Source organism: Uranotaenia lowii, chromosome 2 (genome assembly GCF_029784155.1).
Source record: "Uranotaenia lowii strain MFRU-FL chromosome 2, ASM2978415v1, whole genome shotgun sequence".
NCBI classification, from domain to species: domain Eukaryota; kingdom Metazoa; phylum Arthropoda; class Insecta; order Diptera; family Culicidae; genus Uranotaenia; species Uranotaenia lowii.
Genome location: NC_073692.1, coordinates 379734861 through 379806949, shown reverse-complemented (window position 1 = coordinate 379806949; position 72089 = coordinate 379734861). Strand labels below are relative to the sequence as shown.

The window sequence follows — 72089 nt, the reverse complement described above, 5'->3', positions numbered from 1 at the left end:
TTTTAGTTTTAAATGGTTTACCAATATTTAAAAAAAAGGGAATGTAAAGGATTCAAAACAATTGATAAAATTAGTTAAATAACTCACAGCATTCTGATTTTCCTGTCAGCTTAAAGTTTATTTTATTTGAAACTAAAGTGACCGGAACGTATAAAAATCCACACATCGTTTTAATTGAAAAATGCCGATGTTTTCAGATTCTCAAAATATGTCAAGATCATTAAAAAATGAAATTTCATTTTATTTTTTTTTCAGATTCAGTTGCAATTGCTTTACTGAATTTCATACTTTAAGTGTATGACTTAAAAAATCGCTTTATGGTTTATTTCTAAAAAATAACAAAAACAAATAACCGTTTGCCTTCATTGGCCTTGATGTTCAACTGACCACGTTTTGCATACCATTTTGAAAGGTTTTCTTGATATTTCAGTGTAGGGGTGTCAAGCTTGACTCCAAAACAAGGAAAGAGCACTTTTCATTTAAAACATCATTAGGGTTTACCTTTTAGTTCGAAAACGACCACAAACTCTCAATAGAATTCTTTTTAGAGCTATGGAGTCACACGATCGATTTGTTTTAATAATTTTTTAATAAAATAAACAATAAAGTGGATTTGGTTATGTCAAACCCGTAAAGTATACAATTCAGAAAACAATTGCAATTGAGATAAGAAAAAAAAAGATTTTGTTTTAAAAATAATCTTAGAATTACCAGCTTTTCACCAAACTCATTGAAGCTTTAAAAGATCTTGAGAAATTGGAAATATTGATATTTTGTAATAAAAACAATGAGTGGAGTTTTATTTATGTCGGTAACTTAATTTGAAAAATTAAATGCTAAACTAAACTCCTATTACTTTTTTCACTTGCGTCAAAATTCATCAAAAATGTTGGTAAAAAGTTGTTCATCAACCTAAAATTTTGACGCCCTTATGTTTGTGTGGCTTTAAAATGTTGCCAGTATTAATTACGATTGCTTTCATTTAATTTTTTTTTCTTTTTCCATACAAATTTTATCCAATTTGAGCTTAAATTTTGCGAGAATTCTCAAATCATTGATTGAATCAAAATTGGAAAGTGGAGAAATGCACGAAGTTGGGAAATAAAACCCACCATATTGTTTATACATGTCTTACACATTGAATGAATTGTTTAAAATTCTCTAAATTATCCTTAAAAACACCTTTATTGGATAAAAGTTTTAATTTTTTTTTTGTTAAATGTACATCAATATGATTTCCTATTTTTTCAAAGTTATTAGAAATACTAGCAGATTGCTATCAAAATCCTCTGCTATCTCCAGTTACACTTCGCATTTTGTGATCCACCATCAAAAATAATTATTTTTCATTTAAAAATCAAATGATGCAGCGAATTCATTAAGTTACGTGCTTTATCAAATAATTTATGTTCTTTAATGGCGACCACCATTAATTAGTTTAACAAATTTTACTCTGAATAAAGTAATGAAATATTGAAACATTAAAAATGCTTAAGGTTTTAAGCCACCTATTTTTAATTGTTCCATTTTTTTTTCGTGTAATAACCAATCTACGATAAAGAAGATATTACGATTAAAGAACCCAAATACCTTGATATGGCGAAAATTTGTCTCAAAAGAAGACGTGACCGATTCAGGGTCATTCAACATATTCATAGCACCATTATTTCAGGATTCACTTGTTTTTTTTTTCGAATTTTTATTTTCTGAGAAAGGTAGCAAGAAAATCACAAAAAGGAATAGAATTTCTTATAAACAAACAAAATCAAGTGTTTTCTTTGTACAAAACTTTTGGAGAGTTAGTCTTGTTGACTGCTTATGAGAAGATTATTTTTTGTAAATTAATTGAAAAGTTGATTTTTTTTCCAATTTGAAAGGAAAATGAATCAGTTTAAATCTTATGCAGAAATAAATAAACAACGTAGAATGAATAAAGCTTTCCAAATATAAGAGTTTTTTTTTCTATTTTCGAGGAATATATGGTTTAAAACAAGGGGGACAGAAATGAAAAATATATTGTTTCTGTATTCCTGAGCATTTCAATTCAATGAAGTTCCATGAATCATGATATAAAGTCTTTGAAAAAACTTGACTGAAAAATTGGAAAAAAATTGACGTATTAACTTTTAAAAATCAAAAGCTTTCTCCCAAACAATCGTCTATTATCAACTGTCTTCTAAATATCAGTTACAGCAAATTGTTGTTTAAAAATGCAATGCATCAAATACGTTTGTTCTTGAACAGTGGTTTTCAAACTTGTTTCTCTCACATCCCCTTATTGCAAAATTTTCGAGCTCACCACCCTTTGTACAAAAACTTGAACTACTCATCGGAATAGTCGAAAAACTTTCAAAAACTCCTGTGTGTGTGAAACAAGGCTGATAATTGTCTTGATTTCATTTCTTCATAATTATGTTTTGTTTTATTGTCGTTTTAACATCTTAGTGTCACACGCTTCCGTTTTTCTGAGAAAATTTCCACTCATATAATTTTTTTTATTCTGTAAATTTTAAAATTTAAAACTATTAATTCGTCTTTAAAAGTTTTCATTTTGGTAAAAACAATAATGAAATTAAAATTTTGCCTTTTCTTCAAATACTTAACTCAAAAAAGACTGCAAACCCAATAAACTATTCAACATTTGAAAAAAAAACTTTATGAAAAAATCGTGCTATCGTTTTGAATAGATTTTGAAATTTTTAGTATAAAAAGAAATTGAAGTTGTTCTTCAATTTTTGTACAACTAAGCCATTCAAATGTTGTTCAAGTATGTTTTTCAGGAGGATCAAACTTGCAGGTCTGAAATTAACTCACGATTTTTTCTTTGCAATTCCTAGTATGAAAATGGTTTAAAATTTCACAAAAAAAAACACAGTAAGTTGCTATCGAAATACCGTTATCGGAACTTACCGTGGTTAAATTGAAGGGAATCTTCTGATTGTTTTGCATCAAAGTCAGAGAAGAAGAATTAATCAGTAGAACTATTCGATAAAGTAGGCTCACAACACATAATAGAGAAGAAAAAGTTCCTTGAAAATTATTTCACACTTCAAAAGATAGCAGTTTTGTGTGTTTTACATTACAAATTTTATAGATCTTTTGAATGAGAGCGATTCTAATTTAAGTGGTGAATATCTGCAACTCTAACGATTTCAGTCACTAGCAAAAATCTCTTAAAATCAGAAAGAAAAGAACCATGATGTAAAAAAAACAAACCTTCGAAACTTTATATCGCTTAAAGAAAACAAATATTAAAAATTTTCTGTAATCTCTCAATTTTTTTTAAATGCAATAAAAATTTTGTCGTATTTTTTCAACTCTAAAAATTGAGCGTGTAGTCAAAAGTCGACTTCAAAATTTCAAAAATCACGTAAGGGAAAAGCATGAAACGTCCAGATCTGGTGTTATCTCTAAAAAAAATTGCCAAAATTCGACTTATGGGACATCTATTCGAAAAACAGACAGAAGTCCCAGATGGTCGTTTTTTTGTCAAAAAAAAAAGTTTTTATTTAGATAGCACCAGATGTTTACATTCCACGATTTTTTTTGTTATTTGGAATCAAAATCAAAATTTTAATTTTCCGAATTTCCTTTCCCCTCTTACTTGCTCTTTTTGAAGTTTTGAAGTCAATTTTTGACAATTTTTTTTTTTCGAGATAACACCAGATTTTGACGTTTTATGCATTTTTAAGTCGTTTGGTTCATTAAAATTTTGGTTTTTCCGATTTCCTTTAGTTGCCCCTTTGGGGATTTTTGAGGGTCAAAAACAGATACTTTGAGCGCTATGAGGCACCCCTAAATCAAATAAGATTGAGCTGAAATTTTTCACAGGTCAGTTTATTGGGCCAACCTACAAAATGTAACTGGTCGATTTTTTAAATTCGATCATGAATGGCAATGGTAATGGATGTATTGGAAAAATCATCCGTTGACATTGCCATAAATCTTTAATTTTGACCGATCGCTGTTTTTTATCAAAATTTTCAGGGAGAGAATATTAGCTTAATAAATCTAAATTTCTCTTAAGGAAAACGTTGCATCCTTACAATTTTTTAAAAGATTTCTAAAATCGCTGGTTTAAAATTTTGTTTCAAATAACCTTTTTGTCAATAAACTACTGTCAAATAAACTCAAGCAAATGAGATTTATGCAACTCAGCGGTGAAAAGTCCAAGTATCGACACCGAAAACAGCTTCGAAAGTGCTGTTTTCAAACTCTGTTTTTGGCTTGCAAATATAATTATAGTCCACAATGATCGCCTACATGTGGTTATGCGTATTAAGATGTGCTTTTCCTAGGTTGGTTTTTGGATTTTGAAGTTTCCGTTGTCCTAGGCAAGTCATATTGGATGAATTTACGACTCGTTTTGAAAAATCCACATTTTTTTCAACTTGATGTATAAATTTTTTTGCATAGGTCATTTTGCAACATAGCATGCTTATTTTTGCTTAGTATCACAGCACTAATGTTATAACTGTAATACTCAAAGTCCAGTGCAAAGATCAATATAAGTGTCGAAAATCTGAGAAATTGCAAAATGATCTGTCTTTGAAAATTAGTTAAAAATTCAGTGATTCGTATTTTGAAAATCTCAAAATGTCGAAAAGTGTCAAATTACATCCACTTTCCAATTCACTTTTCAAAATTGATCTTCTGTGACTGAAACTATTTTGACAATTCATAGATTGGAAAGTAGGGGTTTTACTCCAATTTTCCACGTGTTGTGTGGACATAATCTAAAAACTTTTCAATCAAATTTGCGCAATGTATAGCTTCTAGCTTCAGCTTTTTTGAATACCCAGTGATTTTTTTAAGTATTTCGAAGCTGATCTGTAGTTTTTTTCCGAAGCATGTTTTTTAGAATTTTTTTCCTTAAGTTTTGAATACATAAATTGAAGTGTTGTAGCTGAATATTGTCTGGAAACACAATTTTCGCTACATCACGAAGTTTCTAAAACCATCAATGTTGTACAAATCGATTAAAAACAGAAGAAACACAGCGGTTTTAGTCGGAAGTTTAAAATTGACACTTTTTTGTTGTCTTTCTTGATCAAATGATTTGTGGAGATGGTTTTCGATCACCGCTTATTGTTATTGTCGATTTTGGTAAACTAATTTTTGGTGAAAATCAAGTCAAATCCAAACAACTTCTTTACGTTTCAGCTTACTATTTTGTTCCGGCCATCTTCAGAAAAACTGTATTTCAAATTTTTTTTTTAATAAAATAGATTACAAAAGATTAGAATGCAAGTTTTACACAATATTCTGACACCTTTTTTTGACACTTTGTGAAGGTTATAATTTCTGAGACAAGTGAGAGTTAAAAAATAAATACATTTATATGAAATAAAAACTTGTTTTAACAATTTAAAAACTATAAAAAAAATATCAGTCTTGACTGACATTCAGTCCAAACATCTCAGTTAAAATACTATATCAGTTCTTGAAAAAATCCGTTAATATTTCCAATTTTGTATCACCAAAATTTGTATCACCAAATTTGTATCACCAAAAGAAGATCTTGTTGGCACGTGGAAATTAAACTTTTCATTTTCAAATGATTTAAAAATTAAAAGCAATTAAACAGTGGATAAAATGTACAAATGTACAAAAATATAAGTTAAATTTGAAAAACCCATCAAATCATTCATTCCAAGGAGATTCCTCGGTCTCAAGTAATAAAACATTGATAAATCTGTGAAAAAACATATCTGCTACCATACTATTCTCGAAACTACACGAGAGTGTTTGTGATGTTTTGTATTTTTGAAAAAATGTACACATTTGGTTTGGTTAATTTAAAATATAATAGATTTTACTTGAAGGGTTGAAATTGAATTCCGACATTACTCACTTTATACAAATTTTGATTAATTTTCGAAATGTTCAAAAGTTCAAAGTTTTTTTTTATATTATGATGTTTATTTCACACAAATGTCAAATACCTCCAAAATTGGTTGAACCCAGTGCTTTTGATAACTTTTAAACTTTATTGTTTACGATGTTAAATCTACAGTTGATTTTTCCTCTCCCATAATCAATCAATACTGTAACCCATGTTTTGCTCATCGAAGCTACAGATTATGTTTTCGAAGAGGGTGGGGCAAACATAACACTTTTTTCTTTTTCTTCTGGGCTACATTGACAAGCTAAATATATTCACTTTTTCACTGGAGCAGAATTTCCATTCCGCAACAACTCTTTCACGGAGAGGGTCGTCCCATTCGACCTTCCGGAGGGCTCCGAAACTTTTCGCATCATTGCCGCACTTGTTCCGCCAAATCAATTTTTACCGGCAGAATCATTCGCGTCACAGTCGATATGTACGGATTTTGTGTGTATATTTATGAATACGAATCGAGCCGCCCTCTCAAGTCAGTAAGAAGAAGAAAAAAATAAATCGACGAACACAACCTTCCATTCTCAGCTTTACATCCTTTTTCCACCCGAAACCTTCACAGGGTCCGACCTCGGATATGGTTGTGAATAATTAATATCCGACGATACGGCTTACTCGTTTTTCTTAGAGCCAGCTGCTGCTAGCTGAAGGAATATCCTACCTCACAAATACACCAGAAGGAACGGAATTATGTTCCTCGGGACTTCTTTTTCGTCAAACTTCTACCGCAATAATCATAGCGGATATAATCACATTTTTTCTCATAGACACTTTCGGTCTTGACTTGACCGAACCAAGACTTGACCATCCCAGATTATCACATCACCCAAACCAGAGCAGCTTCTCGAACTTCATCGTTCCAGAAAGGGGTTCGATAGTCCCCGGAATCTGTTTGCGAATCCTTTCCCAGCAAAGAAGCCAGGAAGGCTTACGACGAGGTCGCGCACCAAAATCAATCAGGGAATATCGCGCGCGCGGAAATCGACAGGGACACGTGTCGACACCATTCACAATCCGTCCAAACCGTCCCGAACCCGTCACGATACTGAACTCTCTGCCGAATCGAATCAACCGAAAAATCCCAACCGGACCGGGGTCCAACTGTCAAAATACCAAAACACATGCCGCCTCAGCAGGATTCCACCCACCGGAGGCAAAACTGCTCGATTCGAGCAGTTCCCTGTTGTACTAAAGCTGGAATAAAACATGCGCATTTCCATCAATGGACCCGAACCTTTCCCGAAAGTTGCTGAATGAAAACAACTGAAAACCTACCTTAACAAGTTGTGTCGTTTCGAATTACTCTTCTTCTAGTCTGGCTAGTTGGAAGACTTTAGACTGACCTAAGATTTACCAGAAACCATGCGTCCGCTTTTTGTTTACCTCTAAGCAATTTTCCACCCCACTTTTCACCCACCAAGTAAGAAGTTCATTCGTGGCGCCGAATTTTTCAAGGGCTGCCGATGAACTTCAGTCGAGTCCCTTTCTCAGCTTCTCAGATTACTGGAAAAAGCTAAGCATTGTTCTGCAATAGCTGTTATAATGTATTTAAAATTTTCACCCAATCCACCCCACACTTCCGAAGACATACTCAGCCGAGCTTTTGTGATGATTTCGAACCAAAACGGAAATGATTCTACAATTGCAGGAGGTATTATTATTTTTTCGTGGAAACTTTTATCGACACTGTTATTGTTATTTCTCCGAAAAGCGAAATTCACGTCCTGACTACCTTCATACTTTGGTTTTTACCTTTCTGTTCCATTTTTCAACTTTAACTTTCAACACCGGAAGTAGGAAGGATGGAAGCAGAAGCAGCGGAACCAGTCCAGTCGAGTCGAGTCGAGGCGAGCCGCCCTGGTACCTACAAAAGGTTAATGAAGATTTACGATGGTTTGTGATTTTTCAAATTTTCGGTGTTTTACTGTCCGGCAGCTTCAACCAGTAAGGAACCTACGTGATTGTGAGGCGTGTTTTTGCGTTCCTCTTCCCTGGAGTCAGGTTCAAGGTTTTTTTGTTTTCTTTGTTCCACGCCATAGGTTGTTCCTTTCCATGGGAGAGAAAACTAATTTCAGATCCTTTTGGCGAACGTTTAAAATGGGTCGGTCGATTGCGCTTGGTCGACACAGTTTTTAATCTGGCGCGGAAGATGTTATTTTTTTCTACTCCCGGATCGATAACAACTTTTCGTCGCAGCTCTCGGATCATAGATTTCCATCTTATTCTAAAAGCGAGGATTAAAAATGACAGAGCTTCTTTATATTATATTAAAATCTCATAAAATTTATGCATTTTTTTTATAACCAAAGTTTTTCATCTCACAGGATGACCTGAAATTGAAAAAATTGACAAAATGTAAATTTTGTGAATTTTGTTAAATATATCATTGTTTTAATTTTTTTTTAAACGTGAATTATATTCATTTTGTAAATTTTGTGAATTTTTGGATTAAAGGTAATTTTTTCAATCAAACGGTTTTTGAGTACGAGAAATATTTCCATTAAATTTTAGAACACCACTCGATCAAATATGCAGATAGGCAGGGGAGAATGGACTCCCTTACAAGTTTTTTATAATTCGAGAACTAACCATAGAAATGGAACCAAATTTGGCATGAACGGTATAAAAATAGGGGAAAGTGTTCCTAAATGCGCCTTTCACCATTTGACGAAATGGCTGACATGACAACATATCTAATCAATGCATTTCGAAGGAGATACGCTTTGAACATAAGGCAAGAAAAAATTTAAAATTTACCAACTCGAAAAAAAAATGAAATTCAAAAATTTGTAGCTTTAAATAATAAAAGAAATTTGAAGTTTATAAAAAAAACAGATTCTAGAGACGGACCAGCCAAAGGTCCGTCTCCCCATTAAAGACGAACAAAAAAAGCGAAAAAAATCAGATCGTGAATAAAATTAAGAGATCAATTTTCAGAAAATTAGTATAAGTCATCTTTGTGTTGCAATTCAAAACTCAGCTGCAGCTGCTCACATTTTAATGCTGTTTTATTTACAATAATGTCAACAAATTAATTAAATCTGTTTTTTTTTTAGAAAATAACATCAAGCATATTTAGCCATATTTGGTATGAAAGGGTATTTGGGTATGAGGAATGTTTCTCTGAATATTTGCTACCCCTCCCTCCTATCAGTGAGGAGATAGGAAGGAGGGAGTGGGTTTACCTTACAATTTTTCACATAGCTCGAAAGCTAATCAAGCTTATGGAAAAAAATTTGGTATGGTAGGGTATTGGAGTACGATAAATGTTCTTATGATTATTTCAGATCACTCCTTTTAACAGTGAGAAATATGGAAGGGAGGAGGGGGGCTCCCATACCATTTTTATCGCATAACTTTGAAAACTGTTCGGTCAAATGGAACCAAATTTGGCTTGGAAGTGTATTTGGGTAAGAGAAATGGTTCTATGAATATTTGGTACCCTTTCCTTCTTCAGTGGAAAGGGAGAGGAGATTCCTTTACAATTTTCAGTATAACTGGAAAACCAATGAAGCAAATGGCTCCAAAATCGACATGGGAATGTATTGAAATATGAGAAATGTTGTTTTCTATGAAATTTTGAGAATTTTTCCAGTGGAAAAAATTAGGTGCGGGAAGGTGCTCCTATTTTTACATTACTCGGGAATTTTTCCAGCCACTGGCACCAAATGTAGAATGGGAGGGTATTTACGGGTTTTTACGGGTACGGGGAATATTTCTATGAATATCTGCGTATTTAAGTCTCCTTTCTCCTTCCATTGGGGATGAAGTCAGGGAAGAGGGGAGCTCCCATACAATTGTTTTGCATAAACCAACAACTTATCTAACAAATAGAACCCACAATTATATGGGAAATATATTGGGAACGAGAAATGGTTCTATGACTATTAAAAACATCATCCGTCTTCCAGGGAGTACAAAAACAGGGCCACAATACAATTGTGTTGGTATAACCGGAAATGTAATTATACAAATGGAATCAAATTTGACATGGAAAGGTATATGAGTACGAGATATGATTTTATGAATGTTGTTGGCAATGTGAACAGGGAGAGGAACAGAGAAGGTTCCAAATAAATGTTGTTGTATTGCCTAAGAACTCATCAACCAATGGAACTTAATTTTATATGACAGGATTTTTTATTCCGAAAAAATATAATCCCTATCTTCATCCAGCAGTTGTGGATACAATTTTTTTTTATATAAATCGAATTATTATCAAGCAATAGAGACCGTATTACGTAAGAGAGGTTGTAATTTAAGACCCTCCCTTTAATCTTGAATAATTATCATAAAAACGGAGCGAAATGTGACGTTATTTAGATACTTAAAATATATCGATAAAAATTTTCGCATTGAAAGGGGACAAGGGTGATGTTTTCATAACAGTAAGAAATATATTTGAGCATAATTAGAGAATTGATGAAGTTTTTAAAATAGAGTAAAATTCCAGATCTTGGATAACTCATTTAGAGATCAAGTTTCAGAAAATAAGATTTAATCAACTGTGTAGTACAAGTCGAAACTCTAGTTGCAGCTCTCATTTTAAAGCTGTTGCTTTTGAATAATGTTGCATAGAAAAAAACAAGAAATTAAAAAATATTCCCAAAAATTTTATTTATTCTTGGGAGGTGTAGCAAAGCACACCGGGTCAGCTAGTATCTGTATATATATATATATATATATATATATATATATATATATATATATATATATATATATATATATATATATATATATATATATATATATATATATATATATCTATATATATATATATATATATATATATATATATATATATATATATATATATATATATATATATATATATATATATATATATATATATATATATATATATATATATATATATATATATATATATATATATATATATATATATATATATATATATATATATATATATATATATATATATATATATATATATATATATATATATATATATATATAAATGATTTTCTGCCTGTCTGTCTGTTCCGAAAGCTACTGAATCGATTTTCTTGAAACTTGGAAGGTGAGTGCTTTTGAGGCTGGGAACGGTTCTTATTACCATTTGAGATCCCTTCCTTTTACTGGAAGGGAAGAGGGGGTCTCCAAAGTAAAAAGAAATGTTCACATAACTTGAGAACCATTCAAGCAAATGATACCATATTCGGCACGGGGGGAGAGGGGGAGGAATTTGGCAACAAGAAATATTTCTATGTATGTTTGATACCCTGGTTTTTGGATTCGAGAAATAGTTCAATGGAGATTTGAGACCCCTGAGATTAAAAGGGATAAGAGGGCTTCCATGAATTTTTTTTGCAAAATTCGAAAACTTTTCGAGAAAATGGAACCAAAATAGTTTGGGAGAATATTTGGATTTGGGAAAAGGTTTTTTAATTATTTGAAACTCCTCCCGATTTGCATTGGGAGGATAGGAATAAGGGTGGGGGAGTAACAGTATTTGGGTGAACGAAATGTTCCCAAGATGGTTAGAAACCCTTTTAACCTTTTGTTAGAGAAACATTAAGGGTGGGGGAGCTCCCATATAATTTTTGCCGAATTGGTGAAATAGTCGTACAAATCGAACTAATTTTGACATGGGGGGATATTTGGATACGGAAAAAGATGCTAGGGTTGATGAGAATCCTCCTTGATTCCAGTAAACAAATAAGAAGAGAAGAGGGAGCCATCACAGTTTTTTCAAAGATGTCGAGAGTTAATAAGTCGAAAAACACCAAATTTGGCATGGAATTGTATTTCGATACGAGTTATGTATGTGTCTTAAATTATTTGGAATCCTTCCTTCCTTCCATTGAGTGTGATAGGATGCATATTTGTTGCATATCAATATAATAAGTCATACGAAAGAAAGTAGGGCAGGGCTTTTGGGATAGATAAATGTTTCTATGATTATGAAGGAACCCTTCAGTGGGAAGATAAATAAGGGAGAGGGACGCTCTCATGAATCTTTCAAACCGCTTCAACTTAAAGGAAGTGGAACTCCCATCAAAAATGAATAAAAAATATGACAAAATTCGAACAATTTTTGAAAACTAATAAACGGATCAGCGTGAAATCTGTTGTGTGGCGTTTTCAAGACCGGGTATGATTTCTTTAATACTTTAAAACCCCTCTGAATCCTAAAAGTAGGGATTCCTCCACAATTTTGACAAAAATATGATAATCCTACATGGATTTTTCGTTAAAATTGGTAAACGTAACGTAAAAAAAAATTTTTTTAACAAAAGCAATGTCTTAGTCTTTTCAAAAAGTTTGGCTTTTTTTTGATTATGTGCAAATTTGCCTGTATTTGAGAACATCTCCCGCTTTAGAAGGGGTGATTTTGTTTCTTAACTTAAAGGGATTATTGTTTATTGTATTGAAGATCCCTCCTGTTATGACTCCTTAAACCTTCAAATCTTCAAGTTACGTTTAGACTTAAGACAGTTCAGAAGCTCAGATGCTATGAAAATAGTTCTCTCTTTAATAATGTTGAAGTTTAATTAAATAAAAATACTTTTAATAAACTTTTTTTTTCCATGATTGCTATCCCTATCAAAGCACACCGGATCAGCAAGTTAAAAATATTTTTTAAGTATACGGTTTAACAACTTTTTCTATTGAAAAAAAAGTTGTTCAAATTGATAAAGCACATAATTTTGTAGATTTTTTATTTAACAATATAACCAAAATAATGCCTTTTTTCAGTAAATCATAACGAGTTCGGCCGAGTTTTTTATTTTTTTTTTGAGTGGATTTTGTTGGTCAATTCAATGGCTTTCTAGTGATAAATAAATTTAACATAAGTTTCGAATAGATTTTTGTCAAATAGCAATAAAAAGGAGCTGTTTCTCCAGGAAAACATTAAAATACAAAGAAAAAAAAAACCCACATAATTGGCTATTTATAGATCTAAAGCTCTTTATTGATTGCTTGTTTGGAAAAAATCTATTCAAAGCAAATGCTAAATTCATATATCGATAAAAAATAGCGAATGCCATAAAGATGGTAAAACGAATATAATTGAAACAAAAAAAAAGAAAGCCAATTTCTCGATTGACAAAATCCACTCAAAAAATATTCGAACTCGTCCGAACTGATAAAATTATAATTTACTGAAAATAAATATTTTGTTATTTGTATATCACCTATTTTAAGTTGAAATATGTATTTCACATGTTTTTCAACTATGCGTGTGTCAACTTTTTGAACAACTTTTTCTCATATATCAAACTTTTAAATGGTATACTTGGTGAAAAACCTATTAAATAACAACTTAAATTTACTTGAATTATTTTTAAAATGCTCGTAACTTTTTTTTGGATTAACTTGTGATCTTGATGGTGTCTTCGGCAAAGTTTCTTTCCAAGTGATAAAAACGCCTTTTTTCTTTCAAGAAATTAGAAGATCATTTAAAAATGAGACCCTCAGAGCCAAAGGGGTATAAGTGACAAAATGGTCGATTTTGAGTTTATGATGCCAAATGATTTTTCATATTTTAAACTTCATTTGCTGATTTTTACAGATTTTTTAAATTATATTTACATACTTTTACATTCGAAAGAAATAAACAATTTTTCGTAAAATATATGGAAAATTGTCGAACACAATAACTTAAAAGCGTGTTTTCTCGAAATAAGATTTTATGCTCTTTTGGCTCCAAGGGCCTCAAATATAAAAGTGTTGTCAGGACATCAAATGACCGTTTGCCCGCAGTTAATTTTGATCGTTTTTTGGGTCCATTTACCCGTGTGTGCACTATGTAGTAGATTGAATCGATGTGGGATTATTTTTTTTATTTATTTCTCAAACCCTGGGGTCATAAAAGCTTCGTTTTGGTTCAAAATTCGTCCATGTTTTTTTGCAGAATTTTTAAGTAACGTTTACATGAAAAAAATTATAACTTCAAGGTTTGTATGGGAAAATTGAATATTTTGTACTGAAAAATCAACATCGTTCTTGTTTCTCTGTGGTACTGAGTCTGCTAAAAGTTTTTCGTCAATTTAAATTCTCTAATGGAAATTTTCCGCTGAACAACTTTGACGAAGACTGTAACTTCGTATCTTAATAGGCACTAAAGTTTTTAACCGTTTAACAGGGGTCTGTCTTTTGGTATTGAAAAACAATAAATTCAATTGACATCACTGTTTGTACCTAGCAAAGTATTGCATGAAAAAAAGTCATGAAATACCTTGCCAAGCCTTTGGAACTATACTAAAAAGAGTATCTCCAAAAACGAATTTAGCCGTCCATTCGATCCCACGACCATCCCACGATGTTTTGGCAAGTTGTCATTATTTATAGCAAAGTATTTCAAGAATGGTATGCAGAGTCGATTCGGGGTTTTAATTGATTTATCAAACCCTGGATTCTAGAAATCTTCGTTTTGGTTTAAAACTCATCCATGATTTTTTGCAAAATTTTAAAGCAACTTTTACATGAGTAAATTTGAACTTTTAAGTTTGTATGGGAAAATTGAATATTTTGTACTGAAAAATCAACATAATTTTTGTATCTTCTATGGAGCCGAGCCTGCTAATGGGTTTTGTGCCAATTTATAAATTCTCTCAAGGAAATTTCCAGCTTAACAACTTTGTCGAAGATTTAAACTTTGTATCTTATTAGGCAAAAAAGTTATAAGCTGTTTACCACGGGTATGTCTTTTGAAATTGATTAACAATAAATTAACTGACATCACTGCTTGTGCCTCGCAAAGAATTGCATGAAAAGTAGTAATGCAATACCTCGTTAGGCACCCAGCAGTGATGTTGATTGAATTTATTCCAAAAGACATATCCATGCTAAACAGCTTGTAACTTTTTTGCCTAATGAAATACAAAGTTAAGGTCTTCAACAAAGTTGTTAAGCGGGAAATTTACTTTGGAGATTTCATAAATTGACACCAAACCATAAGCAGGCTCGGCTCCACAGAGGAAACAAAAAGATGTTGGTTTTTCAGTACAAATTATTCAATTTTCCCATACAAACCTAAAAGTTCAAATTTACTCATGTAAACATTACTTAAAAATTCTGCAAAAAATCATGGATGAGTTTTGAACCAAAACGAAGCTTTTCCCAGGGTTTGAGAAAATCAAAAATGATCCCAAATCGACTCAGTCTAATGCAGATAAAGAGGTCCAGTTTGTTCCGAAAAGCTTTAACGCGCTCAACTGCTCCCAGTTCCGCCCTATTGAGAAATACTGGACAATCATGGAGAGGAGACTCAAGGAAAAGGGAAAGGTTGTCAAAGACATCAATCAGATTAAGACCTGGTGGAATAAGATAGCTAAAACTATGGACGAAGAAGGTGTGTGCCGCATCATGAGCTTTTTTTCCGGAAAATTTCAAGAATTCCTTCGAAACTGGGAAGAAGAATTCTATCCGTATATTTTCTTAAAAGTAAGAAGAAAACGATACATTTGTATAAAAATAGATCTTAAATTCAATAATGAATAACTGAAATACAGGCAATTATTTTTGTTCCAATTCTATCTGAAGCCAGTTTTAGAACAATCATTTCCTTGCTGAAAATGGCCCGTTTTTCCAATTAAGATCGTGCTATTTTTGGAAAAGAATCTGAGCATGAAAACGTAGAAGAAAACAGCTGCAAATTGAAGGAGATGTATATTTAAGTTTAAGAAGCTTATAAACAGCATTTGTGACTTTCTATCTTTAATCATCGGCAGGTTAAGTTCAACTTTTTGAGTTCTAGAATTTCCGGAATTTGCCGAACGTTTTCTGGGATTCAGGAATTCGCAAATTTTTTGATTCCTTGGTCGAGAAATCTCGGGAATGAACCCTTTACACGAGACACTTTTCGTTTAGAAGTAGACGTTTTGATAACACAGCTCTTCGTTTTGAATGATTCGTTGCTTGGAGGTCTCGATCCAAGTGAAAGAGGATTTCTCCTCCTGGATTGCTCCAATATAAGCTCAGAATCTCATCTGATTTTCTAAAAAGAAATCGATTGGCAGTCTGATGTTCAAAGCAAAACTTTATTTGAATTTTCTGAATTCGTAGTAAATTTAAGCTCTTTTTTGATTATTTTTTAAAATTTTAAGTAATTTTTCGTGTGTTGCACTGCACACAGGGGTTAAGCTATTAAGTTATTAAAGATCATGATAGTTTGCAGTAATCTGGGATTTTATAAATAAAAAACAACTTAGATCAGTTTTGCTATCCCAAATCCCATGTCAAGTTTGTTTATTCGAACCACAATATCCAGTTGAAGAAAAAAGTTGACACCGGAAAACATTCCCAAACATTGACCGGAAATTGGAAACACAAATTTACCACTCATTTCATTTCCGTCCAGCGAGCTCCCCTTCCACCAAACCAATCAATCCTTTCTCCAAGACCCTCCTAAATGGGTTTGACATTGACTGACAATGCCGGGTGATTGGTGCGGTTTCTACTTTCTTGAAACTGGGGAAAGGGAACCCCGCTTTTCCGTTCCATCTTTTTCTTTGCCACTATCATGCAATTCGTCGAAGAAACAGAGTCATTCACAAAACCGAACGGGGAAACAGAAACCACTTTGATGAAACATGCACATGACTTGGACGAGCGAAGGACCACTCCATCTGAGGTCGACTTTTTGGGGTAGCTTCTCTTTAAAACGAGATTGTGGAAACAATTTCCGTTTTTCGGAAATTGGAGAAATCAAGGCGGTCAGTCCGGGGATCAATTGAGGTTAATTGATGTTTCCTAGGAGCATTTTTGGATTGACTTTGGGTTTTAATTTGTTGGGGTTTAAGCTGCTTCCCAGCAAACGGCTTGTGAGCAAGATAGGAAATCAACAAAAAAAGTTTTCAAATGAAATTGTTTTTTTTCGTTTTTTTTTTTTTTTTTTGATAAATATTCAAAATATTGCTCACTAATGTTGCATGGACCTTAAACTTATTGTCTTATTTTTGCAACTTCAATTTATAATTTGTTTTGTACATTTTAATAGATTCTTTTGCATGGATTATTCGTATTTTTTTTCAAATTGATTTTTTCGCAAACCGCAACTCGTTGTCGTCCTTTATTAAAATACACAATCTGAATTATTAATGGTAAGCTTTTTACCAAATGTTCCATTAAAATCCCCCATTTGCATTAATCAATCCAATGAGGGAAACCTTGGCTGAAAGATTCAACCTTGCTATCGGTAGAAACTGCTCGCTCATTTCAAGGTAAATGACTGTGGGGGCGTTAAAATGTCGGATCGAAATGAAATGCTCTACAACATTTTTATCCCACACATACACACACTTTGTGGCACCAAACGATAACGATTATGGGCCACTCAAAATGGCAAGCACTGATTTCTGGCTGCGTGTACCTACTATAGTAACACCGGGGAATAAAAGTTCTGGCAGAGGTTAGTGGATCAGGTTCCCTTTTTTTTCGCTTTGGCTCACTAATACTCCTGTTACGTGCTACATAATTTCCCCAATAAGGGTAAAGGGTGTTTTAAAAATTTTCTTTCCCAAAATTAAAATAAAAGAAATTTTTCAATATTTTGAGTTAAAAAAAAACTGGGACCACTTTAAGACCCCACCCTTTTCCTGGCAATTCAAATATCAGTTAATTACATGTACCAAAGGTTAACATGCGTTCATCGGTTTGGTTATGATGCATGAAATGGTTATTTCGCGCCCGTCCAGCCTGGTGGAAGTATTGTGAGTGAGCAGCAGATAATGTTTGCATTTCGAAGAATAACTCACTGCTGCTGGATGGTATAAAAAGTAATGCGATAAATGGATTATTAAACCGAATCGAGCGGGTTTCCGATTAGTTCAGCTGGAATAATCACATTTTTTTCAGCTGAAAAGCGTTTGTCGTTCAGGGTTTCAATCGTTAGCAAAATGTTCACCTGTAATATTGAAAATTTAATATTAAAGCGATAATCGGTTTCAAAGTTTCAAAACTAGAAATTCAACTCAAATACAACACCAGGCAGCAAATTTTACATTTTTTTCTAGGTGCAAAAAAATTAGGAGTTCATTTTGCCTAGTTTTGGGGCGCTGATTCCAAATATTCGTTCAGTTTTTGTTTCTAACAGCCGTTTTTGGAAATAACTATTGAAAATGGTAAAAAAATCATTTACCTTCCAAAGCTGTTCGAGTCAATATGACCCAAAGTACACATTCAAATAATCATAACTCTTCAACCATGAAATTTGATTTTAAAAACCTTCCTTCAACCAAACTTCAAAAGAAGTTTTGGCCACTATCCCGGAGCTTCCCGTAAAACAAATTCATGTTTCTGAAAATAAAAAAATCTCGGCTTTTCATCGCTGTATCTTGTCTATGAATGAATCGATTTTCAAAATTCTAATTTTAGTTTTTTTTGTTAATTTTTTTCATAGAATATACTTGGTTTTTGAGAGATCCCAGGTCTTACTTATATTATAATGAACCGCACATCTTGTTTGTTATTTTTCAAACTCCAAACACGAATTTGGTGCTTTTACGGGATATTTTCATCGTAATTTTTCAAAAACTTTAACTCAAATTTGCTAGTTTTGATGTAGTTACATTCCTAGAGATTCATTAGAATCTGCTCTTTTGATTGATGAACATTTTGCGTAGAAGTTCATAGAATTTGTAGGATCGTTTTTAGAATTTACTAAAAGTTGTCAGATTCCAGCTCAGATTTAGCTCTTGTGTTGCTCACCAAATCAACCACCCAGCAGCAAAAGTAAATGCAGTGTCGCCGCATGATTTTTTGATTGATTGTGCTGATAATTGTTTGCGCATTTTTTTTTTAAATTTTAAATAGAGTAATTTGCCAATCGTTGAACAGCTAAGCAAATGATTTTGGTTTTCATGCTGTATTTTAGTCATTTCAATCGAATTCACTCGATTTTTTTTGTCGATTACACTCATACAGGATTGAGCAAAAAGAACCAAATGTTCAAGTGATCAAAAAAAGTGGCATAAAAATTTTGTTTCATTGAAATCCCATAGTAGGAACTGAAAGGTATTTAAAACTTTTTTTTAAGTACCCATTTACAGGTGATACGATAAAAGGACGCGATCTGTTTTGCCCTCCTTTACCCCTATGAAGAAAATGAGATTTTATAAAATAATTGCTTCATGACTCACTTGGAAGTCGATCGACATAATGAATATCAATTTAAAGCTTAAAAATGGACTCAACCGCGCCCAAAATTTCAGATCGTTCGTCTGATTTATTGAATATATTTTTTTAAAAAGTTAATTTATTTTGAATATCTTTTTCATGAAAGTGAGATTATTTGGAATAAATGTAACCTTCAAGAAACATTAATTTCACATTGCAATCCTTCCAAACCATTTCCGGCTGAAAACTGTTTTGATCAAATTAAGTTTCAAGAAGTTGTGACTGTTTATTTTTCTGATGACATGAAATACAGTTCTTTTAGATTTCTCGTCTCGAAACTTGAGAAACGGGATTGTAAGAACAAACTTTAATTAGATACCTTGCATAAAATGTTGAGTGAATGGTCGGGATGAAAGATTTCAAAATTAATCTGATAAAAAAGTAGTCCTTCAAAGCCAAAGTAGTTTAAGTGACTTTGACACTTTTCGGACATTGCAAGTGGTTCGACTTTTTAATACATAAATATGTTTTTCAACCAAATCAATAATTTAAAAAATTCAATTTTAATATTTGAGATTGAAAAAATTTTTTCATAAAAATATGAAGTGTCTTCGAAAAAATGTTGAATTATTAAGAATCATCATTGAGTATTGACTGCACAAAATACGAAAATTTTGGGTGGAAAACAGTCAATTCGAGCACAGAAATTACATAAATTACGAAAAAAGTTATAATCATTTCTAAATAAAAAATCCAAATCCATTGAAAAGTATAGTAAAATTGCAGGTTTTGATTGCTGAAGCTTTCAATAATTTCTTGACATGGTTTTGCGAAGGTTTTATAGATCAACAAACTCATTGGCTATGAAAAGCAGTTAATTGCGAATTTTTATCTCCATCCTACGGTTGAACAGCTTTCAAATAGCAAACAAAAATACTAAAATTTAAATTTTTATTCAGAATTTTTTGTATAACAGTGAATATCATTTCTGAAGTACAAGTAAGGATATGTTTTTGTTCACATGAAATGTATTGCAAGAACCAAAAAAATATTCCAAAAATCAAAAAATGAAATTTACAAAAAAAGAAATGAAATACAAGGAATCTTAAGATTTTGTTTAACAATCAGCACAAAAATCGGGCGAAAGAAACATGAAAAATTAAAACTGTGGGTAGATGCATGTTTCACAGCAGAAAATATCGTTAAACGTCTCAATTCATCAGTTATCATTCCAATTAACATGATTCAGTATTATTTTCGAGAAACAGTTGAAAAACAGCTGAAACATTGACAATTTAAGTCATGCTGTGCAACAATGAGTAAAAGGACAATGATTGGCAAATCACCCTAGAGAAAGATTTTTTGTCATAATTGCAATACACTGTTTGAATCATTTAAGAATTTTAAATATTCTTCAGTGATACATTTTTTTCGGCTATTATCGTATATAAAAATTTCGGATATCATTTTTGTTACAAATATTCCAAGAATAACGTCTGAATGATTCATTATCTGCATCCGAATCTGAAATCTGAATCTGAAATCTGAATCTGAAATCTGAATCTGAAATCTGAATCTGAAATCTGAATCTGAAATCTGAATCTGAAATCTGAATCTGAAATCTGAATCTGAAATCTGAATCTGAAATCTGAATCTGAAATCTGAATCTGAAATCTGAATCTGAAATCTGAATCTGAAATCTGAATCTGAAATCTGAATCTGAAATCTGAATCTGAAATCTGAATCTGAAATCTGAATCTGAAATCTGAATCTGAAATCTGAATCTGAAATCTGAATCTGAAATCTGAATCTGAAATCTGAATCTGAAATCTGAATCTGAAATCTGAATCTGAAATCTGAATCTGAAATCTGAATCTGAAATCTGAATCTGAAATCTGAATCTGAAATCTGAATCTGAAATCTGAATCTGAAATCTGAATCTGAAATCTGAATCTGAAATCTGAATCTGAAATCTGAATCTATCTATCTATCTATCTATCTATCTATCTATCTATCTATCTATCTATCTATCTATCTATCTATCTATCTATCTATCTATCTATCTATCTATCTATCTATCTATCTATCTATCTATCTATCTATCTATCTATCTATCTATCTATCTATCTATCTATCTATCTATCTATCTATCTATCTATCTATCTATCTATCTATCTATCTATCTATCTATCTATCTATCTATCTATCTATCTATCTATCTATCTATCTATCTATCTATCTATCTATCTATCTATCTATCTATCTATCTATCTATCTATCTATCTATCTATCTATCTATCTATCTATCTATCTATCTATCTATCTATCTATCTATCTATCTATCTATCTATCTATCTATCTATCTATCTATCTATCTATCTATCTATCTATCTATCTATCTATCTATCTATCTATCTATCTATCTATCTATCTATCTATCTATCTATCTATCTATCTATCTATCTATCTATCTATCTATCTATCTATCTATCTATCTATCTATCTATCTATCTATCTATCTATCTATCTATCTATCTATCTATCTATCTATCTATCTATCTATCTATCTATCTATCTATCTATCTATCTATCTATCTATCTATCTATCTATCTATCTATCTATCTATCTATCTATCTATCTATCTATCTATCTATCTATCTATCTATCTATCTATCTATCTATCTATCTATCTATCTATCTATCTATCTATCTATCTATCTATCTATCTATCTATCTATCTATCTATCTATCTATCTATCTATCTATCTATCTATCTATCTATCTATCTATCTATCTATCTATCTATCTATCTATCTATCTATCTATCTATCTATCTATCTATCTATCTATCTATCTATCTATCTATCTATCTATCTATCTATCTATCTATCTATCTATCTATCTATCTATCTATCTATCTATCTATCTATCTATCTATCTATCTATCTATCTATCTATCTATCTATCTATCTATCTATCTATCTATCTATCTATCTATCTATCTATCTATCTATCTATCTATCTATCTATCTATCTATCTATCTATCTATCTATCTATCTATCTATCTATCTATCTATCTATCTATCTATCTATCTATCTATCTATCTATCTATCTATCTATCTATCTATCTATCTATCTATCTATCTATCTATCTATCTATCTATCTATCTATCTATCTATCTATCTATCTATCTATCTATCTATCTATCTATCTATCTATCTATCTATCTATCTATCTATCTATCTATCTATCTATCTATCTATCTATCTATCTATCTATCTATCTATCTATCTATCTATCTATCTATCTATCTATCTATCTATCTATCTATCTATCTATCTATCTATCTATCTATCTATCTATCTATCTATCTATCTATCTATCTATCTATCTATCTATCTATCTATCTATCTATCTATCTATCTATCTATCTATCTATCTATCTATCTATCTATCTATCTATCTATCTATCTATCTATCTATCTATCTATCTATCTATCTATCTATCTATCTATCTATCTATCTATCTATCTATCTATCTATCTATCTATCTATCTATCTATCTATCTATCTATCTATCTATCTATCTATCTATCTATCTATCTATCTATCTATCTATCTATCTATCTATCTATCTATCTATCTATCTATCTATCTATCTATCTATCTATCTATCTATCTATCTATCTATCTATCTATCTATCTATCTATCTATCTATCTATCTATCTATCTATCTATCTATCTATCTATCTATCTATCTATCTATCTATCTATCTATCTATCTATCTATCTATCTATCTATCTATCTATCTATCTATCTATCTATCTATCTATCTATCTATCTATCTATCTATCTATCTATCTATCTATCTATCTATCTATCTATCTATCTATCTATCTATCTATCTATCTATCTATCTATCTATCTATCTATCTATCTATCTATCTATCTATCTATCTATCTATCTATCTATCTATCTATCTATCTATCTATCTATCTATCTATCTATCTATCTATCTATCTATCTATCTATCTATCTATCTATCTATCTATCTATCTATCTATCTATCTATCTATCTATCTATCTATCTATCTATCTATCTATCTATCTATCTATCTATCTATCTATCTATCTATCTATCTATCTATCTATCTATCTATCTATCTATCTATCTATCTATCTATCTATCTATCTATCTATCTATCTATCTATCTATCTATCTATCTATCTATCTATCTATCTATCTATCTATCTATCTATCTATCTATCTATCTATCTATCTATCTATCTATCTATCTATCTATCTATCTATCTATCTATCTATCTATCTATCTATCTATCTATCTATCTATCTATCTATCTATCTATCTATCTATCTATCTATCTATCTATCTATCTATCTATCTATCTATCTATCTATCTATCTATCTATCTATCTATCTATCTATCTATCTATCTATCTATCTATCTATCTATCTATCTATCTATCTATCTATCTATCTATCTATCTATCTATCTATCTATCTATCTATCTTTCTATCTATTCATAGCATATAGCCTGCTTCTCCTCTACTGACAGCGGATGACAGCAACTACAGAGAAGAATAACGAAGATTTATATCTAACTAGCGGAAAGTAATAAGTAATCGTATCTTTATCGGAATAGTGCAGTAAAAGCTCAAGTTTAAGTTTTGATCAATTTTTTGAAGTTTACTTATATATTGTACTTCTTTTTTGTGAGTTCTAATATTTTTTCACATAATCCAGATTATTACAATTAGCTTTATCACATCAAACGATAATGGTTGTTCGTTGCGCATACGAAGGTAGAAATGAGACATCTTGATGTGAGTGTAAGAACCAAAACGGGTATAAAATTCAGAACGCAAAGGTGATTTTTTGGTAGTGTATACAAAAAGGAAAACTAAAAAGATCAGTTTCGGCCAGGCCTATTCTATATAAGGCCCTTTCGAAAGTCATATGTGTCTCTTTTCCACGCTTACAGCTCAAACGTCAACTACGGAGTCCAGTGCAATTTGTTATTTGTTTTTGCTGTAATGTTAAAATTAATTTAGTAAAGTTTAGTGTTAATAAAACTATCTATCTGTTAGTCGAGTTTATTACAAAAAGTGCGTGTTTACTTACCAAGACTGAAGAACCGAAGAAGAAACTACTTCCCTGGAACTCCAAAGCGCTGATCCGAGGACAACATAATTAACCTGCCTTACGACTTGCTTATCGGATTCAGAAACGGGCAAAGTACTTCCAGTGGTTTCATTCGGTAGACTTTCGAAAAAAATACAACAAGTCTAATTCTAAAATTGTCATTGAAGAAAACGCATGTACCTACATGTTGAAACCTATACATAGATATTTGAGACTTATCCAAATTTTCATCATCATAGTTCTAATGAATGAAAAGGATCGAAAATCATACCAAATTAGAAGGATCCAAATCAAAGCCATCCAAATGCTCTCGTGGAATGCCACTATCGAGTCATTAATTCATTCTTGGCCCACAGATTCAACATTTGTATCACGGGTTGGGTGCTGTCGCAGTGGAATGTTGGCATGTTGTTAGAAGTTGTTGGGCAACCTTCTAGTATCCCGTACAGCGAAGTAAACAGTGAATGCGTGGGTGATGTATGTTGTTTAGTTAGGCGCTATTGCTACTGCTGTTGTTATTGTTGACTTCCTACTAACTCGCGCTGCTCCACCGTGAATAAAGCCAACTGTTTTAACCTCTGTGTACATTTATGTAAGGCAAACCTGCAACCTCTATTAGGTCCTTCCAAATCCACCCTCTTCCACCCACTCCACCCATTCAAACCCAACGAATGCCATTCCAGCCAGCAGCTGACACTGGTTGTTGGAAATTTCCGGCAAACAACATGAAGACGACGACGACGACGCGGAGTGCCAAAATGTGCGTGTGAATTCGTAGCTGCAGGTGCCATTTCGGATGTCACATGAGTTTAGTGTAATGAATGTCTGGCACGGAAGGGCCGCTTCACGCTGCTGGCTTTTGGCCGGAGTTGACTGGTTCCGGTTTGTTCCTTGCGTCCTTTGGTCCCAACATATTTACGTCTGGTTGCGCGTCCAAAGTGTGATATTATGCTCCAAGGAATCCAACGGCAAATCTTGTTTGTCCGTCCGAGTACATATGTAACCTAGCAGACTCTAAACCACGACCCGGGCAGACGGATCGCAGAGTTTGCTTCTTAATGCTTCTGATGTGGCCAGCTGGTTGTCCATTTGACCTGTGTGAGACAAGATGTGAGTGTGCATTCTTTATGTGCTATATTTTGAATATTTTTACATTATGAAGCAATGATAAACTTGAATTTTAGAAGTATGATTCAAGCTCTGCACTTGATGATGGTTCCTCAAACCAACACATTTGAAAAAAAAAATTCTCAAACAAGATTTTTGTTTACGGCAGTTTAATTTTCACTCGGGCTGATTTTTTTTAATCTTTCCCTGGTCCATTGGAAGGATTCTTTCTCCGACATGTTTTTTGATGCGGATCGTAATGAAAATGAAAACTAATCCTAATAAATCCTTTGGAACTAACTCCAAAGCAAGATTTGCGTGTAATTTTGTATTGGCATTGTCAATCCAGGCAACCATTTGGTGGGTATTTCGAATTTGCAACACAAATATACGTGCAAATATACGTGGAGGCCGTTTAGGTACATTAGCACACATATTTTTGATTTGGATTGTATTGAATTACAATTTGCACAATTTGGCATTCGAATCATTTACGACTACCCTGATTCTTTTTGAAATCTACTATAACAATTTACATCATCATATAGTGATTGAGGTTGTAATATTGTAGGACTTCGATCGATATGCGATTAGGAATAACTTTATATACGACATTTTTTTAAACAATATGGTTATTTGGTCGTCTACTGCGACTTGAGTGCAGGGCTCTCATTTTCTGTCAGTTGAATAAAAATAAGATTATATCAAAGAAATGCGTTTTAATCTGTCAAATTCAAGTTTATATCGTACAATTTATTATTTGCCTGAATGCTGAATTTTTTCAACGTTCATGAAGTTATTGTAATACCTGGACTTGATCCCCTGACGATACGATCTGCAGCTCATGATGGTTCCTTGACGCTATCTGGAATATATAAATTCAAGGGGATTTGCTTCAAAGGCATTACACCAAAAGCAAATCGTATATTTCTTTAACTAAAACCTTTTAAATCGTCGAAGACATCATCGATTATCTAAAAATAGACCAATATTTTGAAGCCTCCTTAAATACGTTTCTAATCATCGATGTCTAATTATCATAAATACTTTTGATGTTTTTTTTTTAACTAACACAAACACATACAGGATCTCAATAAAATAATATGTTTCCTCGAAAAGATTCTTTTTTCCTCAACTCTAAGCGTACATCTTTCGAGGATATGATGGCTAGCCTCTTACAAATGCTAAAACCACCAACTCACCGAAAGTTTACTATGTATGCCGTAACATGGATTCGATCTCATACACCCTGGCTTAGAAGACTTGAAGGCCATCCTCTACGCCACGGGAGGTGGCAAATTGTATTCTATTACGATTGCCAGCAAATACGTTTTACGAAAATCAGACATGCATAACAATTAATTTGCATAGGTATACGATTGCATGCACATCATTACGAATCATTTCATTTAATAAAAATCTTAATTTCGAATTATTTAATGCATAGCACGACAAAAGCTGTCAATCACAGCTGATCATCTTATATCGGTCGTTTCACGGATTTTTTGCGAATCGTCGTACACAAAGGTCGAGTTCATATGTACCTAAATACGAGTCTCTCTTCTTGTCGTAATAAAATCATGTAAACAGTTTAAATAACATTCTATAAACAGTAAAAAAATTTAACGTTGGCCGATGTAATTTAGGAAGATGTAAGCAAACCGATGTATTTTATTCATGATTTTCGTTTTTTTAACACATCATTTCTATGTACACCATTTGAGCAAGTCTTTTAGCGTAATATCACAAACTTCAATGTAATATTCCATCAAGTAGCCAATGTTAATCCAAATTGACATTCGTTTTGTTATACACATCGAAAAGTTGAAGAAGGATTGCGAGACTCAGGAGGATTTGTTTTTCTGGTGAGTGGTATCAATCTTTTCGTGAAAACCTAGCAAAAACATTGAACGAGGTTATGTTTTTCATTTTTCAGTGCTGGTCAGTATTGCCCAGAGACGCTGGTTAGCTTATGGAAATGAAGACAGATTTTAAATCATCCAGATATTAAGGTGAGTATATTTCTTCGACATGTTTATCCATCATATGTTAATTTTCAACTTAGGGTAAATGAACTTGAGCGGAACTAATTGGCTCAATTCGACGCAACTCGGAACAGTTGACCAAGCGGTATGGATAGGGGTTATATCCGAAGGAATTTTTTTTTAGTTCAGCGGATAGATCTTGGTTTCTGCTTTCTAATAATGATTTGTAGAATATTTTAGAGTAAACCCTGATCACTCTAGACCTGTTTTACTGAAGAAAGAATTCTGATCTTGAGCGGAACCATGCTGATCTTGAGCGGAACTAAAATATGATCTTGAGCGGAACCATTTTGTAATGTCAACATCTTTAATAGCTATCATTCCAAATCTTTGTGTAACTATGAAAACTTCAATTAAATATCATCTTTTAAGATTTTAAAGTTCAAAAATTAATGTTTTTACATAAATAACAAAAACTTAGCCTTCCAAAGTTGTTCTCAAAATATCCGTTCAAATTTATTTCTTACTTAAAAAAAATCACTTTGATTCACTGTATCTTATTTTGAAAGAATAGATTCTCTAGACTCAAATTTTAGTTTTTTAACTAAAAAATTAGGTTCGTTTGTGTATTTGGGTGAGTATTTGAATGTGCGTGTTTAGGGTTATATTGCCCCGAACAACTTTTGAAGGTTGCGACAAAGTCTGTAATACAAAAGAAGATGCCTTAAATTACAGATTTTGCAAATAAAACTGTAAATTGCTCTAAATCAAAGTGTTTTGTGAAAAAATTCTGATTTTTTGTAATTTTTTCTCAAAACTCAGTGATAGATTTCGGTGATGCTAATTCCTTTAATTTAATTGAAAATTTTTGATAAATTGCTTCTTTTTTATATTTTAGATGGGAAAACTCAGTTAACATTGAAATTCTTATCAAACTTTTCTAATTCATAGTAAGAAATCTTAATAATTTTGGAAATCTATTCAAAATTCTAAAATTCGGTAAAATCTGTGAATATTTAATATTTCTGTGTTCAGTGGCACAGATTCTGTGATAAAAATTTGCTCAAAATTCTGTGAAATTTCAGATTTTTCTTTGATTTCAGCATTCTTGCTCGAAACAACTTATTCATAGAACAAAGTTTATAATAAATTCCAGTTTCTTAGGAATCGCGATAAAATTAATTCATATTTAAAAAAAATATGGAAAGCATTTAGCTCAATAGATAAAATACTTATTTCCAAAACCGATTCCATGAGCTCAAGTCTAAACATCAAACAGTAGGGAATCGGATAGGTTTTCAACCAGGCCACCAATTGAATCGTTAAGTATTATAAAATAGCTAACCAGATGTGCTTTGCAACACATTTTAGAATTGAAAGAATTTGTGTAAAAATAATTTGAATTTTTGTTTATTGGTATATCGTTTGCTATTGAAATTTCAACATCAAGAACTACCTCTTTAATCGAAAGCTGCTTCTTGGAGATCGAAAAGTAATGGCAATGAAGATTGATTCTCATTCTGGAATAATGATTTTACTTTATTAGCTTCATTAGTTCTCGAATAATGCCAAAAAATGTGTATAAAAGCCTTCCTCCACCTGACCATCGTCCTTCTGGAAGAAAGAATCGAAAACATTTCCTGTTCCAATAAATTAAACATTTTGAGTGCCTGGTTTGGTACGCTGTGACACCAATTAAATAAATTTTTAGTTTTATTCGAGCTTAATTTTATATTTTTTCTGTCCCTAAAGCTGATATAAAAATAAAAATAAAAGGGTGTTGCTTACATTTAGGGGTAAAACCTGCGTGTGAGACATAAGGCATAAGGCAGCGAACCTAGCGGTTTTTTTCGGAAGCTAGTAGTTCCGCTCAAGATCAAAGATGGTTCCGCTCAAGATCATATTTTACTTTAAAAAACTAAGCGATAAATTGATATTTTAATGGAAAACTTGTTACAAAAACCCGAATAATGCTTTTTTAAGAATTTTTCTACCATTTCAATCATTAAGAATCAGATTCGATAAGCGGCCAAGAGTTACATAAATTGACGTTCAAAGTCAGCATAGATTGGTGAAAATTGCAGCAGAAAAGCGTATGTTTTTAAAGCTTTTAATAACATTATTTCATTCCATAAATTTTAGCAAAAATGACAAAGATTGTATGAAAAGATCTTAAAAAAGTGTTTTATGAACATCTCGATAAGATTCATAAATAACCATTGCCTAGATCTTGGGAAAAGTAAATGGTTCCGCTCAAGATCAGATTTCGACTAGTTCCGCTCAAGATCATTTACCCTACTCTTAGAAAAAAAAAATCCGTCACCGTTTGCAAACATATTCTGGCTATGTCTTCTTAGGGATACGAAACCTCGAACTGGTCAAAATATCAAGTTAACGGTACCTGAAAGATAGCAATTTGGCTGTAAAATTCTACCGTAAGGAAGTATTCTCACCAATCTTACATCGCAAAGTCCGTGATAAATAATTGTAGTGAATCGAGTGAAACGAATCTCTTGGATCACGAAGAATCCATCGTAATAGGAGCCGCTGGATTCGTTTAGCATGAGAAAAATTCTTCTAAAAGGTCTAGTGACTCCACGCAAGAGTTATGTATACATTCCGTATCCGGATATCCCACAAAGGAAACATCTCACTCAAAATAAGGGTACTAAAAACCTGAGAATACAGGTGTAAATATTCATTATAATTTCAAATAAACGACATACAAATAGTTTGAACGATTTCTCAATTTTATACTCATTTGATATCCTGATCATTGTTTCGTAACAAATCCACGTTTTAAATCAGGGTCTAGAATTTGACACTCAAATACAAAAATAAACAGAACCAATAATCAAGTCTGTAAGGAAGTTAAACGATTTTTGAAACATCTAACCACATTGAAATGGCAACATTATCTTCGAGCTCGAATTTCTCTACTCGATACATGCATCTAATTTATTTTTTTACATCGTTTTTTTTTTTACATCAAAGGAGTGTAATATTAGATATCTTTTGCAACTCAAGTTATATACACGTATTTGATGTAATATCGTATCACTTTTTTTGCTGTGTACGATATAATCTGTAAAATAAAATACGACTTTGGGTTGTCTGAGATGTTAAAGAAAACCGAATATTGCAGTTGTAACTACATCCGTTTAAGATTCAACGGTTGGATGACTTTTTTATGACTCAGGGTTCAAGATTGACTAAATACTGAGCTCGAACTCCAACATGCAACATCCAGATTCAAGAGAAATCTTAGAACATTGAGATTCTGTGAATAATTTTATTGAATATCATCACAAAAATCAAACAAACTGTCGATTTCTTCAGTAGTATATTCTGATGAACATCTTGGTTTTTCCGAATGGTTGGAATAACGTGGAAGGACTCCAGATTTTGCATCCTCATCTGTACTAATGTCGTAAGCATCCCCGAATCTTACTTCGTGTTGTTCCTTTCGATACATTTTCGTACCCGTAGCCTGAATCTGAATCAATCAGTACCTATTCCCTTTTCCGCAGTTGAATTTTTGGACAAAAATTGAATTTGCTTCGTCCCTGCGAAGCTTGACATCCGTTCAAAAACTGCAGAACTCGTCGAGCTGATCTTATCGATAGGTTCTTATAAAGGTGTTTCTAAGAACCAAGGCCGTGCGAACGGGGGGGGGGGAGATTTTTTCAAGTAAAATTTTCAGATCAAAAAATGAATTTACTTTAGTATCCAAAAATTGTTTTAACCCAAAAGGTGTTCAAGAATAAGTTTAAACAAACATATCAGAAGGTTGGCTCGTCTCCGGCGGAAGTTTTTCTTAAATCACTCTAGGTCAAAGACGTTTAATTTTACGACATTATATGACTTTCACGAATCGAAACTTATTTTTCTATTGTAAGTTTAGACTTGCAATTTAATAAACCTTTTGTATTGAAACTCAAATCTTGATACATAAAAATCCTACCTTAAGAATGGGTTTATTTCAAGAAGTGTAAAAAATTAGTTCAGAATTTGCAACCAATCATTTTAACTTCAAAATTCATGTACCGAACAAATATTATTATTTGACACATCAAAAAATTATAGCCATGTGTCAGGTGTTAAATACTCACAATGATAAATAGAATAAACAAAACTAAGATCTAAAACCTAGCATCCATTACTTTATTACCAATATCGTTGATTATTCAAAAATTGTTTATGTCGTTACAAATTTTATGATTAAATTATATATTCACAGGTTCACAAGGTTTGTGACAAATTACACAAGGCCACAAAATTCACATATTTTCAAGGTGCAAAGAATTCAAGAACTTATTATGATTAATTTGGGAGCCCTTAATTCAAACATTCAATAAGTTTTTTTTCTATCAGTTTTTAGTTTTAAAATAACTTTTGAAAATAGGTAAAAATCATTTGAAAAATTTCTGCATTTTTTTGCAAAACCTTTAAAATCTAAAATAAAGTTATTAAACTTATAATCAACTTTCCTACTCTGTGAAAAAAAGTTAAAGATAATTTCCTTTTCTTTACTTCACTCTAATTTGTAAAACACGGGAGTTTTTACGATTTTTTTAGAAGAGTTTGACCAAATTGAATTTTAGATATCTTTTAAAGCAAACATCAAGCCGTTTTGCAGGATTTAAAAAAATTGTTGAATGCAATAAAATCTGTTTTTCAAATCTTCTTCACTATTATCAGTAATGCGAACCATGATAGTTTTAATTTTTTTAAACTGTTGAATTTCAAAGATCAGTTATTTTTTTATTCATCAGAATAGTATTCTCTAATAAAATAAGTATAATATAAAAATTCAGGATCAGTTTGAAGATCTGACGAAGAGAAATTCATCAATTACCAATAATTGATCTCACTTAAAATTCAACTTAACTTCATATTAAAACTCATAAACATCATTTTTCCAAAACTAGAAAAACAGACAAAATCTGACAAGAGATTAGAGTTCGGGACGCTAAAATCTACCAACCATTTTATTCAAATAGTAGGCTCCAAAATGCTGTTTCCTTGAGTAATCAATTGAATTCTTTAAATAAGTTTTTAAAATGTCAAAATATATTTATTGAAAAATTTCCTTCTGAATTGTTCAAAACCTTATCTGTTCCATTTTAATATTAAGATTTAATTTCCAATTAAATCAACCAATTTTAAGGCATCGTTTTTTTAGTTTTACCAATTTTTTTAAGGCAGACTTTTTAAAAAATTTTAGAATTTATATGTTTTTCTTTGGTTTTTCATTGTGAATGTTTGTGTTTGGAAAAGATAATCATCTTGGAATTCTATACATCTTAATTCTTGATACGAAAAATATAATTTCTACATTTTGTCCTTAGAATCAATATTCCAAAAGGCGATGACAAAATATTCAGTGCTTTAAAATAGCCCTTAATAATGTTTGACTGCTTTTTTTTATTTTTTTATTTTAATCATCTTTCTTGAATCAATCATATTTCGTTAAATAATTTATGCAAAGTTCGGAAAATGATTCGAAGTAGCAGCTGTAAAGCTAAGCTTTTATGTGCAATGTAAAGAAAATTAGTATATGCTTCGTGCTTCCAATATTTAACAAAACTGGGAATTCCATATTTATTTTTAGGGTTTGTGATATAGCTCAGTTGGCAAGTCAGCTGCTTCCTGAGCCGATGTCCGTGAGTTCGAGCCCAAGAGTAAACATCGATCCCAGTTGTACCGGATAAGTTTTTCAATGACTGTCTCCGCCAACTACATCGTTGATATAAGTCGCGAATGACATAAAGATGTTAAAACGACTAAAACGAAACAAAAAGAAAAAAAAATATATTTCTATCAGTTCCTTATTGAACTTTCAAAGAATCACCTCTTATCAAACTTCTACATTGTCAGTTTAAACTTTCAATGAAAACTGTGGTGATTGCTTATACTATCAGCACACTGTAGGCTTAGCCGTTTACCATTACACTAGTGGAAACCTACTCATCTAAGTCATCTCTGCCAAGTAAGATCACGCGGTACCTGAGTCGTCTTAAGCATTCTATCGTAGACCGCCAAACGTGATGCATTGCACATGGGCTCGCTCCCACAGTGGCGACGAGTAAAAAAAAACGGAACGCGTGCGGAACGTCTGTTTTGTGTTCAAGCGAGTGGAAGTGATACGTGAAAAATGATTTCTTGTGGTGTAGTTAGAAAGTGGATTATGATCAGAAAAAAAAATTGTGATGCAATGTACAGCTGTTGCAAAATTTTGTAACCTCCTTTTGGCATTTTGGTAATGGAAATGAAGGTTTAGAATTTAGGATGAAATATGTAGCTGCTTCTTCAAAATTCGTGATGGAAAAATATTATGATAATATAAATAGTAAAATAATATTGAAGTGATTAGTATCACCAGTTTGAGGTCTGTATTTTTGGAAAGAAGGTAATATGTCGATGATAGCATAAGGTGCTTTTTCCAACATTTTACCGGATCACGCCAGGTACGGCTTAACTGCAAAATGTAGAAAAATTGTGGAGTGTTTGTTCGGCTGCAATAGATTTCCAATCAATTAGTATTGGTCGATTTGGTACGTTAATATTCTAGTCACAGAATAAAAAAAAAAAAAAAAAAAAAAGACGAAACATTTCGAGTGAAAGTTGGAAAGATAGGAAGAAGCTGTGATCGTGAGGACCGGCGGTAATGCTTGTCGGTGGTTAAAAGTTAGCATTTCCACGAAGAACTGGAGAATGGGAGAAGACGCAAATAACTCCTACGTGTTGCTGAACCGCCGGGTCAGCCAACTGCCTATGGAGAGACGGTGCAAGTGGTTGGTTTTGTTGCAATATAGCTGCTTGTGCGTACGGTGACTTGTGGTTGTTGTTGGGTTTTCGCTTTGTTGGCCTGAAGAGCAGAGTCCAATATTGGCAGCTAGTTGTGGCTGGATTATGTTAAGGATTTGAGCTGAGGCGTTTGGGTTGGAATACCAGTCTAATCTGCAGCGTGCAGAAATATTGTAGCATCGAGAAGCTCCACTGGTTAACTTTATGTAATTCGTTACGTAAAGGATATGTAGATGATTAAAACGGGTGGTTATTTAAGTGAATAATTGATAAAAAAAAAAACTATAAGAAATGTTTTGATTTTTCAACGGAGGAGCGGTTGACGGTTGGCTGTTTTGTTTTGGTGATATTGTTTTAGATGTTTATTGAGACTGAAAATAATTTCCAAAATATTGATAACAATGGAACTTGTTCCTGATTTTACTTTGTGATTTAATTGTCTAATTGGGTCAAATCATATCACTTGGGTGTGTTGGTCTGTAAATGGAAGACATAGTTGTGGCATTTGACCTGTAATATCTGTACGGAAGGTTAAGCATACACATATAATTGGCATCAGGCCGTTTGAGTCAATCAAATATATATATCTATACTATTTGAATATACATAGTTCAATTTCTGGGACATTGTGAAAGTTTTAATGGAGGTGAGCATTAAAAGAAATAATTGGAACATTGTGGAATTCAAATTAATTTTGATACATATTGATGAGGAGACTAAATTTTTCTAGTTATGTGAGCTGAATGAGTGAGTGATTTTCAATTGAGATGAGAAAACTAAATTTCACAAAATCAGATTTCTGTGGAATCGTGAAGTGTGGTACTGTAAAAGTTACAGAAATGTTCTTTAATGCCTTTATGAGAAAAGCGGAGTACCACAAGGTGATAACATGATAACCAAGAAGAGAATCAATTTATATTTTTATGGAAAAAATGAAATTGGAGAGAAGTTTGTGGAGTGAAATAAAGAGCTGGTTGCATTCATGAAGTTTAAATTGTGTTTGTACATGGAATTTTGTAAAAGTATAAACTTTTTAAAGATTTTCGCATATGAGTATGAAAAATGTGTGCTTTCAGCAAAACAGCACCGATTGACTGTATTATGGATACATTGCCTTGTAAGGATGGAGTAAGTGGCTCAAATACACTGTTGGCTGGATTAAATATAAAATCATTTTATGTTTTCTTGAAGTTGTAAGTGTACGCTATTGAGGATACGGCATTGACTGTTTTGTTCAATAAATACATATTATTTAAAGTAAGTAGTTTGAGACGCGATAATGTCAACAATGTTGAATCAGGACCAACAAGTCATATTTAAGAGAGTCAAGCCTGCTATAAGAATTGGTTTTTGAAAGAGAACGGTGACCGAATGAGCCTTGAAAGCAGTATAGAATATTTTGGAAGCTTGAGTTTACTCAGAATGTGTTTTGAGTGAAGGAAATGAAGAGGCAGAAGTTTACTCAGAAACAGTTTTGAGTGAAGTAAAATTAAGTTTACTCAGAATCGGTTTTGAGTGAAATTAGAAAATTATTGAAATCATCATTTACTCAGAAGTAGTTTTGGGTGAAGTAAAATTAAGTTTACTCAGAATCGGTTTTGAGTGAAATTAGAAAATTATTGTAATCATCGTTTACTCAGAAATAGTTTTGGGTGAATTCAAAACAACAAATTCAAGGATAATTACTCAGAGATACTTCTATGTGGATTGTGATTGTGTGGATCAAAAGTCTTCAGGGATGAATGACAGCTTGCTATTAAATTCCCGGAAAAAAAAAAAGTCAGTCGAGGATCAAGGAAAGTTAAGGAACACAGACAGATCACAACTACTGAATAAAATGGAATGCAAAACGCCGCTCTAGAGAGTAATTGTTAAGATTTACTGTACATTAAAGAAGCTGCACAGCCACTCATGGAAAGTCCGTCCCATTAGCATTTTCGTATTTTTGAGTTTATCGTTCGAATCTACACAAATTTACGTGTAGTTTTTGGAGAAAATTTTGCTACATAGAGATTAGAGCTCTACAATAACATAGTGAATATAAAGAAGACATTTCAACGTGGTGGGAAAGTATCAGCATTATGAAAGACTTTCAGGCATAATTTTGGCTAAATTTTCGCTAAAATAGATAAATTAGCAAAGCTCATACCAAGCTCTTATTCCGCTGTCTTCGGATAGAATGATTGTAATCAAGGCTGATAAATTTCAGTCTATTTTGTTTGACCCGACCAACGTCTAGTAGTCAATGTTATCGACAGAATATCAAAGTCATCTACGAGCTGAATGACCAAGCTACAATGTCGGTCAGGCAGCATAGTCAATATTGAATGACATTCTTGCCCTTCACTCACACCACACATACGATCATCTTTTTTTTTTGATTTTCTGACTGTTATGGGAGGGACTTTACGTTATAAGTTGCGCAACAGTTGAAAAAATGTAGCTGTTGGCCGTAAAAAAGAAAAAAAGTCGTAGCAAGCATGATGTCGTTCATTTACCATGGTCATGACTATAGACACTATAATTTCATATAGTCTGGCAAAGAGAATGACGGGAGCCAATCGAACTGTCATTCGCGGGAGCCAATCGAGCAAACTTTCTAAATATTGGAAAATCATGGTTGAAGTATTGTGATTCACAAAGCTTTTGTGGCATTTTGTTAACATAAACTTAAGGGGGGGGTAGGGTCTAACGGGTATAAAAAAAACACCATTTTCACGATTTTTTTCTAGAGCTATCGTTCAAACAAATGTATTCAAATTTTTTGCATTATACAAAGCATTGTTAAAAGAACATTTAGTAATTTTTTCGTAGAAAAATATTGAAAAATGAGCCGGTGACGGAGCATTTTCGAGGATGCCTTTAAGAAAACAGGATTTGCGGTGGACACTGTATCTCAGCACAGAATCATCTGAATTCAAAAAATCAGAGCAAAATATTTTTAATAGATGTTTTTCTGGACCCCAACGTTTTTATTTAACTTAAAAATATTTTTGTGAATTTTTTGTGGCTGTTTGAAGTAAAAACTACGATTTTTCACTTAAAAATCCGCCATTTATCACCTATAAAATCTCCTCAAAGTAAAAAAATCAAAAAAGAAAAACGTTGGGGTCTGGTATTTTATATGTAGAAACTATGTTCCAAATTTGAAAAGAATCGGATAAGTAGTTTTCAAATGACGATGTCCACGGACTTTAAAAATGTGCTTTCGAGAAAAACGCGTTTGAAGTTTCTGCTCTTGCTTTCTTGCAGTATTAGATAGGAGGAGATAAAGGCCTATAACTTCTACTGTTTTGCTTCAATTGACTTGAAAATTTGACACAACATTCTTGAAATGTTTTACAATAAGAAAATAAAAAAATAAAAAAATCGATTTTTTGAAAGTGTTAGACCCTACCCCCCCCTTAAGTTATTTAGCATAATTTTCACTATTTTTTCACCTATAAATCGTAATATATTTTTCAAAAGTGATTTCTAGTTGAAGTGATCAAAATAGCATGTTATTAACGAATTTGCGAAACTATTTTTTATTTTGCAACTGGAGAGAGTTATGAAGAGCTTGAACATTATCGTTGAATGCTCGATTGGCTCCGCGCGAATGACAGTTCGATTGGCTCCCGTCATCCTCTTTGCCAGACTATATGAAATTATAGTGTCTATAGTCATGACATTGTAAGCACATGTCGCTGACCAAAAATCAGTATCGCATGACATAGACATGCAAAGCAGTATCAAAGTCGGCTGACATTGGCCATCTGACACTGATAATTTGCAGCTCTGATTGTAATAATTAAGATTGAAAATATATCTCAAACAAACGGAATTGAATTGTTTTAAAAAGAGTAATAAATTTTAATGATTCTCTTAAAAAAAAAATAATAATTTTTTTTTATTTACAGTAATCCAGTAATATCTAGTAACTTTGAAGTATCCGTATTTTGTATAATCAAAGATGGCAAACATGTTGAAAAATTCAACATTTAACAGAGTGCACGGTGTGTGAGGAAAGCTAGAAAATATTGAAACTAAAAAAAACGAAAATCATGCAGATAATGTTGGAGTTATTTTCTTTTTCTGAGAAAATAGTTGGAAGATTTGCACGAACCTCAAAGAGAACTTTTGGATGAAACAAGTCTTCAATGGTGTAGTGGTGTTATGCAAGCATTTGAACAGTGATGAGTTTAGAATAAATATTGAATGCGGTAGATCAATTGCGACTTTCTTCAAAGCATCTCCGGCAAGTTTTTGTATTGATATAATTAAAAGTGCATCTGCATTTTTTTGAAAAGGTAGTAAGACGGACTACTTATTCAAGGTTTTGTCATGATATTATAGTCGTTAAGAATAATTTGTATTTGTATTTTTTTTTCTTTTGAAAGTCAGAAATGTAATAGGAAAAAAAACCTAAAAAAAAACGTTTGCTCAGATACGGTTCCGAGTGAGTTTTAATAAACAAAGTTTTGTTGGCTATAGATAAAAACGAAACAAAATTAGGTATATAACTTGAATTTGATTCTAAAAAAAATATTTTGAAGGAAAAAACGATAGAGCGGGATCAAAGCATACTCGTAATTGAGATTGATGAAAACAAAGTTTAATAACATATCTCAGAAGTGGTTTTGAGTGAAATATTAGAAGTTCGTTCAAAAATTGTTTCGAATTAAAAAAAAAAGTGACTCTAAATTTGTTTGTGAAGAAAAAAAAAAGAAATCCATTAAGGTTGATTAAAATTTATTTTGAGTGTATATTGTTATGGTATTGGTTACTCGTTTGATTGGAAAACTAGTTAAGCTAGCTCAAAATTGGTTTTGAGAAAGAAATGAATATCCAAAATTGTCAAAAATAAAATCTCATGAAATGAAGTTTGCTCAGAATTGGTTTTGAGTGAAAAATGAAAAGAAGAATCGAAATAAGATTTATTTTGAATTAAATTTGTCAGAGATATATCCTGATTCCTCTGTAGATAAACCAGAGTGAAGGTTGAACAAGAAATAAAAATCACTAAACCCTAAATAACAAAATTGCAAATGTTGAGAATCATAGTCACATGGTACGTACGAATTAAGATCATCTAGAGACAAATTTTTATGAACCAACGGATCCAGTAATTTACTACAGTATACCAACAATAAATCAGCAAATAAAATACACACGAATAAAATTTGGGAATTATGGAGAGATTAAAAAGATAAAGCTAGATGAAATAATAGCTGTTCATAAAACAAGAAATTAAAAGAAAAGTGAAATGCTCATACTCATTAAGAATAATAGTACAAGTAGTCGCTAGAGCTTTTCTGAGTTGCTATGATTTTAATAACATTTTGAGAAGAAATGCAGCGGAGGAATGTAAGAATATTGAATAATAGAACGTTGAAAAGATCAACATGGCTGCATTCTAATATTGTGAATAAATTTCTGTTAGTGTTCTTTAATCAAGGAACGATGTTGATTGAAGCTTTGGATTTGTTTTATATTGTCCCACTTGAAGAAGAGTTTAAGTAAGTTTACACTAAATCGAAGACGGAGTAAATTGTTCAAAGACTTATATCTTCAAAGATGTTAGATTGTCAAATAATGGTATCTGATTTAATTTATTTATCACATTAATAAAAATCAAATTCATCCAAGGAAAAAAAGGGAGATGTGGTGATTGCTTATACTATCAGCACACTGTAGGCTTAGCCGTTTACCATTACACTAGTGGAAACCTACTCATCTAAGTCATCTCTGCCAAGTAAGATCACGCGGTACCTGAGTCGTCTTAAGCATTCTATCGTAGACCGCCAAACGTGATGCATTGCACATGGGCTCGCTCCCACAAAAACTATTTTTCAATTGGTTTTTGATTTCTTTTAAATCCTGGTTTTATTCGAAATTTAATTCGCAATTTATTTCTGCTGTTTCTGAAAAATTGATTTCAAATTTGTAAACTAGACCGCAAAAATTTTTATTCTCTCAAATTTCTAGTTTAGAATAAGGATCATCACTAAATAATTTAATTAATCAATAATTTATCGGAAGTCGCAATAATTTGAAACGTTGATTCTGATTTATTTTGAATCGTATCAGTTAAACTATTATTTTTTCTAGCATTAGGGATGATCATACATGAGTAAGAAAATGGTTTTATTGATAAATGGAGCGACTGTTTAGGTTGATTCTTGGTGACGACTTTTTTAACTACAGTCAATTTCATTAAAAAAAATCTAAATTGATAGTCGTTGAAAATCCTTAAAAAAATGATGTTAGAAATCAATTTGCTTTTTTGTTGTGCATTTTTGGTATTGTTATTATTCCTAGCTGACTTTAAATTTCGGAACCCCCCCCCCCCCCTCCCCCCATGAACAGACCCTTCGCACGGGCCTGCTATGAACCATAATTAAAGATCTCTCAAACCGATCGATAACTATATCTTTTTGTAAGAAAGGCAAACAGGTCGAATTTATATGTAAAAGCTGTGCATGATTATATTTTTTTTTGCTTGGCATCGAGATTTGCCACAACTCCTTTATGAATGAAATTTTATACACAAAACGATACCTTTTAAACTCAACGTTTATTCAATAGCAAATTGTGAAGGTCGTTATTTTCCTTTGATTTTCGGAGGGATTTTAAGTTATAATTTTCGCGACATTAAATCAAGAATGCTATATCAAGATGATTTTTCTACAATTTCATCACAAAAAAAAACGGATCAACTTTATAAGATTGTTAATTCAGTTTACGCTGCTAATGACCTTTTGAATGAATATTAAAAATAAACTGACGAAAAAAAATTCCCAAACATTTGAACGATGATTGAATCACAGAAAACTTGTGGCAACAATTGTCGAATTACCCTATAAATTATCCGACCAATCATCATCCGACACACACACTACCTACACACGACACTCGATCGACACTTTTGATCGAACACGCATTGTTCACCACACTCGTTCGCCAATCTGGCTTTGTACATATAGAGTAATAAACCAACTACCAAAGAAACAAGTCGACGTTATTTTCTCTCCACCGAAAGGTCCCCCAAAAACTCATTAGTATACACTCACATTTTGGAGAAAATTTCCTTTTCTATAATTTTTTATTCATCGAGTTACCTCATATGAGTATACACATCCAATTAGAATTATAATTTACTTCAAACTTAAGATCAAACAAATGAATTTTTCAACCCTTCAATTGAAATGAAGTAAAGATATGTAAATTGAAATGATAAATAACATACAATTATTTTCATTTTGCTTAACAATTTACAATCAGAATTAATTGCTGAGCTGATCTGAAGTTCATTTAAGAACTCGGATGTAATTTCTTTTTTAATCTGTTGTTATATTTTATGTAATCTATTTCTTCGCTCTGATCCTTATGTCCAAAGCTACAAATTCCGGTTTTATTCGAAATTTTAATTCGCATTCGTTTTCTGAATTTCGAAAATATTGTTTTAATATATCTTGTTCAGAATAGTAATCACTAATCTAAAATTCTAAAATTATCATTAATAACTAACCGGAAATAACATTGCTTTGAAACTTTGTGTTCCGGATCGTCCCAACAATATAATGTTCTTCTAAGTGGACTGTAAACACTTTTTGGGAACGACCTGGGGAACACTTCAAATAACACTTGAACTCCAATAGTTCACCTTCACTGTGGGTGCAATTAAGGCTACCCAATCACCGTTCTTTACTTAAACCTCTTGCTGAGGTGCTGTGATATTTATCACAGGTGAATTTCTTCCACTAGTAACAAAACCGACCGACTTTAGGGGATTTCAACTTTATTCCCAAAACTTAAACCGTACCGACGGGGTAAAATAAGTGCTACCGATGTGTACTTGGTGAAGGTTGCTGCGAACTAACTTTTATTGGTTTATGCTGGCTGGATAAACAAATCGTTCTTCTCAACACGATCATAGGGATCGGTGATTCGAGAGTGAGTTCTCAAGAGAGAACTCACCAATTATCAAATCGCTTGGGGTGGCTCTTGCTTTATAGCAGCTAATTAATACCGTTCCACAACACTTTGATTTGGATTTATTTTGAAGCGTAACAGTAAAGTTATTTATTTTTTCGAGTTTGTGTTATGGTCATGAGTAAGAAAATGGTTTAAGAAATAAATCTCCTTTTTTGTTGTGTATTTTTGGTGTTGTTATTTATTTCCAGCCAAATTTGAATTTTTAACCCCACCACTCACCTTCCCCTCCCCACCATGGTTCGGTCCTGTAAAGTTTTAAGGAACCTTGAAGAATTGAATAGATTTCTTAATGATGTTTACGTTGATTTAAGAAAAGTAATATGGGTCTTATTCTACGAGTCACGTGATGTAACTTTTCAATTTTCTAATCTTATTATCGTAAAATTTGAAAAGTCATGTCCCCTTTCTCAAAGATTTGCCCAATAGTTATAAGATTGATCAAATTCTTTGTTTTAATTGCTTCAAGATTTTGCAATGAAATAAAAGAAACATCGTTAAAATTGGTTTTTTTATTATATTAGTTCATGTAAAATCGCCCAAACAGAAAAACCTTTATCGGGAGCAATAATCCAATTGATTCTGCTTATTATTTGTGTGTCCAACTGTGTAGCCATTGGCTTAACCAAAAACAACCACCGCCAAAAAAAAATAAAACAAACCAAAAATGCACAACTTTGCGTTACTCTTGTCGCCCGAAATGGCCACCAAGTTGAAACCAACAAAATATGCAACTCACCTAGGGCACAATTCCAGCGGTCGAAAAGCTGACGGTGATGGTGCAACATTTTCATAAAAAATTCAATTTCAGACGAATTAAATTATAATCCCCATTTGCATTTGCACCTTCGCCGCTCTAGGGGTGTACCTACTTTTTTTTTATTATTTGAGTGCTCGTCGTTTTCTCCCGATTTAATGGAGCAACTGTATTCGTAGCTAGTGGTGGGCAGGTTTAACCAGTTTTATAATCTGAACTCCAATGAGCGGGAAAAATGTTCAAAGCTGCACCTTGAATTTTACAGGTTTTGGAAAGCATGTTTTAATCTGGGAATTTTTATTGATAGTTGATTGAAAGTCAGTTCTTGCACACCAAAGAAAATAAACTTGAAAGAAAAACAGAAATCTTGCCTTTCGAGGTTTCCTCATTTTTAAACAATTTCACTCAAATTTCCAATAATAAAAACATATAAGACTTTTTTCCATTTTAATACCTAATTTCGAAAAATTATTCATGACGTTCAATTCCATCACTATACCTACAATGGCAGTGTTTCATATCACACCAAAAATTGTTTTCCCATGCCAATCAAAATACACCTGTTAGTAGTTTTGTGTATTTTGTGAATGAGTCTTCCATGCGTGTTTCATAATATTAAATCAACAACGGCTTTGGTTATGTTTACTCAACGCAAACAGATTGTGCTTATTTTGCTTCTATTAAGGTTCCTTTCAATATTTGGGTTCCACAGAATTAGTACGATTGAAATGCGTGTTTGGCAGCAAGAAGTCGTTACACGTGCTTGTCCCAGTGATTTTATCGAGGGCTTTCGGAAAGCAACATGTATCGAGTGGAAAAAGACACAGATGAGATAATGTAGTAACAAGCTTAAAATAGAGAATTAAATAGTAATAACTGAATAATACAATCAAAAATATTCCTTTGAAGTCAAACTACAATTCATGAAATTTGTTTTCTGTATGTTAATTCAAATATTTCCATCCCAAGTTTTTTTTTTCAAGCATTCATTTTTAGAAAGAATTTACATTTTAGAAAAATTTTGCATTTGCCGCAAAAAACCCCTTGCCCAATTGACATTTTTTGTGTCTAGCAAGAGCACTATAGGCTATGTTTTTTTGGTGTACGAGAAGGTAGCCAATAGCCAATTCAATGTATGTATAACATATCATCCACCTAACAACAAATCTTATAAATCGTCACCTGGCTACCAAATGTTTCCTAATAAGATTAAAAGATGAGCCATAAACTTCCCAATTGATCCGTCAGTCGAAGTATTTTTTGATTGAAAAATTGATTGATTGGCTGCAAAAAAGTTTGCCATCTCGTTTCACCTTTCAAGACGCATGGCGATTCAATAGCTGCCGAAAAACAAAATTTTCCTAACTGGATATTCTCTAACGATACTGCTGCTACCTTTCGGAATGTTTCAAACGGATTCAAACTGGGGGATCCAAAAATCCTCCGGGAGACACACAAACAGGCACAAATCCACCAAGATTGCAGCCGGCCCAGCATCCGGATTGCTGATGCAGGATCCCGAATGGGCATCGACTTTCACCGGAACTTCCGATATTTTTTTTCCGCTTGACCTCTCGTTTTGTTCTCGAGCTCGTCTCGGCTTAAGTCCACCCACGTCTCGTGTCGTAGAAGTAGAACACACGCCAATTTCAAATGTAGGAAATTGGAAGCGCAAAACACTCAGTTCCTTCCTTTCGGGGGAGTGGGTTGAGTCCTCCTTTTTCCCGTTTTTTTTCTCTCTATGCTATCGAATGTTTCAATCGGAAAATGGAAAATCCTTTTTTATGTTTTCCATCATCGTAAAATGGGTTTTCGTGTTCGCGAATCTGGGAGTGCGATTTTTTTCCTTCTGGCTTTCGACTTGATTCAGTTCAATGGTATTATTCAAGATCAAGAGATAGGTGGAAACGAGAAAAAAAAAACTTTTCCACACAGGAAAAGCCTTGAGTAAGCTCCTGCTAGGTGGAGAAAAGCCTTACGGTGACGACTCAATGGATTCATCGGCCAAATGACCAATGGAAATGCATTTGCTCCATGGAGGATCAGAAGTCCTTTAAAAATCCTGTAGAAAGGTTTCCGTGGATATCCCATTCCGATTATTCTCTGATCAGTTGATGGTAAAATTATTCTCATAATTTTATGAAGCAATCCGAAAGAATTTTTTTGGATGATCACGTAATTGAAAATGTGTTTGGTAAAATTAATCCATCAATTTCTCTCTTTAGTTTTAATACCTGAACGTGAATAAAAATATTGAACTCTAGATTTTCTCCAAATTGATGGAAGGCGTTTAACATCAAATGTAGAGGTCGCAGATTTTAGCAAAAAAGTTTTAAGCAGAATTTTTCGTTAACTTTTTTGATGAGGTAAATGATTAAAACTCATAACATAGGAGATACAGTTATGGAAATAAAATTCATCTCATAAAATAATCTTACATGACACCACCGGCTTTTAATTCTGATAATTTATCTTAATTTAAACCCAAGCAACCAAAAGTCCCATAAAACAGGTACAAAAAAACTTACTCAGCCCCATCATTGATATGAAGTACGTTCTATGCAGCTCAAAATTTAAGTTCCTATTGATACTTTCAAGTTCCAAAGAAGTCTTAATGATCTTCTATTAAGCTTCCAGCGGCCTCTTAATTCAGCTTCCAAAAAATCGCAAAATGAGCAAAAAAATTTCTCTCTATCTCAACTGAACCGTTGGCTTCGGTTCATATAACCTCCTCTTGATTATTAACTATGTTCTGTACCGGTGCCGCCATGATGCCACGCGCCGGATTTCAAACTCGACAAATTGCTCAATTGCTTCTTTCCTACATTTCCTACATATATCGCATCAGAATGGTCACTCAAGTACAAAACTACTTATTGAAAAAAAAAACTTGCCCAGCTTGGGGATCGAACCCCGACCTTCATGGTGAGAATCGAACACGCTTCCACGAGACCACGCCTAGATGTTGTTCTAACTGAATCAAAAACTTGAAGAGGTGATTTGATTTTGAAAGCACATCAATGCATTTTTTGTGACTTTTCAAATCCCGTTTGAACACTTTTGTGTCCTTTATGTGACTTACCAAATCTCGTATTGAGCACTGTTGTGCCCATTATGTGACTTAAGTCCCGTATAACGCACGTATAGATCACTTTTGCAGCTTTCAAGTTCGTTTTTGAGCACATATAGTTCACTAATGGGAATTGGGCAAAACAAGTCACATACAACGTACATATTAATCACTTTTGCAACTTTCAAGTTCATTAATGAGTAAATAAAGTTTACTAAAGGGAATTGGGCAGTTGATACTCTATGTCAGCCAATATGTAACTTTCAATGCCTTCATTCAAGTAAATATGTGACTTTTGGCTGCTTGGGAAATGTGTAACGCAAAAAAACAGTTTTTCATTTTGCTTGTAAAGGGCCTCTACAGAAAAAGGAGTATCAGTGCAAAAATGAACAGTGTTGAAAAAATATTGTTTACAAATACTTCATTTTTTAAAACAACATTTGATTGAATTATAGGTAAATGCATTGACACCATCTAAGTTCGGACAACATTGATTTTTCGAATACACTTTATCCTAAGAATATAAGACCCCATGAGAATGGAGTAAACTAGCTGATTTAACCCGCCCTTGCTCGGGTTTGTATAGAATTTAAATCAAAATTCATGACTTTTTGATATTTTTGAAGCTTTGTATTCATTATTATGACATATAGGGCCATGAAAGCTTTGTAAGTTTTGCTAGTTTTTCTGAAGTTTTTATTGGAAACATTTACTAGGTTCATAATTTTCATATCAATGAAAAACTAAAACTTATAAGGATTTTATTAAAAGAAATTTAAAGTAATTTACTTGAATCCGAGAAATCATTAACCCCACCCCCTCCACTTATAGGAAGCTTGAGGAGATTTGTCGTTCTTTGATCTCAAATGAAAACAGCTTTTTTCATCTTTTCTATGTTTTTTAAACACGAATGCCATAAACCCAAAAACCCTCAAAAAAAACTTTCCCATGTGTCATCTTACGAAAATCTTGTATCTTAAACCGTTCATAATTGTTTAGAAATTGGAAGCAAGCGCACTGTCACTTCGACTTCAAACTTCCATAACTTTTTACTCTGATGATATTTTTTGATTAAAAGTTTTGCATTAGATAGATCAACTATCACACTATTATATCACAAAATTAGAGCTTTCTGGAGTTTGTGTTGCCTGAGAAACAGTAATTCTACGAAAATCAGACTTTTTGGACTATCCTCATTCAAACTGCAGTATCTCTGAAACTATGCTACATTTTTTATTGAAATTTTGCAAAATGATGGTTGAAATATAAAGCTAGCATGTTTGAAGTTTTCGAAAAGTTCTATCGTTGAGATCAAAAGTTACGCGAGGTGCAATATTTCAGGCATGGATCTAGAAATGCGATTTCTTTAGAATCTATCTTTTTTTTTTCAATATGAGTGATCTGGGTAAAAAAATATATTTATGATTTATATACTGACAAATTTCGCTGAAAAGATGTTGAAAACTCACTTTGGATGTTTTCAATTGTTTGATTATTTTAGATTTTATTTAAGTGATGAAAGTTCTACTGATAGTTCTTTTAAGTAATCAAAAACACATTATCTTGGAACTGAAATCAAACTTTTTGTTATTTGAGTTATATCGATCCTAAGAAATTATTTGTTTGAATCCGTAGTATTGAACAGTTATAGATTGCTCATTAATGGATGCATGAAAGATGAACATTGATACACAAATCTGTACAAAAACAAAACTCCAGATTCAATCACTTAAATTTTTCATGCATTGGGTTGAGTATTTAGTTTTTCAAGATAATGTATGATTATTTGTCTTACTTCCGTTCAAATTTCTACCAGGCTGTTCGAGCGTTGAAATTGCATCCTTCAACTAATAACTCGAAATTTATTTAATTTTCCTTTCTCGTTGAGGAATTCCATATATACGAAAATGGTTTGTTCCTGAAATTTGGAAACTATGAAATTGTTTCATTGGTTTTCGGCGCTTCGTCCAAATAGTTTTTCAGCAGAACAAGTCAATTTATTCTGAAGATAAAGCATTGCATTCATACTACACACTGCATATTCTTGTAGACTCTCAACGAACCCCAGAGACGGTACATGAAACTGTTCTAGTATTAGTCTGAGTCGATTTGGGGTCATTTTTGAATTTTCCAAACCCTGGGGTCTTAAAAGCTTCGTTTTAGTCCAAAACTCATCCATGATTTTTTGAAGAATTTTTAAGTAACGTTTACATGGGTAAATTCGAACTTTTATGTTTGTATGGAAAAATTGAATATTTTGTACAGAAAAATCAACATCATTTTTCTTTCATCTGTGGAACCGAGTCTGCTAATGGTTTTTGTGTCAATTTATAAAATATTCAATGGAAATTTTCCGCTGAACAACTTTGTCGAATGTCATAACTTTGTATCTTTTCAGACAAAAAAGTTATTAGCTGTTTAACAAGTGTATGTCTTTTGGTGTTGATAAACAATAAATTCAATTGACACCACTGCTGAGTGCCTAGCGAGGTATTGCATGACCATTTTTCATGTAGGCACAATCTTATTAGACAACAAATTTAAAAGCCGTTCTAAAGGGGTAAATAGATATGTCCTTTTGCATTGAAAAACAATAAATTCAATTTACATCACTGCTGGTGCCTCGCTAAGTATTACATGAAAAGTGATCATGCAACAGGGGTGCAAGGTGAATTTGTCAGAAATCAGGATCAGGAGAAGAAAAAAAATCAGGATTTTAAGGACACCTCTAAATTTAAGAAAGTGATAAGTAGCTTTGCATAGTCTGCATAAACAAAGGCGAAAACCAGATGTGGTAAATGCCTAAATTTATGCAACAGAACAGAAGACCTGCCTTCAGTCCATATCGAAAAACACCAAGAACCATCTGATTCGATGATCACCATTGGTTTAGTAGGTTTAACTATTTCAACGAAGATTAGTGCGCTGTTCTGATAGTTTTACAACAATTTTATAATTAAGATGTTTTTTGAAAATCTGGATAGTCATTTTAAAGAACAGGTTTTAAAAATCAGGACAATTCGAGAGTTTTTAAAAAAAATCAGGATGTTCTTTCGAAAATCAGGACATATCCTGAAAAATCAGGACACCTTGTACCTCTGGTGTGTTGGTAAAAATTATCGTTGCAACTTGAGTTCAATTGGTGTGATATAAAATTGTGCTGCCTACAAATGCATTAGCCAAGCACTGGTAGCTACAATGGAGCTACTTTTAGATCTGCTTACTAGTTTCATTGCAAGACCATATTATTACGACTGAGATCTTATAAGAACGTTTGCGGTTGATCCAAGCGAAGTAAATTGATATAATTTGCATGAACCCCACCGCAAAATATTAGATCCATCCCTCTAAAGAGTGGAGTAAATTTAAACAATTTCGGTGTCCTTTTACGACCGAATTAGGGACAGTAAGGGAACTTGAATGAGTGAAAAAATCATTAATATGCTCAAAACTACGGAATGGATTAATCTGTTTCCTGCAGAGATTCATTAAACAGTATGAAAGAAATAGTTCAATCATCAAAAATCAGCATTTGAACCAAGATGAAAGTAAATTCTATTGAAATAATGAAAACAGCTTCCTTAAGCCGTTGTCCGAGACGCTTCTACCCTACCTTAAAGAAATGGATTCCTATCTGTCTCTTCCCTATAGACTTTTTTTTTTGTTTTTTTTTTCTTTTTTATTAATCCTGTTTGTTTATTACAACCTTATCTTATAATAATTTGCTTATAATTCTTATAGACTCGGAAACTCATTAACCGATTTTTTAGTTCGAGCCCAAGAGTAAACATCGAACACGGTTGTACCGGATAGTTTTTCAATAACGATCCGCCAACTGTAACGTTAATAAAGTCGCGAATGCCATAAAGATGTTAAAACGACTATAATCGAAACAAAAAAAAAATAACCGATTTGCGTGAAACTTGACAGGTGGGGGTATTGGTGGCCGGGGGTTGTTCCTATTATGGTTTGAGACCCATCGCCCTCACGGGAAGGGGGGGGGGTCCCAAACCTAAAACAAATGGTTGCAGAACTCGAGAACCGGTAAACCAAATGGTACCAAACTTGGCATGGGAAGATATTTGGGCACGGAAAATTTTTATATGATTATTTAAAACCCCTGCTTTTTTTTAGTAAATAGAGAGATAGAAAAAGAGAACGAGGGCTCACCTACAATTTTTAACATAACTTAAAAACTTATCAAGCAGATGGAACCAATTTTGGCATGGGATGGTTTTAGAGTACGAAAAATGTTTCTTTGAATATATATGTAGGAGAAAAAACGAGTGAACTTCCTTACAATTTTTCAAATAACTTGAGAACTAATCGAGCAATTGGAACCAAATTTGGCATGGGATCATATTTGAGTACATAAACGGTTATATATTAATACAAGCACCGCCTCTTTTTCCAATGGGAAAAAAGGAAAGGAAGAGGGGGCTTCCAAACAGTTTTTGGTATTACTGAAGAATAAATCGAGAATATGGAAAAAAAAATTTGCAAAGGAGGGTTTAAGGCTACGATAAATGTTTCCCTGAATCTTTGGGCAAAGGGAGGGGGATCCTTTACATTTTTTTTACAAAACTTGAGAACTGATCTAGTGAATGGTACCAAATTTGGCATGGAAGTAGCAAAGGCAAGGGGTAGCTTTGATCATAATGAAATTTTCTCCAAATAGGGTAAATGTACCCGACCTTGGCACCTAAGGCATGGTTTACTCTTTTTTTCAACATTCCAACCTTCCTGTTGAGTGCACCATATAACATCCTTTGAAGAATTTACTTGCTAACTTGCTTAGAGTTCAACAAAAATATGTTGTCTATGTGGAACTTTCATTAATGTGAGCAAAAGGCATGCAAAGTACTCACTGCGGTGCTCCAATTACTTGGCCGCCGTACCAATTGTTTGCCGTTTCGATGATCCGATTCTTGGCCACCTGCAATGTGCAATAGATCTTTACCAACAACGCTCAATTGACAGTTAACAGAATCGTTGGCTATCCTGAATATATGGCCACTGACAGAATGACGTCAGCTGAGCGTAAAGTTCTATGCGACGATGGAACACCGGGCTTCACTCATACAACAAAAAGGCTTTCGAAAACATTGATGAAATTTGGTTGGAAGGGAAGCACAAAATAAGCTTTCATTTCAAAAGTCGGAAGTCCAGAATTTCCGCAATTCTTTTTTTAATTTTGAAAACTTTAAACTTTTTGCTCATTTAAACAAAGTGATGATTATAAATACCTCAAGTTTTTTCAGAATATTTGTGTATGAACAAGAATCATTGGTTTATGAATGACAACCAAACCTTCATCAGGGGGACCGATTCAGAAACAAATTATGTCCGCGAGTGGTTTGAACTTTCTCTTTTTTATGAACATTAAATCCCTTTGATGAAATCTTAACTAACATATTATGAAAGCAAACTTTTTAAACTGGACATGTTTTAAAGAGATTTCACAGCTCATCATTTTTGCGAAGTTTTTTGAGACAATTTCATCAAAATAAATATCCAATACATCTTGAACGGGAGTAATACTGAAAGGTGTGACCGTGTCAAATAAACGAATTATTAAAAAAACGACTTGAATGCTAATTGGACAAATTCAGGAATGCTAAGCCTAACGACAGATTCATTTCAACATTTCTATGGTTCTGTGCATCATGATGTTTGAATTATTCCTTTTGAGTTTTCATAGACCATAAGTTGATAGTAAAATACTCTAGGAGACTTGCGATTGCGACACATAAGGTTATTTTCACTACCAAACAACTATCTTCATATTGTGAAGTTTGGCTTCATAAAGAAAGAAATTGAAAAATTCCTTGAATGGCATTTTAAAATTTTGCCCTTTTGAATTTGTTAGCTGAGATTATGAGCTTCTAGCAAGAGCCATCTCGATTGCCCGGGGCGTTGCGCAGTGGTTTGACACGCCAAATAGATGTTAGAATGTAAACCCTGCTAAAACAGTTTTTTTAATTCGACTCACATCAAATATTTTAAGGAATAATTGGAAAGCAAACGATATTTTCCTGAACTTCCAACTTCTGTTTCCATGAAAAAAATTAGAACAAAATTCAAAACAATTAAATCTGAGTAGGTGGTTATGGTGGTATGGTTCCCAAGCAATAGAAAACGATTCCAAAACTCAATTAATTATGTTTTTTACATGCTAAAGTCATAAATTGCCATTGATCTAACAGTTTTTAGATAAGGAAAACATCTTAAGTCTTGTGAGTTGCTTAATTTCACTTAGTTTTTTTTATTTCAAACCACTGTGTTCTGTAGGAGACCACGTGGCATTTGCTCGGCAGACTGCAATGCAAATGCTGTTCGCACGCATACCAATGGACCTTCGATTCATGGTTCCCAAATAGCGATTTTTGCATTTTCAATGCTTGGATATGACTTTGAGTTAGTCGAATCTCTTATGTTCTCCTACTTATTTCGAAGCTTAAGTTGATAGAAACGGTTTTATCATAAAACCCAATTAGTATGAAAACATTTGTGCGTAGTTTTAAATGAAGTTTTAGGGAAATCATGAGCTCAAAAATACCTCTTAATGAACATGTATTTTTTCCAGCTTCCAACACTGGTGGTGTATTTCGATTGGAGTTGCATGCCAAGAAAAGGAACAAAATTAGTTTTAAATTTTTATTCAAAACCTACATAAATATTCAATCTTTTGTCTTTCTAGTATTTTTTTATTTTTAGCCTAGTTTAACTGTAGGCATGAGTATTTATTGCAAATTTTTCAAATGAATGTCCGCGTTTGAAATCGCATGTGAATTAAACAGTTGCACTAGAAAGGTGAGTTCATCTGATTTTCATACAGTGATTTCCAACATAATTGCCTCGGATGCAGATCGAAAAAATTAAACTACTTTAATAAAGTACAATCAATCAAAAAATTCGGTATGCACAGATTTGAAACAAATTATTCTCTTCGCAATGAAAATATATTCAAAATTTTTAAGCTCAATTTGGACCTGAAAAACATAAAACGACCCGTTGGCATGCCAAGAAATGGACCATGCCAAAATAGGGCTCACTTACCCTAATCAACAATAACTTAGTCTAAAGTTAAAATACCTTAAAACTGTTTTCTACGTTCAAAAATCTACAAGCTGAGTTTCAAGTTGGGGAAAAAATTGAGTCGTTTTTGAAAATTTCAAAATGTAAGTAAAAATTTTATTTCATCATCTTGAAATATCTAGTTTTTCGAAGGCTCGCAAAAAAAATACCCTTCCTGATGAAATCAAAGCGTTTAGAAGCAGCAGGTTGATTTATGTTAAAGTTCAACTTTTTCCCTTAGAAAATGTCTAATTTTGGAGTAGTTTTTGTTGTAATTTGAGGTAAATTGTTGATATTTAAAAAATAAGGACGTTTTGCAAGAGTAAGCCAGTCTAGGACAAAAGGCTAGAAACCCTATCAAATGGTCAAGTGTGAAGGAAAATAATAAAGGGGTATAGTGCGAGGGACTAAAGAATTGAATGAAGGCAAAATTCATGGTTTTTGTCAGAGCTGTCACATCTGTCTGGCTTTTAATGAGCAAGTTGATGCCGTTTTAAAATTGCTCCAGAAGCAACGGAAGAAGAGCAGTGGAGAAAATGTTATGAGAATTAAAAGATTTTTACTCGAAAACTCATTGGAAGATTTCGTTACCGAGAAATCTTAACCCTTTAATGCATGACTTTTTTAAATGAGAATAGCAACTATTGGTTTTCTGATTTCTGATTGAGATTAAAAAATTTGTAAGAATTTGCAAATCTGAAGGAATAACAACGATTTTCCAAAAAACTACTTTTTCAAAAAAAAACTACTTTTTCAAAGCGAAACTTCAGATCTTGAACATTATTTACAAATTTAACGAACAGAGTGAACAAAAAGCAAAAAAAAATCCTCTAATATTCTTATTTTTTATTATAACCTTTTTGTATTTATTCCATATTTCGAATATTTTAAACTATTGGTGATTAAGAAATCTTATAATGAATGATTCTAGTGAAAACTAGATAAATAAATAAAAATGTACTGATGAAACCAAGACAACACTAAGGCACAGGTAACCTAAACTAGGATTTCCTGGTTGAATTGTTCAATTTATTTTGAGCAATGATTTTTCCACCCTTGGATCTTTTATTACAAACAGTTTATTTCTTATTAGTTTTAATATTTTAGACGTGTTTTGAGATTATTGATATCTTCGATTTATATCAACAAGTAGTTTTGTTTACTTTCTTAACGACTGAAAGAAAATCACTAATTTTTACGCTTTCTGGAGCCACGACTCTTTATGTAACAGTAATTCCAACTTCTTCAGATTCACTCATTTTAAGCGGATTTGTGCCAACGTAAGAACTTAACTACACAATTAACACACGACGTATTAAAGGACACGACACTTGACATTCTTTCAATCGGAAAAAAGGGCAACATCGAGCCCGAAACCGGTCGACAAAAAGGTAATTTTGAATCCTTTTTTCCGATTGTAAGAACGTCAAGTGTCGTATCCTGTAATACGTCGTGTGTTTATTGTGTCTTCAGAGTCACATGAGTTAGTTCTTGTTGAAATGCTTAACGCATCCAGTGGCTGATTACGAGAACGCCAATAAAAAAAATGGAACTTTCTCTGACAGCTTCAATTACTCTCTGGAGCCACGATTTTCACAGTTCATCGTTTTAAGCCACTTCAGTTTTTTGCATTATTCATGTGTTGAATTTTTATTATTGACGACGACTTCCACTGTTCTTGAATTTATTGTAAAGCATTCAGAACGTTTCTAAAAATTTCAAAAATAAACAATTAAGACAACGCGAGCATCAAAACTTCCCCATTCGCATAAACGGAATGCGAAAGCCATTACATCATCTCTCAATATTTGAAATTCCTCGAAGTTTGCTTTGGTACTATAGATCAATAAGTAGAATTATGACAGACTATCTTCCTCCGGCTGACGAAAACCTAGAAATTCTTCATCTGCAAGATTCCGCAGCGTCCCATGTGCCACAAATGTTTTTCTCTTAATTTTTCAAGGTAAGGAACCATCTGGAGGCGATCGGAGTTAAGCCATGTATAGTAATTTCACTGCATTCGAAATAAATGCAAGGCCGTTGATTTCTCTCTCATTTTGGTTAAGCATTCAATCGGTCATACATATCGATAAACTGAAATGCTTATTTAAAAAATGAAAATCTCCAAGAAATTATAGGATTTGTATTTCCCGATATTCTTTGAATTACACGATGCAAACTTTGTTGAGAAAATAGAAGGATAAATAGAAAAAAAATCAAATTGAATAAAAAATAGAATAAAAATAATCTTATGCGGCAACACTGGAGATGAATAAAATAAAAAATATTGCTTTGACAACGTTTGTTATTTTTAAAACACTAGGCAAAATAAACAAAACAAAGTAAGTAATTCAATTCTTGTGAGTGATAGCTGTCAAGACGTGTCTGAGTAAATATCTGCATTGAGATTCATAAGAATCGTAAAATCACGACAGCGTGGTCCACTTTATCTGAATACGTATTAAAGCACAAAAAGTTTCCTTTTTTTGACATTATCAAGATTAGAAAAACTTTATTAAAAACTGTTGCAAAAACTAGCCAGTTATTGTCGCCTTTTGAACTTGAACATAACCATCAACCTGTAACACTTTCACGCCTTTCAAATTGAGTTCCAACTTCCACAAGTTGATGCATGCAGTATTTTTTTTTACTTCATCTTTCACCGCTTACTTCAAAACAGCTGAAGATAAGATATGAAAAGAGCGTCAAAAAGTGCATCAGAAGCTGTACGAAAGAAAAAGTTGCATTCCCACAGCATTCTTTTGCCTTTTAGTAATGGTTAACTTTTTTTTCCCTTCTCTTTCCTATCTCTCACTCGACGAAGCCCTTTAATGTGGCAAACTGCTTCTCGTTTGGAAAACGTGGTCGCGCTTCTTTAACATTCAAAACGAGAAAAAGTTTAGGCGAATCATGATCCTTGTGCTGTTTGTTGCCACGCGTTTAGCGAATTCTTTTGAAAAATTGTGAAAAAAATGGAAGGAATGGGATACCAGCATCAGTTGACTCACTTAAAGTGCAAACTTTTTTTTAGAGAGATCAAACCATGTGTTTGAAATTGTTAAGATGTTCATCAAGAATGCATTTTGATGACCGTAAAACAAAAATTGATTCAAACGTTTTTGGAAAATAGCTTTTGCCAGGAATCTCTTAAAGGAAATGGATTTGAAAAATGTGGAAAATACATTAATATGGAATAAACACTAGAGTGAAGATGTTGTTTTGATTTGTTTTTATTTAAATATAGCTAAGGTATTCAAAGACCTAAACAGCGTCAAACTTTGCTACAAAATCTGTCACCTGCAACGCTAAACGGTTTCATGTATTCCATCGTTTGACACGTTTGAAAGTTTGCAAATTTCGGTAACACCACTTAAAAGTTGTTGTTCATACTTACCTAATACGAGAAAAAAAATACATTTAAAACAGTTCCAACCAATTAGGTGAGTTGAGGTTTTTTTCAATTTTCCGATGCAAAATGTTTCGATGTAGAGTTTGAATTTCAAGTTTTCCAAAAAAATACTTTAAGTAAGAATTTTATTTCTTAGAATTTTTACTTCAATATTGATAACAAGATGTACCGACAATCGATACTGTGAACATCTCCGCAATATGCTAAATTCCCATATCATGTTTCTGGTAAGATAGAAAACTCCGGGAAACCACACTTTGCAGGAACTTTGCCCCCGTTCTACATCGTTCTTCTAGATATTGGACTTATTGGTTACCTGTGACAGATGTCACGTTTTGGTTTCTGTTGTAACAAGGTGTCGTCGAAAGTTTCCACTATCAGCCACCATCTTCGGAAACTATAGGAAGGTACTTTCGAAATTCCTTCAGAAGCCTTTCTTGGTGCTGAGCCGCGTTTCTCGAAAAGTTTGTTGTGTCTTGTAAAAAAAGAGCAGCAACATCGACATGCCAACCAACTCAACGGGGAGGAAATAATTCGCGAGCAAAAGTTTTGAATCCTCTTTCGGTGTTTCTGTTGAGACGATGCTACTAACTCATTGTGGCCGTCTTGTTGTTTCTGTTCCTTCCATCGAACATGTACCGATGTCACGAGCAGAAGCTTTAGTTTTGCAACAAGTTTCCTCCCTTCGAACAGCACCATTTCACCACAAAAGTTTGAACTATGGATCCACCATAAAACTAACAACAACAAAACAACGGGGGAGGAACTATGTTCAGTTCGCCATCCTAAAGCTTAGCGGAAGTAATGGTGAGCAACATATACACAAGGCTGGGCAACCGGATATGTTCTTCTTCACCGGAAACGCACTGGATGCTGCACCAACGAACAACGGCTGCCGATGCTGAATTCTTGGTCTCCAACTGCTAGCACTTGCTATTCGGATCCTCGCGGGAGTTGTTGTTCGTAAATGTTTTGCCCAGCCCAGGGCTGGTTTCTCAGAAAACTATGGCCTATTCTGAGAAATTTTGAGAAAGTTATAGAAAACCAAATGCTTCTTCAGCTCACGTCTTGGTTAAAAGTGTTGTGGTTTGTGAGATTAATTTTTTGTTTGTTTTTTTTCACAAATATTTAGGGGAAAATCAATTGAAGCTGAGTCTGAAAATGATAGTTTTTTTTATATTTTTTGAAACATTAACTTTCTCATTTATTTCTTTTCTTTTATTATATCAATGGTGCAGTTAGGCACTAGGCAGAGCATGCAAGAAGAATTATAGTAGAGTATAACGAGGTAACATTGCTCACTTTTTTCAATAGCTTTCGATTCTTTTTTCTTTTAAGGAGACTAGAATTGGAACTTGGAATCTTTTGACCCTTGCCGAACAAGGCAAGCAAGCTCAACTTGCTAGAGAAGCTAGCCTCCTTGAGCTTGATATTCGAAGTCCGTTGGCCTAACGCTGGGTACCACAAGACACAGTCTGGGCAAGTACTGCTTTACTATGGCATACGAGGAGAACACGATACTCGGGAACAAGTAGTGGTTTCCTATTAAGCCCGCAGGATCATGCGGTTATCAAAAGATGGGATTCAGAACACAGGTAAAAAACCTTACAAAAGTCCAGTATTATGCACCAACTGACGTTGCCGATTTACAGGAGAAAGAGCAGTTTTGCTGTCAACTGAATATCGTGGTTGAGAAAATTCCGAAGGGTGACATTCAAATCCACCTGGGCGACATCAACGCAAAGATTGGCTTCGACAATCAGGACCTTGAGCGCATCATGGGGCGCCACGGCTAAGGACAGATGAGCGAAAACGGAGAGATGTTTGTAGAAATTTGTGGCAACATCAACATGGTGATCGGTGGATCGCTCTTCCCCCATCGACCAGCACATTAGATCACTTGGGTATCCCGAGATGGCTGAACAGAAAATCAAATTAAATACATCTGCATCAGCCGAAAATGGAGAGAGAGCCTTCTTGATGCCCGCAACAAATGAAGCGCAGACATTGCATCTGACCATCACTTCGTCCTTGGCGAGATACGACTGAGAGTTGCGCGTGTTCAGCGGCGCGAGGAGAATGTCGGGTGTCGATACGACGTCCGCCGGTTAGAAAATCCAGAGGTATCAACGTTGAACAGCTAGAATCCAGAGCATCGGAATCAAGAATGCTTTTATAACGACGAATGATGGTACTCTCGGTACACCCAAAATTCAGCCTCTGTGCCAATGGCGTGTAGTCAATTACATAGCATCATTGGTACAAGAAGATAACGCGACCGGTGCTGATTCGATTTGCTCCCACTGGCATTAATCTCCCAAGTTAACCGAATTGCGTATGTCTGAAAGAAACAAAATAAAAACGTTTGCACGTCCCTCCCTATCGCATCACAAGACGAAGAAGGATAGAAATAAATACCGGCCAACACCAGGCAGCCAGCGAACCGAGCACTGTGCGTGTGAATGTAGCAAAAGCAACAACAAAAATATCCTTCTAATTCAATCCACTGGCACCGGCAAACCACGGCCAAGCTGTGCGTGTGTATGCAGTAAAAGCAACAAAAAAAACATTCCTTCAATTTACCGGCAAACAACCACGCACCGGCCAAGCTGCCCGGCTTTAGCAGCTGTGTATATGTAGCGTGTGTATGTAATAGCAGGCGGTAAGCAAACACAGTTCTCATTCAATGGGTTTCCCGTTTCCTTCACTCCCGTTCCCTTTCCCGTTTCCATAACAAAACAAGCTGCCCGGCTTTGGCAGCTGTGTATATGTAGCGTGTGTATGTAATAGCAGGCAGTAAGCAAAGCACAGTTCTCATTCAATGGGTTTCCCGTTCCTTCACTCCCGTTCCCTTTCCCGTTTCCATCGAAAGACAAAGGAATGCATTGAAAGAAGGCCAAACGCCGGGAAGCCGCCGTTGTGCGTTTTTTTCGATTGATCGGTGACAGAAAGCCTATGACAAATATCCCTCATCCTGTATGAAGCTTGAATAGTACACTGGTTAAAATGCCGGTCTGGCAAGACGCTATGATTGGTAATTTGAGTTCGATTCTCACTACGGCGCTGTGGTTTTAATTTTTATTTTTTTTGTTTCTGGGATGAATTATCCAATAGGAATAGGTTTTTCTTGTTTCGCTTGAATGTAGTGGTCATCATTTTGGTTGGGAGCCGAGTCCTTATGCCAGTTACGGTTTTTCAAACATACCGTCTTCGGCACAGTGCACATTTCAGCGCATTATCGGCACAGAGATATGCTAAATAGGCATTGGATTTTTGCAACCTCTTCTATGGGTGTAAAGTTTGTGGAAGAAGAAGTGAATGGATGTCGGATGAAGCTTGATGGTCGATGATCGGAGAAAGGGGAAAGTCGGAATTGAGCAGGCATGTACCGGGTCAACCGAAGCAGCTGCCCGCTCACGATATGCGGAGCTGGAAAGGGCAGTTAAACGAGCTTGTAGACGAGACAAGAGAGCCTGGACAAACTCCCTAGCCAAAGAGGGAGAAAGAGCCGCCGCCAATGAAGATATCCGATTACTTTATGACTTTTCTCGCCGACTTAGTGGTGCAAGGACTAATGCAAGAATGCCGCTAAAAGACCGAGCAGGTCAGCTCAACCGATGGACGGAGCATTTTGAACAACTCTTCCGAATCACGAATAGTGATGGTCAACAGAACCCGCAGCTCGAAGCGCCAACAGTAAGTCGCATTAATGACGTCAACTCAGGAGCGCCCTCGCCGGCTGAGATAGAAGCGGCAATCAAAGACATGAAATCCAACAAAGCACCTGGAATCGATTGCATCCCTGCTGAAATGATGAAAGCCGACCCTGCCTTGTCAGAACAAATGTTACCCCGCCCTTTTGCTGCCTGCCGCTTCCCTGCCGACTGGATGCAGGGTAAAGGTCCCGAAAAAAGATGATCTGACCGAGTGCTGGTAACTGGTGTGGCATAACTTTGATTTGTACAACACTCAAATTACTCAGCAAAGTGATCCTGAACAGGATCCAGGAGAAAATCGACGCTACACTCCGACGGCAACAAGCTGGACTCCGATCCGGACAATTACGTGTGGACCACATCACAACGTTACGAATCATACTGGAACAAATCAACGAATTCCTGGACTCTCTTCTGCTGATGTTCGTTGCTTTCGAAAAAGCATTCGACCGACTGAACCACGATTACATTTGAGCGGCTCTAAGGCGACGAGGAGTCCCTGATGCACAGTACGAGGCATTTTCGTACTAGGTCTTGCACGACGGTGTTTTGTCCGATCCAATCCTGGTACTGCTGGAGTGAGACAAGAATGTATCTTATCACCGCTACTTTTTCTAATCGTAATGGATGAGATTCTGACTGGATCGATTGACTGTACACCCAACCGAGGATTGCCCTGGAATCCTTCAACAATGGAGCAACTGAACGACCTTGACCTGGCTGACGATATTGTTTTGCTCGCCCAAACACAACCGGATATGCAGAGCAAACTCGAGTCAATGTCAATGTCAGAACCCGGATCCGAAAGGCCCGATTTGCAATTGCGAGTCTCCGGAACATCTGGCGCTCACGTTAATTATCTCTACGAACGAAAATCTGAATCTTCAACTCAAACGTCAAATTCGTATTACTATACGGATGCGAAACTTGGTGCACGACGCAAAAACTGAAAGTATTTGTAAACCGCTGCCTACGGAATATCATTCGCGCTTGGTGGCCTGGCAACTGTATCTAAAATGACGAACTACATCACCGGTGTCATCAAAAGTCGCTAGAAATCGAGATTCAGGAACATAAGTGGAGATGGATTGGGCACACGTTGCGAAAAGATGAGAACGAGATTTGCAAAGAGGCGCTTGAATGGAATCCAGAAGGACATCGAAAAAGTGGCAGACCCAGAAACTCGTGGCGGCGAATCCTAGCCGCCTTATTACGAACTGTTGACGACTGTCTTTACTGAGTCTTGACTGGGACAAAGTGGCTCCGGATTGTTAACAGTGGAGGTCTTTTACCACGGCCCTTTGCACCGGAGGATCGGCGCGGGAATGTTAAGTAAGTAAGTAATCTGCAGCATTATCAATAGTTGGTGGGAGGTAGACTGACACCGCAGTCAATTCGAATGGCGTGTAAATTCGAATAGCTACAGTTTGAATGTCAGTTTGTAATTGCAGACTTTCGAAAGGTACACCCTCCTTTACTGCCAAACCAACTCCTTGCCTGCTATGGGTAGAGCACGATCCAAGTTGCAAATTGTAGTTATTTCCAATAATATTCGGGGCCGTAGAATCTTCGAACAGATTTTTTTTTCTTGTAGGCATACTAGGGATGGTTGAAATTCTGCCAATAGGATTTGAAGTTCGATGCGGTGTGTGCAAAGTCCGCTTATATTTTACTGCATGGCAAAGATGCTAGATTATGTTTGTGGTACTAGCGTTCCAGCATCTGTTAAATTGGAAAAAGAAACAGCGAGTGGAAACACAGGAGATAAACTTGAGGTACTTGCCTGAGAGTGATTCAGGCTCCTTATGCCACCATCTGCCAAGAGAGTCGAAGCCTCACTTGACAGTGCTGACAAAGGGACAGACCTGAGTGCTGGAACTCTGCAACCATTTATAATTGGGATACCATTTCGGTGATGGTTTCATAATTCAGTTCCGTTTATCGATGTGGTGGTGGTAGTGGAAGAACAGACAAATTCACAGCAAAATTATTTGATATACTTGCCTGAGGTTGAGTTAGGCTCCCAGTGTCAGCAGCTACCCGAAGCTCATTGGTTCTAGCCGAGACATTTCTTGGCAGGACTCACACAGGGAAGGCCTGGTTGTTGGAAATCTGCAATTGCTTATATTGTGATTATTTTCTTGCCATTCGGCTCCTGGGTGTGGTTGTGTATCCAAATATATATGTCCTGTTTCGTTGCATTGGTCGTTATCAAACTGCTTCTTAAGTTCGTTATTATCCATAATATAATCGTTAGAATGTCCAGGGTCATTGCAGATGTTAATACTGGATAAGAGGATATTAAATTAGCTTATATCAAAATCATCATCGTCTAGATCAGTGTTCCGTGTTACGGAACTAAGGACTCTGGTGGTTTGACTTTGTCTTTTAACGTTAGCTTGAGATGATGGGGAGGTGTACATAGTACGCTTTCTACTTATACTCGGCGCTGGGCTAGTTGCTTCACCTCCTCGTGGTCCAGGGTGGAAACGTGTCTGCAAGTTTTTTATTGTGATGGTTCCACAGGCCCAATTGGGTCCTTCCTCCACCCCATACGCTTCTTTGTTAACGAGCTTTGATCACCGCTGATTCTTATTGGCTTTTCTGGTTGATACTTTTCGGTGAATTTGAAATCAAATAAAAACAATTCTTTTTACGTTTCGGCCTACTACCTTCAGCCATCCTCAGAAAACTATATTATAAACAAGAAACTTAAATTAATACAAAAAATTCTTCACAATATTCCATCACAATTTCACTGCACTTTTGCACTTACGATTTGTATCGCCGCGTGCTTCCTGAACGGCTGTCTTACTTGATTTAAGTCCGGTTTTGAATCGCTTCTAGCAGCTGGCGTCTATCATTCCCGGTGTCGTCGTGATGTTGGTTGTTGTCGTCGTGTTCGGTGACGTCGTTTTTGAATCCGTCGTTTTAGTTGCGAATTGTGGCGTCTCTCTTAGTTTTTTAATAATAGAGCTATATATTTTAGAAATTTCAATCGAATCTTGCTTGATGTTTACTGTTCTTCCTTTTTTGAGTTTTATGTGTAGTGTTTCAGCTGTTTTTCGTTTTCCTTCTTGGTTTACTCTTTCTAAAATATATGCTTTGTCGAAGTTAAACTTATGGTTCTGTTCTATGGCATGTTGTGTCAATCCTGTGGCTCTGGTGTTTTGTTTGAGACTCGTTTTATGATTTTTAATCCTTTTTTCCAGAGTTTGAGATGTTTGTCCACAGTATTCTTTCCCGCATTCACAAGGAATTGAATATACCACATTTGTCTGTTTTAATTTTGGAATTTGGTCTTTCGTTTTTGTGAATAAACAGGTTTTAATTTTGTTGATTGGTCTCGAGGATGCAATTATGCCATGATTTTTCAGTACTCTACTAACTTTTTCGCTCAATCCAGGAATGTATGTTAGTGAGACGTATTTTCCTAGATTTTCCGTAGTGCTGTTGCTTAGCGAGTTGTAAATAGCATCTACCCTCTTTTTCAAAATATATTTGATGAATTCATCTGGGTAATTATTTAAATGAAGTATTTTTCTGACTTTATTGATGCTCATTTCACGTTTTTCAACGTCGCTAAGTTTCAGTGCCCGGTCAATCAATGCAATCGCTGTGTTCTTTTTGTGTATATATGGACTTTCTGAATAATAATCCAAATATCTTCCGTTTTCTTGTTTGGTGTACCAGTTTTTCTCAATCTTTCCTTGACACCTAGAAAGTTTGAGATCCAAGAAACGCAATGAGTTTTCAGTTTCTTTTTCCAGCGTAAATTTTATGCTTGGGCATTGACTGTTAAATTCGGTTAGCACGCAATCTATGTCGTTTTCATAACCTACTATTAAACAGTCATCGACGTAGCGTTTATACATCACGAGGTTGATACCTTTATCTCGTAGGCATTGGATGGCGGTTTCCTCAAGTTGTTCCATCAAGAGAGACGCTACTACCGGGGATAGAGGAGAGCCCATCGGTGTGCCAAAAGTTTGCTCGAAGATTTTACCATTGTACTGAAAAAACGACGCTCCAAGTATTGTGTGAAGGGCGCGTTTGAATTCAGTCCATGGTATCGGCGTGTAATCGCTAATTTCCCGCCACTTTTGTTCAATTATATCGTACACATTTTGAACCGGTACGTTCGTGTAGAGTGACACGACGTCCAGCGAGTAAATAATGCAACCATCAGGGACCCGAACATTGGTGATCTCCGACGCGAAGTCGAAGCTACTACGCACGTGGTGTTTCGTTTTGCCGACGACGTTTTGTAGCACGTTGGCAAGAAACTGAGCCATTCGGTACGTAGCTGACCCCACTGTCGACACTACTGGTCGAAGCGGGCGGTCTTCTTTATGAATTTTAGGAAGACCGTAAATCCTCGGTGGAGGGCAGTTGAACAATTTTAACTTGTTTTTTGTGTAAGTGGAAATGTATTTATTTTCGTGCCACGAGTCCAACATAGTGTTGATGCGTTTGAGTATCTTTTCTGTTGGATCTGTGGCTAGGGGAGTGTACGTTGTTGTGTCACTTACCATAGCTGTCATTTTTTCGCTGTACTCGCTAGCTAGCATCACGACGGTTTTATTTCCTTTGTCCGCCTTGGTGATGATTACTTCGTTGTGTTCTCGGAGAAACTTTCGGCTACGCACGATGTCTTTATGGATCCAATCGTTGTTTTTGGCGCGCGGTTGGTTTTGGAAGTCGACGTAGTTGTTGATCATCGTCGCGATGCTGGATCTGATGTCGTCTGCGTCGGGTTTTTGTTTTATTGCGCTCTCAACGTCGGCGATGAAAGCAACGTATGGTATGTTTGTTCTTGGTTGGATGTTGTAATTGGGCCCAAGGAGCAGCGCTCGTTCCAAATAGTCGGGAATTTCCACGGTTGTTGTGTTTTCAATCCACTCAGCTTGGACCGCTGTCTCTAGGATTTTCTTCTTTTTCAAAAAATCCAGTTTTCGGGTTTCTTTCTTTTTGCTTTCACTAAACACGGTGGTTGTTCTTTTTGTGACCATTTCTTTTACATTTTGCCAATCCTCAGCATCCAGTAGGCTTTGTAGTTTTTGGGAGAGGAATTTCTTTTTTGGTTTTAGGCGGGCTGTTGTCCTTTTTGTGTCACTGATGGCTAGACTTACCACACGGATTTTTTGCTTGTGTTCCAAGATTTTTAGCTCCTTCTTGGATTTTTCGTTGTCTAGGCACATGTTTATTTTATAGTCTAAACACTTCGGCACTATTTTGCACTTTCTGCAGTTTAGGAGGAATTTTAATCGGTTGTGCATTTTCGCAGTTTTTATTGCTGTTTTTAGGAATTCTCGTGAGTAGTTTAACATCAAATACATTGATCAAGAAAAGAACATCGTTAAACATGTTCATAATCAACGAAATCGCAAGAAAGTACGGAAGAATCGTGGAAAACTACTCACGAGAATTCCTAAAAACAGCAATAAAAACTGCGAAAATGCACAACCGATTAAAATTCCTCCTAAACTGCAGAAAGTGCAAAATAGTGCCGAAGTGTTTAGACTATAAAATAAACATGTGCCTAGACAACGAAAAATCCAAGAAGGAGCTAAAAATCTTGGAACACAAGCAAAAAATCCGTGTGGTAAGTCTAGCCATCAGTGACACAAAAAGGACAACAGCCCGCCTAAAACCAAAAAAGAAATTCCTCTCCCAAAAACTACAAAGCCTACTGGATGCTGAGGATTGGCAAAATGTAAAAGAAATGGTCACAAAAAGAACAACCACCGTGTTTAGTGAAAGCAAAAAGAAAGAAACCCGAAAACTGGATTTTTTGAAAAAGAAGAAAATCCTAGAGACAGCGGTCCAAGCTGAGTGGATTGAAAACACAACAACCGTGGAAATTCCCGACTATTTGGAACGAGCGCTGCTCCTTGGGCCCAATTACAACATCCAACCAAGAACAAACATACCATACGTTGCTTTCATCGCCGACGTTGAGAGCGCAATAAAACAAAAACCCGACGCAGACGACATCAGATCCAGCATCGCGACGATGATCAACAACTACGTCGACTTCCAAAACCAACCGCGCGCCAAAAACAACGATTGGATCCATAAAGACATCGTGCGTAGCCGAAAGTTTTTCCGAGAACACAACGAAGTAATCATCACCAAGGCGGACAAAGGAAATAAAACCGTCGTGATGCTAGCTAGCGAGTACAGCGAAAAAATGACAGCTATGGTAAGTGACACAACAACGTACACTCCCCTAGCCACAGATCCAACAGAAAAGATACTCAAACGCATCAACACTATGTTGGACTCGTGGCACGAAAATAAATACATTTCCACTTACACAAAAAACAAGTTAAAATTGTTCAACTGCCCTCCACCGAGGATTTACGGTCTTCCTAAAATTCATAAAGAAGACCGCCCGCTTCGACCAGTAGTGTCGACAGTGGGGTCAGCTACGTACCGAATGGCTCAGTTTCTTGCCAACGTGCTACAAAACGTCGTCGGCAAAACGAAACACCACGTGCGTAGTAGCTTCGACTTCGCGTCGGAGATCACCAATGTTCGGGTCCCTGATGGTTGCATTATTTACTCGCTGGACGTCGTGTCACTCTACACGAACGTACCGGTTCAAAATGTGTACGATATAATTGAACAAAAGTGGCGGGAAATTAGCGATTACACGCCGATACCATGGACTGAATTCAAACGCGCCCTTCACACAATACTTGGAGCGTCGTTTTTTCAGTACAATGGTAAAATCTTCGAGCAAACTTTTGGCACACCGATGGGCTCTCCTCTATCCCCGGTAGTAGCGTCTCTCTTGATGGAACAACTTGAGGAAACCGCCATCCAATGCCTACGAGATAAAGGTATCAACCTCGTGATGTATAAACGCTACGTCGATGACTGTTTAATAGTAGGTTATGAAAACGACATAGATTGCGTGCTAACCGAATTTAACAGTCAATGCCCAAGCATAAAATTTACGCTGGAAAAAGAAACTGAAAACTCATTGCGTTTCTTGGATCTCAAACTTTCTAGGTGTCAAGGAAAGATTGAGAAAAACTGGTACACCAAACAAGAAAACGGAAGATATTTGGATTATTATTCAGAAAGTCCATATATACACAAAAAGAACACAGCGATTGCATTGATTGACCGGGCACTAAACTTAGCGACGTTGAAAAACGTGAAATGAGCATCAATAAAGTCAGAAAAATACTTCATTTAAATAATTACCCAGATGAATTCATCAAATATATTTTGAAAAAGAGGGTAGATGCTATTTACAACTCGCTAAGCAACAGCACTACGGAAAATCTAGGAAAATACGTCTCACTAACATACATTCCTGGATTGAGCGAAAAAGTTAGTAGAGTACTGAAAAATCATGGCATAATTGCATCCTCGAGACCAATCAACAAAATTAAAACCTGTTTATTCACAAAAACGAAAGACCAAATTCCAAAATTAAAACAGACAAATGTGGTATATTCAATTCCTTGTGAATGCGGGAAAGAATACTGTGGACAAACATCTCAAACTCTGGAAAAAAGGATTAAAAATCATAAAACGAGTCTCAAACAAAACACCAGAGCCACAGGATTGACACAACATGCCATAGAACAGAACCATAAGTTTAACTTCGACAAAGCATATATTTTAGAAAGAGTAAACCAAGAAGGAAAACGAAAAACAGCTGAAACACTACACATAAAACTCAAAAAAGGAAGAACAGTAAACATCAAGCAAGATTCGATTGAAATTTCTAAAATATATAGCTCTATTATTAAAAAACTAAGAGAGACGCCACAATTCGCAACTAAAACGACGGATTCAAAAACGACGTCACCGAACACGACGACAACAACCAACATCACGACGACACCGGGAATGATAGACGCCAGCTGCTAGAAGCGATTCAAAACCGGACTTAAATCAAGTAAGACAGTCGTTCAGGAAGCACGCGGCGATACAAATCGTAAGTGCAAAAGTGCAGTGAAATTGTGATGGAATATTGTGAAGAATTTTTTGTATTAATTTAAGTTTCTTGTTTATAATATAGTTTTCTGAGGATGGCTGAAGGTAGTAGGCCGAAACGTAAAAAGAATTGTTTTTATTTGATTTCAAATTCACCGAAAAGTATCAACCAGAAAAGCCAATATACGCTTCTTTAGAAGTGGGAGGGACAGTTTATCCTATGGATAATTTTGTTTGCATTATTTTATCTAATTCTGTACGACTTGTTTGTCTAACTCCCGCGTATGTCCATCACCGTACAAATTTATATCTGGTATTTCGCCAGATCTTCATCACAAGCATATGATCCTTTTTAGGATTAGTCATTATTTCAAATTGTCTGTTTAACGTGTTGTATTGCCAGTTTCTTGAAAATGTTTATGTTTGAACTGTCTTTGATATTTTTTGGCAGGCTGTTAAACATTTTTAGACCGTTGTAGAAAACTAATCGTTTTGTCATTTCCTTTCTCGTATTCGGTAATCTGAAATCATGGGCTCTTCTCGTATTGTAGCTATGTACATCGTTGCCGTACTGCAGACCGTCCATTAAGTAAGCCGGTAACATTCCGTTCTTCATTTTATATATAAAAATCAAGCTGTTATACGCAATTCTCTGTTTCACTGACAACCATTGAAGTATGTCGAGCATCAATGTACTTGGTGTGTATCGATTACATCGTATCACTACTCGCATGATCTTATTTTGAATTCTTTGTAGGCGCTTTGTTTGTGTATCAGATGCATGAAGTAAAATTGTAGCGCAATAGTCGAAGTGTGGCATGATAACAGATTTAACATAGATTATTTTCGACCAGAAAGTCATATATCTACTTACTCTACAAAGTACACCATATTTCACTGCAATCTTTTTGATTGTGTAGTCTATGTGAGCTATAAAATTCAATTTTTCATCGACTTGTACTCCTTGGTATTTGACTTGACGAACCCTTTCGATCTCACAACCATCGATTAATAATTTAGGGCTTACTCCTATTTTGCGATTTCCAATAATCATCCAGTTGGTTTTATCAAGATTTAGACATAATTTTCTGTGTTTCAAAAAATCTGCAATATTTTTCAAATCAGCATTTGCTTCTTGTACAACGGGTTCTAGGTCATTTCCACTCCAATAGGAGACGGAATCATCTGCAAATAGCTTGAGACGGCCGTGATTTAAGCACATTTTCATGTCATTGATGTACAATATAAATAACAAGGGACCCAACACACTTCCTTGGGGAACTCCTAGGTTATTTTCTCTGTATCGCGAGTAAGATGAACCATATTTTGTTCGTTGCATTCTATTCTCCAAATAATCTTTGAACCAGCTCAGAACCGTACCATTGATGCCAATTTTTACCAACACTTCTAACAGTAGTAACCGATCAATAGTTTCGAATGCTCTCTTGAAGTCTAGAAACACAGCCACTATGTAGTTTCCGTTTTCAATATTAATCTTCCAATTTCGAAGTATCAAGTTAACTGCAGATTCAGTTGAATGCTGCTTCCTGAATCCAGACTGTTCAGCAATCAATATGTCTCCACCCTCAATAAAGCGTAAGAATTGCTGTTTTACTGCTAATTCTAGCACCTTTTCTTGAATTTCTAACATGTTTATAGGACGATATAACGTCGCCTCCTGTGCATTTTTCTGTTTTTTAATGGGAACTACAGTAGAACACTTCCACGTTTTAGGTATTATTCCTAACTGCAGACTCGTGTTTATAACATTTCTCAACGGGTTGGCTAAAACCAGCAACGAATCCTTAAAATTTTTTAAGGAGACATTTTCGATACCAGCTGTGGGTTTCATATCGTTTACTATTTCGTCAAAATCTTGACTACTTATTGTCTCGAATGTGTGAAATTCTCCACTATTGTACATACTCTGATCCACGTAGCCATTAGAGCTTACCGGGATGCTGTTATGAATTTCCATGACGCTATCAATAAAGAAGTCATTGAACTTCTCTGCTATTTCTTTTTCGTCTTTGACTTCAACTCCGTTGAATGTGACTGAATCTGTCTTGGTACTATTTGACTTCATCAACCTTTTTATTGTTTTCCACAATTGTTTCCCATTAGATTTGTTTCTCTCCAACTCATCTTGGATAGATTGGTTTTTAGCTTCTTTTAATTTTCGCGAATATTCGTTTCTCACAACTTTGTAATTTTGCCAACTCCTTGAACATTTTGATCTTAAAAATTGTTTGTAAAGTTTGTCTCTACGTCTTTTGATTTCAATTAGGCTTCTGGAGTACCATTTAGTACCACGTTCAGTACCATTGAGTACCATTTTTTTACGAACAAGTGCATTAACACTATCTTTCAATAAAACATCGATACGTCTTACCAACTCATTAAAGTCAGCGCATTCCAATGTTGGCAAACCTGCCTCAAGAAGCTGTCGAAATACAATGTTGTTATACTGACTCCAATCATTCACAATCTGATGGATCTTAGGTAGACCATCATTAGTACCAAATCCAATTTCAATATTTATAGTCTCATGATCTGACACCCGAAAATCAGGAACGATCTTCGCCTCGGCTCAAGTCCAGAGTGTTGCAGATGTACGGCCAAGAGAACTACCATTAATCTCACTAGAGGCCGTCGACAGGTCTGCCAAACCCGCGCGGAAGAAGTGGTGCACACGGGTTCTTAGGTACCAGTGCTTGGGTGTGAGGGTGAGGGTCCAACACGCTTTCGGGAGGTCATGGTCCTGAATTGCGGACGTGACCGGAGGGAGAGCGATCGCCAACTCGTTTTGCGTTTCGGTGGTTAAAGACTCGAAAAACGAGTAGATGCGCAAAGTGGTGGCTAATGGTGGGTCGATCTCTTAGAGACGTGTTTAACACATCAGTGTCAGTGAGGCACAGTTTTATGCCGGAGGTGTCAGGGTTCGACACGTGTTTCGGGAATTGATGCACCCGAACCGCGAGGGCAACCTGATTAGGGCGTTCTACAGCTCGATTTGCGCTTCGGGGAGTAAAGCACCCGACTTGAAAGTTGAGTGGTGACTTAAGTCAACACTAGAGAATTCGGAGGAGTCTGAGTCCTACATGTGGCTTAGGAGGCTTGCCTCCTGACCCGCGTGTCCGAACAGAGAAAGTGTTGTCAACAGCTCGCTTTGTGTTTCTGGACTAGATCCAAAAAGTTAGTAGTTGCTCTAATGGGGACCTCTTTTAACACGATGAGATGTCGGTCCTAACTCTTCAGAGGAGGGGTTGCTCTAAGAGTTGTGTTAGAATGAGGTATTGCTGACAGAGGATTCGGTAACGAGTATTTCCTTGGAACGTATTAGCGCGCATTGACCTCCCACTATGGAAGTATAGTGTGTCAAACAGTTGGAGGCTGGAAAAAAGGTAGACGCCACAGGTAGACTTTATGGCGTAGGGGGTACAGTGTTCCTGAGCAATTTATCATGAGTCGTTCGATTGCATCCATGGACCCAGAGTAGCAAACTGGGGGGACGCGGTGGCTAGCCGTGCCTTGGAATGCAATCCGTGAAATGGATTTACCACCTATGGTTACCAACTAAAAAAAAACTACGGCGTACTCTGTGAAGTAGTTCCACCTCCTCGAGGTGCAGAGTAAAAACGTGTCTGCAGGCTCGTCATCTGTAGGCGTACGGCCAAGAGAACAACACATCATACTTGTTGCAGTCGTGCCCAGTGTGGCACAAACGTGGTGCAACTGGGTACCTTAGTATCAGTGCTCAATCGCAAGAGGGAGGAGTCGCCACGTGAATTTCTCCAGACTCGAGGAGGGGCGCGTTGTTCTCGTCTCGAATTGTGTCAAAAGGGATAAGCTGGAGAGGGTCTCGAGTCACAAGGAGAGGCAAAGGGCCTTGTGCCTCAAGTTGTGACAAGAAGCCGAATGTGGGACTCGAGTCACGAGTAGCGGCGAACGGACTGCCAACCCGTGAGTCCCGGATGGGAATTATGGCCAGAGGCCCCAGGTGGACTTTATGGTGTAGGGCAGGCATGTCAAACTCGTTTAGGTGTGCGGGCCGCATTAAAAAAATTTTA

General features: G+C 34.7%; 1 protein-coding gene across 1 annotated transcript; it reads right to left on the bottom strand.

Moving 5' to 3' along the window:
• Nucleotides 1-25101: 25101 nt before the first annotated feature.
• LOC129743222 (uncharacterized) lies at nucleotides 25102-65261 on the bottom strand. The gene is made up of 2 exons (XM_055735202.1): nucleotides 63751-65261; nucleotides 25102-25249 (listed from the first exon to the last, which is right to left on the bottom strand). The coding sequence occupies exons 1-2, from the start codon at nucleotides 65259-65261 to the stop codon at nucleotides 25102-25104; spliced, it is 1659 nt and encodes a 552-aa protein (XP_055591177.1).
• Nucleotides 65262-72089: the final 6828 nt, after the last annotated feature.

Excerpts from the sequence above, each read along its gene's own strand:
- LOC129743222 (XM_055735202.1), bottom strand. The coding sequence starts at position 65,261 with ATGTGCCTAGACAACGAAAAATCCAAGAAGGAGCTAAAAATCTTGGAA. Across the intron at positions 25,250-63,750 it reads GGAAAGATTGAGAAAAACTG|GTCAAATGGACAACCAGCTG; the intron begins GTACACCAAACA and ends TGTCTCACACAG.